This window comes from Ovis aries, chromosome 22 (assembly GCF_016772045.2).
Source record: "Ovis aries strain OAR_USU_Benz2616 breed Rambouillet chromosome 22, ARS-UI_Ramb_v3.0, whole genome shotgun sequence".
NCBI lineage: Eukaryota > Metazoa > Chordata > Mammalia > Artiodactyla > Bovidae > Ovis > Ovis aries.
This window is the reverse complement of record NC_056075.1, coordinates 38,743,919-38,814,462: the sequence shown is the minus strand read 5'-3', so window position 1 is coordinate 38,814,462 and position 70,544 is coordinate 38,743,919. Positions and strand designations below refer to the sequence as shown.

The following is a 70,544-nucleotide window of genomic DNA, read 5'->3' as shown; positions in this document are numbered from 1 at the left end:
TTTCATCATATAAATAATTCCCACATCTCTCCTTTATAATAAACTAATGATGGCACCCCGATGTGGAGAGCATCTCCAAGACCACCCCAGGTTCAGTGACGTGTGGGGGCTCACAGGATGCAGCACATAGCTGTCCTCATGGCTGTAACTTATTATAGCTGGAGGATACAAGCCAGACAGCAAAGGGGAAAGGCACGGGGTGATAGTTGGAGGAGACCAGGTCCAGGCTTCCAAGAATCATCTCCTAGTGGAGTCACATACGATGCACTTGGTTTCTCCAATGACACATAGTGAGAGCACATGTGAAATGCTGTGCATAGGGGAAGCTCATTAGAGACGCGCAATTTTTATTGAGGGCTGGTCAAAGAGGCACTTCCTGCTCAACGCATACCAAAATTCCAGCCTCTCACAAGGAAACAGGTGTTCAACATGAGCCCCACTTCGTGTATGAATAGTTCAGGTGCAGACAGTCATTCTTATCAATTCTGGGAATGGTAGGAGCAACCCGCAAATCCGACTTCCCAGACACCGGCCCCGGACCTAAGCTTCTCAGCAGGCTTCTCTAAGGATGGCGTTCTCTGGCCTGCTACGTCTGGTTTGCACAGCCTGCTTATCCCTTGCTCCTTAGGAAAAGAGTAAGAAATCACTGGCATCGATATGGGTTTGGAAAATGCCCAAACTGTCTGAGCGTGTGGATAAGGGACCCAGTGTTTTCCACAAATGTTCCAATGCCCGGGTCCCTGTATGCCAAGTGTGGCACTTTTCATCTGTTTCAAGAATTGGATTTAAGCAGCAATTAGGCACCATGTCCGGAGAAAGCAATGGCAACCCACTCCAGTACTCTTGCCTGGAAAATCCCGTGGATGGAGGAGCCTGGTGGGCTGCAGTCCATGGGGTCGTGAAGAGGTGAACACGACTGAGTGACTTCACTTTCACTTTTCACTTTCACGCATTGGAAAAGGAAATGGCAACCCACTCCAGTGTTCTCGCCTGGAGAATCCCAGGGACTGGGGAGCCTGGTGGGCTGCCATCTATGGGGTCACACAGATTCTGACACGACTGAAGTGACTTAGCAGCAGCAGGCACCATGGCAGCCAAGAACTTCTTTGGCGGGGTGGCAGCTCTTTTAAGGGATTCCAGGCCTGCCTGGGGACTGGAAAGTCACCTCTGGAAGGGGGTTCCGTCAACTGTCCCGACACTGTCTTGATGATTAACTTGCTTCCAGCCTATTCGAGGCTTCCAGAACATCACCAAGAGGACGTCATTCTTGTACTCGCCAAGGTTTCAGGATGCTTCTATTGGAAACTGACTAGAACCTAGGCCCCAAGAAGCCCAGCTTTGGAGCTGTGCCACATTAAAAGAAACAGTTCATAAGGAAAATGCAGTTAAAATGAAGTCTGATCTTTATTTGCATTTTTCAAAGAACATTAAAGACCACAGATTTGTTACCTACAGTGATACTTCTTAAAAATGTATTTCTGCTCATATTTTTAAAACATTTTATTTTATAATTTTTAATTTAAAAAAGTTTTTGGTGCTGAAACCTGAGATAAGTGTTTTGTTTTAGAACAGTTTTCGATTTCCAGAAAAGTTGCACCAATAATACTGAGATTAGTATATGCGTGCATGGTAGTGAGCATGCTCAGTCTTGCCCGACTCTTTGGGACCTCATGGACTGTAGCCCACCAGGCTCCTCTGTCCATGGGATTCTCCAAGCAAGAGTGCTGGAGTGGGTTGCCTTGCTCTCCTCCAGGGGATCTTCCCAACCCAGAGATTGAATCCCAGTTTCTGGCATTACAGGTGGCTTCTTTACCGCCAAGCCACTGGGGAAGCCCCAGATTGTATATTCCTCACCCGATTTCTCCTATCATTAACATCTTATATCACAATAGTAGATTTGTCATACCTAAAAAATGAACTAAAAAGGAACCAATGTTGATACATTAGTAACTGAAGTCCATATTTAATCCAGATTTCCATAATTTTTACCTAATTCTTTTTGTTTCAGGTTTCTAGTGAGGAAAACCTATTTAGTCAACATATGTCCTTAGGGTTCTCTTGGCTCTACTTTCCTTGTTTTTGATCACCTTAACAGTTTTCAGGAGGAAACTGCCCTTTGGTTAGGGGTTGTCTGATATTTTTCTCATGATAAGGCTGGGTTTTGCATTTAGGAGGACCGCAGAGGTCAAGTGCAGGTCTCATCACAAGAAACCTTGCTCACCTGGCTGAGGTTGTGTTTGTTGTAAAGCCACTCCCCTCCCCCTTATCTGTACTGTTCTCCTTGGATAGAAGTCACTATGTACCACCCATACCTCAAGAGTGGAGGGTTAGGCTCCACTCTCTTGAGGGCAAAAATATCTATATAAATTATGTAGAATTCTCCTTGGGAAACCTCTCTATTCACTTGCATCTATTTATTTATTCAATCATCTATTTGTGTTGGTAATGACTGGTATTTTGGGAAACTATCTCTCATTCATCTGGCACGGGTTCTCCTATCTCTTTCTACTCTTCCTTATAAATAACTTTTTCCATTATTTTCATTTTTCTCTTCTTTCCTTTTCACTTCCGTTAACCTGTTTTCCCACCCCCTTTCCCACGCCCTCTGTCTCTTATCTCATCCCTTTCCTTGAATCTCCTACCCTATTCCTCCAGTTGTCCTCCCGATTGGTCGATTGGTTACTCCGCATACCAAATAAAGTATTTAGAAAATAAAGTATAAATAAAATAAAATATCTAGAAAACAGGGGGAAGGGAAGCAGGGAATGCTCATTAGTCAACATCAGAATAGCTTAGCAGTCGAGGGGGCAGAAAGAGGCTGTGACTATTTCACGCACTGATAATTTTACCCATCTTGTATGCATATATGTGGAAATGGTTTCTAGAGAGCTTGTGTCGGGGGTGGTATTGAGAACCATACATGTAGTATCTTACTCAACCTCACAACAACCTCATCATGCTTATTTCAGAGCTGATAAATCTGAGACTCAGAGAGAGTACCTGCTCAATGCCAAGTTAAGAGGCAAAGTGGGGGTTTTAAGTCACAATTGACTCCAAATCGGGTATGCTCATAGGAAGAACTGAGATGTATTTATAATCCTGGCTCCCTAGGAAATGAAACATACCTCTACTTCTAAAAACACCAATGTGGAGTACAGAAACATGTTCACAGTCTCAGAGAGTCTCAGCTCTCACGAGGCCTTGGCTCTGTCTGAATTTGTAGGTACACCTTAATTACAGTTTTGCCCTTTTCCTCCATGGAGCTGGTACCTCGGTTTTCACCTCCTGCAAAGCAGACTGCAGAGTGTTTTAGTCTTTTTTCCTCTGTGAGTTACTGTGGAGAAAACCGTTAAGGTCTCTGGATTCGTTTTCTCTTGCTGTGTCACAGGTAACCACAAAGAGCGGCTTAAAGCAATACTCACTGCTTAGCTCCCAGTTCTGTAGATTTGTGTGACAGCTCTCTGTTCAGGGACTTGATGGCCAGGCTGCCTTCCTTTCTGGAGGCTTCGGGGAAGAATCGGCTTCCAAGCTCATCCAAGTTGTTGACAGAATTCAGTTCCTCGCAGACTAAGGCCTCTGTTCACAGGGTGACTTTTGCCTGGGAGATGCTCTCAGCTTCTAGACCGCCCTCCACTCCCTGCCAACAGTCTTTCTTCATGTAGCTCCCTCCAGATACTCTCATGCTTTGAATCTCTTCCCTCCTCTGCCTCTGACTTGGGACCCAGATTTAAAGGGCTCATGTGATTGGTTAGGCCCACCCAAATAATGAACCCGCCTTCCCCACCCACCCACCCCTTTTTCTTTGACCACACCATGTAGCAGGCAGGATATTTCCCCAACTAGGGATCAAGTCTGGGCCCTCTGCAGTGGAAGCACGGAGTCCTATCCACTGGGCCACCAGGGAAGTCCCAGCCTCCCGTTCTTAAAGTCAGTTGTGACACATAATATAACCTAAAAAAAAAAGTGAAAATGTTAGTCTCTCAGTCTGACTCTTTACGAACCCATGGACTGTAGCCCACCTGGCTCCTTCATCCATAGGATTTTCCCGGCAAGAATACTGAAGTGGGTAGCCGTTCCCTTCTCCAGGGGATCTCTCCAACCCAGGGATCAAACCTGGGTCTCTTGTATTGCAGGCAGAGTCTTCACCATCTGAGTCACCAGGGAAGCACAGCAGTAATACCCCATCACATTTCCAGTCTTAGGTATTAAACAGGCTGTAAACCACATCTTACAAGTCTGTCTACCACAGCCTCCATTGCTTCATTTATTTACACATCTCATAGTTAGGGAATGCCTGCCCTGTGCCAGGCATAGTTCTAGGAGTTGGAGGGAGATACAATGGTGAACAAGACAAACCTGACCTCTTAAAGCTTACTATGTAGCATGGTAAGACAGATAGTAACCAAGGAAACAAACAAAAAAAACCTCCCTGTTAGCGCTGAATGCTCTGCGGAGAATTAAAATGGGCTGGTCTTTAGGAAAGGGCTCTCCGTGGAGGGACTGTTTTAGCTGCTCCGTGAGAAGATAATATAACGAAAAGGTCCACGTGAAGATAATCTAACATCCACAAACCCGAGATGAAAGTCTGCACATTCCAGGGTTCCTTCTAATCATGTTTAACACGCTTCACAGAGAAGCCTTGTTTTAAACCACACCCAAAACCACTATGCACAGTGTCTTACTCATTCTGCTTCCTTGGCTGTAGTTGGTCTGTGCAGCTTTGAGCGTAATCTCCCAAGTTCCCCAGCAGTAGCTGGGTTCCATGGCATGCCAACCTTGGCCTGTGTGAGCATGTATTCCTTGTCCCGTAAACAAGCCCCTGTTTCTCCCTTCAGCTTTCTTCTACAGGCAAGCAGTATCAAGCAGTATCTTTTAAAAAAATTCTTGTTAAATTAATTAACTGTTTTACTTTGGCTGTGCTGGGTCTTCGCTGCTCCAAGGGCCTTTCTCTAGTCACAGAAAGCGGGGACTACTCTTTGTTTCTGAGTGTGGGCTTCTCATTGTGGTGGCTTCTCTTGCTGTGGAGCACGGGCTCTAGGGCACACAGGCTCTGGTGCACAGGCTCAGCAGTTGTGGAGCACAGACTTAGTTGCTCCTCAGCCTGTGAGATCTTCCTGGACCAGGGATCAAACTTGTGTCTCCTGCGTTGACTGGCAGGCGAGTTCTTTACCACTGAGCCACCAGGGAAGCCCCAAGGCAAGCGGAATGTTAATTGAAGACTCCTGAGTGTAAGATGCATGTTTCCCAATCAGTAATTATATATCACCAGGACATGTTTCTGCTAAAAAATATACTCGACTGAATCTGCATTTCAAGTTCCTGCTTTAAGTTTGCAGAATCCAAACTTTCAGTGAGGTGAGAACTTCCTGGCATAACCACAGTGCACTCCACGTGTGCCCTGGGCACACCACTGTTTAAAGGCTTCCCAACCCCAGCTGGACATTTTCAAGGTGAGAAACGCCAGGCTGTGAGGTTTTGGACTAGTTTATTTTCATAAAGCTTCGGTGCCACTGATGTGCTCTGAAATACACACCAAACACTTCCTGGGTGTGACCATGAGCCAGGCACCATCCAGATACAAAGATGAACGGTACCAGTCACTACCTTCAAGGGACTTCCAGGGTGACACAGGAGAAATGTGCAGATGGGCAATTATAATATAGAAGGCTTGCTTTGACCAACTGTCATTTATGCAAATGACTTTGACTTACTGAGTGTTTACTCTGCGTCAGGTACTGCTACCGGTGCTACAGAGATAGCAGTTGGACAAAACAGACATAAATCCCTCCCCTCATCAAGCTTATATTCTAGGAAATTCCCTGATGGTCCAGTGGTTAAGACTCCTTGTTCTCACTGCTGAAGGCCTGGAATTGATCCCTTGTCAGGGAACTAAAAGTCCCACAGGCCACATGGCACAGTCAAACAAGCAAATAAACAAAAAACTTACCTTTTGGAGGGGCAGACAGTAAAGAAATAAACTCATAAAATATATCAGGGGTCAAATGGTGATAAATAAATATTATGGAGGAAATGAAAGGCTAGAAGGGTGCTAAGAAGTATAGAAAGAAGGGAGGCTATTATTACTTTAAAGAGGTGAGATAAGACATTGCTGAAAAGGTGACATTGGCATGATGTGAGGGGGACGAGGGAAGAGAAGGGGCTGTGTTGGGTCTTGCAGGTCATTATAAGGACTGACTTTCACAGAGTGATCTGGGGGCCACAAGAGGGTCTTGATTAGGAGACTGACACGATCACCTCACTTTTGTTTTGAAAAGGATCCCCCTCCTTGCTATGTGGAGAAAAACAGGTGAAAAGAGAAAGACAAGCTAGCTGGTTATTGTACACTCTAGCTGAGAAGTGATGGTGACTCAGACCATCATTGGATAGCCGTGGAAGTGGTGTATGTGGGATTTGTTGATGGGCTGATTGGACATGGGGAAATGACAGAGAAAAGCGGAGTCAAGGATGTCTTTAATATTTTTGTGGCTTAGGCAACCAGGAAAACAGGGTTGTAATTATTCTCTGGGGGATGGTGAGAAGAAGAGCAGGATGGAGCCAGAGAGATCTGGCATCTGGTTTGGGGCAGGCTGGGTGTACGTTGCATGTCAGACATTTAATGGATGTGTCAAATAGACATCTGGGTGTGAGCTGGGCTTTCAGGAAAAGAGGTCAAGTGCTGGTGATACAGTTTTGTAACTTGACAGCACAGATGTGATTTGTAAAACTATGAGCTAGTATTTTTGGATGTCTTTGCTGTCAGCGTCTTTGCTGCAAGCATTTTCGCTGCAAATTGGCCATAAGACAATTTTGCCATGAAGGATATACTAACCGGTTGACAGTTTGGTTTCAATAAGCTGAAAAGTATTAGCATTTCTTCTAGTCAGTGACATTATGGATGTCTTTATTGAGCTACCAGGTGATGTCTCTCCTTTACTTTTTGTTCTTTTAGCTTTTTCCCTCCCATTGTTTTATCTTTTACAGCAAAATTGCCTCTGGCCAATCAGTTACGAGGTAAAAATATTTGGGGCAAAAATGCTTGTGGCAAAGATGCTTACAGCAAAAGCATCTAGAACCATGAGCTAGAACCAAAAGATGAGGGCAGTTAGAGGAGGAACAAGGTCCAGGAACTGACCTCCGGAACTTTTCAACCTTACAAGTCAGAGGGACGAGGAACAGACGGAGAGGTGAGAAGAAAATCAGGAAAGGAGGATCCTGGAAGTCAAGTGGAGAAAGTGTTTCAGGGAAGATACAGCGATCATCTCTGTGTATGAGAGGAGATGGAATCCAACACATTGGTAGGTAAGGGCTGACCCTAGATAGGAGCATCAATGAATGGTAATAGGAGGGAAGGCAGAGAGTCTGAGCATAGATGAAAGTGGGCAGCAGATGGCACAGTGCCAGACTTCTCTAATTTCTCCTCTGTTTTCTCTCAGCCATCAGTGGAAAGTAGAGAAAGGAGGGCCTGGAGGTTAGAGAGAGGGAAACGTATGAACTGGTCACCTAGGAGAGTGAGAGCAAGGCCGAGAGAAGTGCAGTAGGATGGGTGAGCAGCTGCATGGCGCTTGTTGAAGCTTGTGGTTGTGAATTTGAAGTGAGATTTCTCGATGTGGCTGTGCTTTCGTCTCCAGTCATATGAGGCTGCAGGCAGGAGTAGGTAGAGGGTTGGATTGGCCAGAGTTTGGGGTAAAATAGAGAACTGAGCAGACAATAACTAAATGATGGAGTCCATGTTAGGCCTGGAGGGACTTCCATGGTGGTCCAGGGGCTAAAACTCCATGCTCAATGCAGGGGGCCTGGGTTTGATCCCTGGTCAGGGCACTGGATCTCACATGCTGCAAGCAGGGATCCTGCATGCTGCACTGAAGACTGAGGACCCAACATGCTGTAGCTGTAGCTGAGACCAGGTGCAGCCAAAATAAATACATAAAAAAGAAGGAAAAAGTTGCGTCTGGAGGAAACAGAGAACATGGGGGATGAGAGCAGAGAAAAGAGGTACACTGGATGAGTGGATTGCAAATAAATCCCAGTCAAGCAGCAGGGTTGTTCCAGTTGGGATCTGATAGAATTAACCACAGCAGGGGGTGGTCAGAAAGTAAGATGCTTGAAATCTAGATTTGGGAACTGAGATAGTTAGTATGACAAGATCTGGATAGAGGTCAGCATACTACGGCCTTGCAGGTTAAATCTGGGCCTGTAGCCTGTTTTTATATAACCTTGAGATAAGAATGGTTTTTCACATTAAAAAAAAAGAATATTATCCTTTTAGCAAGAACAGTTGCTCCAAGAATTGAAGGTATTTCATGGCCCACAAAACCTAAAATAATTACTACCTGGCCCTTTATAGAAAGAGTGCTGACTCTTGGTCCAGACTCTAGGGTATCAATGGCTGTGTGAGTGGCTGAGGTCAGGCAGAGGACACAATGGTGAAGGCCAGGTGGCCAGGATATCTGCCAGGATCAATTACTTGGGTACAGAGCCCACCAATCATTATAATGGTGGTGTTGGAGAGAGTGACAGGGAACCAGAACTAACAGCCAAGGAATGAGAGGGTGTGACCTGGGATTGGTAGATGACTGAAGAGAAAGGGCCACAGCATGGAGGAATCAAACATGGCCTAGACTGATGATGTGAGCATCAGAAGTGAGAATTTAAGGGAAGAGAAAGAGAGAGGAAGAGATAGAGAAAGCATGCTCTGGGATGGAAGGAGTTAGTGGGTTAAAACTAGTTGGTCACGGATCCACCTCCCCGTGCCAGTGGTTTGATGGAGAAACTCTAAAATTTATTATGTTCATCAGTACAAATACCTTCATTATAGCATTCTTGTAAACAATGAATGTGAAAGTGTAAACTGTGAAACAGGATACTTGTTTTAAAGCTGTGAAGTATTATGTTGCAAATATGTATAATGTAGTACTTCAGTTGTACCCTCAACAACCGTTGTCTTTTTTTTTTTTTTAGAACCTTATTTATTCCACTCAAGTCAGAAAAATCCTACAAAACACTGTATTAGAGAAAGTATCCAGTCATATACAGTATAAACGTAGCTTGATTAGGGGGAAAAAAAAACTTCATCAGCCTGATTACATCCTTTTGCCACTTCCTGAGTGGCTTTTAGCATTATTCAGGTTGCCTGTTTTCCACTAAGTGAGCATTAATCAACAGCAAGTAATTATGCTTTTCTCCAGGCCCAGAATAGATCCCATCTTGTCCCTCTTTGTGTACTAGTCTATTTTCACCAGTGAATCATCATCTGTATGAAAGGAGGCATCGTGCTTATTTTTATCCCCAGCATCTTACATTATGGCTGTTAGCTGGTACTGAATACCTGTTAGTTGAGTTTAACAGGTAAATTTATCCTGGAAATTGACATTATACCTTTACTCATTCAAAAATATGGTAACAGACTCTAAATACTTTTCATGCACCTAAATGGTCCTTTGGTATTGCTGCTGCTGCTACTTAGTTGCTTGTCATATAAGACTCTGTGTGACCCTATGGACTGCAGACCACCAGGCCCCTCTGTCCATGGGATTCTCCAGGCAAGAGTACTGGAGTGGGTTGCTGTGCCCCCCTTCAGGGAATCTTCTAGACCCAGGGATTGAACCGGGTTCTCCAGCATTACAGGCAGATTCTTTACCACTGAGCCACCAGGGAAGCCCCATTTGGTGTTGATATATTACCAAATGCTTCAAATGCAGTCTTCCCTTGGTATCTACAGGGGATTGGTTCCAGTTCCCACCACATATTAAAATGTGCAATACTCAAGTCTTTTGGCATAGTATTTGCAGGCAACCCTATCACATTCTCCTATATAATTTAAATAATCTCTAGATTACATATAACTCTCAATGCAGTGTGAGTGCTAAGTTGCTTCAGTCGTGTCTGACTCTTTGCAACTCTATGGACTGCAGCCCATCAGGCTCCTCTGTCCATGGGATTCTCCAGGCAAGAACACTGGAGTGGATTGCCATGCCCTCCTCCAGGGGACCTTCCCAACCCAGGGATTGAACCCATGTCTCCTATGTCTACCTGCATTGGCCGGCAGGTTCTTTACCACCTGGGAAAAAGCCCTAATGTGGTGTTGCTGCTGCTAAGTCGCTTCAGTCGTGTCTGATTCTGTGCGACCCCATACACAGCAGCCCACCAGGCTCCCCCATCTCTGGGATTCTCCAGGCAAGAACACTGGAGTGGGTTGCCATTTCCTTCTCCAATGCATGAAGTGAAACGTGAAAGTGAAGTTGCTCAGTCAAGTCCAACTCTCAGCAACCCCATGGACTGCAGCCTACCAGGCTCCTCCATCCGTGGGATTTTTCCAGGCAAGAGTACTGGAGTGGGGTGTCATTGTCTTCTCTATAATGCGGTGTAAACCTATGTAAATAGTTGCCAGTAACAAATTCAAATTAGGTTTTTTGAAATTTCTGGAACTTTTTCCCCAAATATTTTCTTTCTTTCTTTCTATCTGTTGCTCTCTCTTTTGAGGCTTTTTTTTTTTTTTTTTTTTTGGCTGTGGGATCTTAGTTCCCCAGCCAGCGATTGAACCTGGACTCTCAGCAGTGAAAGTGCAGAGTCCTACCCATTGGGCCTTCAGGGAATTCCCTTCTGAATATTTCTGATGCACGTCTAGTTGAATCTGGGGATGCAGAACTCCACAGGTGTGGGCGCAGAGGGTTGACTGTACTTTTAAAATAACTTCAAAGAGAAAAGGATGAAGATGTAGAAACATTGGATTTCATTTTACCTCCCAATTTTCTAGTATTTTTGTTTCAGGTCTACCAAATAATGAGCAATAATCAATAATGATTTTACCATTTTCTTTGAGATATGACAATGGAAAGTTAAGAATGTTGGAAAGCTTTTTTGATACTTAGGTCAGGTTTCTTTTTATTTTATTCTGTTATGTACCTCTCTGGTCTACTGAAAAAGTTTTCTATCTACAGCATTTAAAAGCTATATTTGATCTTATGTTTAGCTATTTTGACGTAAGTATTTTATACACAAATAAGCCTCTTGATCTTGTCCTATTAAACAGTTCCCATGGCTTTTTAATACCTATTGCTCAACTCTGCTCTTAGTTTTTGAGGTGTAAGCTCAGGGTGATCTAATCATTTGGAAGAAGAACTCTCTGAAATGAATTTTAAAGTACATTTTTTTTTTTTTTAGAATTTGTGATTTATTTTCTGTCTATGTCTGCATTTCCCAAATATTCTTTCTAGTGATAAACAGAAAAACCTCTTTGCTGAGGCAGAAGGAATGAGGGGGAAATGCTTTTTGTGTGTATATACTGTAGTTTTCTCATTCGTTAATGTGGTACTCTCATTAATTCACACATCCCATCTATTATTGTGGTGGTGAGTTTAGTCACTAATTCTGTGTCCGACTCTTGCGACCCCATGGCCTGCAGCCTGCCAGGTGCCTCTGTTCATGGGATTTCTCAGGCAAGAATATTGGAATGATTTGCTATTTCCTTCTCCAGGTGGTCTTCTCCACCCAGGAATTAAACCCACATCTCCTGCATTACAGGTGGTCTCCTCTATTGTAGGCAGATTCTTTACCACTCATTATTACAGAATGTGTAATAAATTTGCAACAATTTATTCTACTGCTGCTTTCTGAATTTTTCTTCTGAACTGATTTTAATTTTTTTGGTCAAGCTGCAGGGCATGCAGGATCTTCTGTTTCCTTGACCAGGGATGGAACCCATGCCCTGGCAGTGGAAGTGCATAGTCTTAACTGTTGGACCACTGCCAGGCAAGTCCCAGAACTCATTTTGAATAATTAGATTAAGTTTAAATGGCTTTCAAGTTCTAGGTATAATGTTTGAACATTAAAGTTGTTCATTAAAAATAGAAGACCTGTAGCAAACGGCCTGTTACAGAATTTTTTCATTAACACTTTTCTTAGGTTTGTGTGCAGTATATGCTCAAAATAAAGGCCACGACAGTCCCATGTATTTTCAAATATTTTGAGGGTCTGGTCTGCTGCATGTCTTTTCTCCCCACGCTAGATTGCTGTCTCCAGTATATCGCCAACCTTCAGGTCTTGGCTCAAAACGAGCTTTTTCTGAGGGCCCAGGCACTCTCTGTGTCACCAACTTTAGGGTTTTATCTAGATGTGAAAAAAACCTGCTTGGTTGTTTAGTTACTTACTGCAACTCTCCTCCCCAGGCTAGTCCGTCATGTGACAGGTCTCCACTAGAGGTGAAAATCCTTGGCCTAATGATATGTTCTCAATGCATTTGTGTTAAGCGAATAAATTCGGTATTTTAACTCAGCCAAGCCAGTATCCTTGTCTGGAGAATTCCAGGGAGGGAAGCCTGACGGGCTACAGTCCATGGGGTCGAAGAGAGTCGGACAGGACTGAGCGACTAATTTTCACTTTCAAGTCAGATCATTCTCTTCCCTAGGCGAATGAAACTCCACTACTTTGGCCATCTGATGCCAAGAACTGACTTATTGGGAAAGACCCTGATGCTGGGAAAGATTGAAGGCGGGAGAAGGGGACGACAGACGAGATGGTTGGACGGCATCACCGACTCGATGGAGATGAGTTTGAGCAAGCTCCAGGGAGTTGGTGATGGACAGGGAGACCTGGCGTGCTGCAGTCCATGGGCTCGCAAACAGTCGGACACGACTCAGCTGACTGAACGGAACCGAACTAAGGCGAATGAGACCGATTTTAACTTTGTAGGACTCCGCACAAATCTTATTAGAGGAAGACTGCGCTTTCTCGCCAGACCGTAGTTCTGACCCAAACTGCATCTTTTTCACCCCTATTCTCACTCGAGGAGCTAGGGGCCTGAGAACCCTCTCCCCAACGTTCGTCTCGCAGGAACCAGAGGTGGAACCCGAGCGCCCGTCTGCCGCGCACAGCCGCCACGTCAGCCGGCGCGCATGACGCCAACGCGCTTGCGCGCGGGAGGGGCGGGGCGCGCCCGGAGGCCCGCCCCCTACATCCGGGGCCTAAGCGGCGGCGGCGGCGCCGCCGCGCAGGGCGGGTCACGTGGCTCTTTCCTTTCCGTCTCTGGCCGGCTGGGCGCGGGCGACTGCTGGCGAGGCGCGTGGAGCCTCGCGCTGGTTCCCCTTCGTCTCCTCTCCCGGCCCGGGACCGCGAGGATTCGCTGACGCCGGGTGAACTGAGCCTGCCGCCAAGATGCCGGCCTATTTCCAGAGGCCGGAAAATGCCCTCAAGCGCGCCAACGGTGAGGAGGGGATCGGAGCGCGCCGGACTGGGGCGGCCCGAGGCCTCGGAGGTCGAGGGGGCCCGGGCCTGGTGCGCGGTGTGCGGCCGCCCGACTGTGGCTGCACGGGAGGCCCCTGCGGCCTGCCCGCCGCCGACCCTACCCAGGGTTGGGTATGGTATCCCTTCTCGCCCCAACCGACATGGGAGGTAGAGCCGGGAGGGTGGGAGGCACGGAGCCGGGAACCGTCTCTCTGCAGGGCTCGCTTTCCTCCCGCCGCCTCCCGGTGAGTCTCGGAGGCAGGGTGGCGGCGTCGCGGCTCCGGAGACAGGCCGACCCGGGCCAGAGCTCCTCTCTCTCCCTGTCTCGGCTGGGCACCCCCTCACTCCAGACCACGGGTCCTTGTGCGATTCGGCCCCGCGCCCCCGGCCGCCATCTGGGAGTGTCGGGGAGGAGGAAACATGGCTCCCTCCCGGGGACAATGCACGCGAGAACCTCGGCTCCACCTCCCGCCGGGCCGGGAGGCCTGGCAGGCCCACCTCCGGGCTCTCCTGCGGACGCCTTCGCGCCCCCGAATCCAGCGCCGCTCTTTGCCGGCCCAGGGTCCACTTCCCCTTCCGACCCCTCTTCTCCGCTTCGGGGACTCTGACCCCTTTAACTCGTTCCCTATTTTTTTTTTTTTTTCTTTTGGCATTGATTATTGGCAGCTGCGAAGCCTACTCCGAGTCACAAGGAAGTTGGGACAGAGTTAATACTATAAGAGGGACTTGAAGTTTCTCTCAAATATTAGGAAAGTGAGGCCTAGGGAGACTGGTTTGCCCAAGGTCACTCTGGGAGTGAGTTGTTGAGCTAGAAGCCTAACACCAAGGTCTCTGAACTTCAACATCCATCGTGATTCTCCCCCCCCCCCCCCCCCCCCCCAACTATTGCGCTGCTGCTTGCGATTATTTCCATATGTGTGCTTGAGTCGGCGGCACTGTTGGGAAAACGTGTGTGTCCTGATTTGTTCAAGAGGCATTTATTACGTTGTCATTACAGGGGGTGCAAATGTATTCTCTGGTCTTTCAATAGATTCTTATTTAGGGTTTGTAAGTGTTAAGAGTGTCCATTGCTCTTTAATTTTCACGCTTCCTCAAGCCAAACGAGTTTTGGGTCTTACCCCTGTTGTGGATCGATGTACCGTGTCTGTTAACTCTTTTATACTTATGAAGCTTATTTTGTTAGTTCGTTTGAAAATCCTCTTAGGAAAAGGTCAGTTTCAGTCAATGCGTACAATTGGTACTACTGATAATCTGTCAGGGCCAGAGAGCTGTTTGTCCTATGCGTGTTACTTTTACTGTAAGTTAACAATTTCGGGGAATAAGTAACCGTCTGCGGAATAGGATAATGCCACATTCTGTGGAATAGAGTAACTGTTCTAAAAAACAATGGAAACTACAACTTTGATCTAATCACTCACTCTGATCCTCCATGTTAATAGTTTGAACAGGCAGGAAGTTTACACATGCTGATTAATTTATAGGAAAGAAAATAAGATTGAGATGGAAATTTAACCCTACAAAATAAACCAGCAAATTTAGGGAAAGCATTATTTCTCAAATGTTTTGAAACTTAAGAGAATTATATATTGTGGTATACAAATGGCTTGGGTGAAATTATTACTGTAGATCTGTTTTATAGCCCTTTGAATGCTTTACCAACACATTTTTTCCCATGTTAATTGGCTGAAGCCCTGTAATCTTCATGGCCTAAATACTACATATTGATGTGTTCAAGCCTTGTATCCTTCACTCCTCCCCTTTGAATCTATATGAACTTAATATTTCAGTAACTTGTATGTTAACATCTTAAATCTTTTCTCACAATTTCTAAGTTGAAATAGATTTGATTCATGAAGAGCAATGTATGAAAATGTCAGAAATTCAGGTAGGCAAGATGAGAAACACATGGGGATGGGGACTTGAATTTGTTAGTGTAGTTTTTGTAAAAGGCCTTTTAAAAAGCTGTTAGATGAGTGCTGGTATGGTAGAGATGCCTTCCCTTTCAAGTAGTATAATTTCTGTCCCTTTCATCTTAGATCCTGTCTTAGTATCAATGAGCAGAATGTGGATGGCATATGACACTGTTGACAAAATTTTATGAATAGGGTAATCAGAGCACATTTTATTTTTAATGGAAATAATCTCATTACATTTGTAATATCAAATCAAATCACATTTAGATCTCATCCATTTGAGTATCCTAATAAGATGTGAATAAATTTAGGTGTAGAATGGTTTATCAGAGCAATAGTTTTGGAAGCAGTTGGAAAACAAGCATTCTGGAAAATGAGACCGAGTCGCAGCAGTTACTGGCAAGAAATTTGCATACCCCAGAGTCATTCAGAAAAAGCCCCTTTTCCAGTTCATATTGATGATAGTGCCAGTTCAGTTGCTTCTGACTGTATAACGGCCATTTAACTTACACTCTACAACCATTGTCTTAAAAATAAAGTTGTTATTAAACCCACAAATTATGTAACATTATAGCTTATCTACTTGGTCTGTTACACAAATAAACTAGTAAAATTGAAGGGCTGACCTAAACTTTACTATAGGTAGATACATGGATCACTCACTGTGTCATTAAGAATGCCTACCCTCCTAGGAATAGTTTGTAATTCCAGATTTTATTTTTAAGACGATATCAATCTGGAAATGAACGTTTCTTTAAAGATTGCAGTATAGCTTTTAGTGTGTGATAGTTTTCTATCGCATAGCCTCAAAAACTTGTTTTTTTCCCCTAAGTAGATGATTGATTTGGAATTCGAAAGTATTGAATTTGGAATCTTGACTAGCTGTTGAGGAAATGAAAAGTACTTTCAGTTTTATCACTAAACAAGGCTTACTATTTTTTTAAGTGACATTGTTACCACAGTCATTTAAAAATAAGAGATTGGGAATTATTTTTTGATAGTTTGTTATTTTGTTACCACATCATACTGGGGCCAGCTCTTAAATTTAACTCTTGGTGCCTATTTTGCAACATATTGACAGTGCTTATATACAGTAGTATGGGATTTAAATCCTCAATGTAAAAGTGGGAATTGGATAAGTGATTTTGGTGGGCTGCTGTGATATCCTTAATGTAAAGGATAAACGTAAAAACATTTACTCCCCAATTTTTGGCTGATAGAAGCTGTTTCTGTTAAATAGTTTTGAAAAAAATACTAAAATATTGTTGAATGTTAAAATAACGATGTGTGCGTGCTCCAGGAAGATGATGAGTAGGTCGTTCCCTTGAAACAGAAAACAGCAAAGTATCTAGTTGTAGTCAGTGTTATATCTTTGATTGGGAGGGTGTAATAAAATTGACCCTAGCGAAGATGGCCTTGCTCCCATATTGGCAGATTTGATATTGAGATTATTGAAGTATTGAAGAGGGGTTTATATTAATTTGCTTGTGAGGAGTATGATTGGTATAATATGGGATGACGTAGGATATTGTGTTAAAAGATACTAACTTCAGTGTGTTTTGTGATTTCTCCTGTATAAGGTTTTAAAAATATACTAGAGTAGAAATATTGTTTATAGTTTTCCTGGAGGAAGGAATGTTCAGAGGCAGCATTCCTGGAAGATATGATAATTGAAAGAAGAAATAACAGTTACTAAATCCATAGATCTAGTAAATCCTTCAGATAAGAGACATTTTGGTCTGTTTTTGCCCTAGAATAGTTGATCTTAGATAATGTTATACATTGTTAGGTTAATGCCTAAAATAATTATTTGTCAAGGATTTTTTTAAGAAAAATGAACATTGATTTTAAAAAACAGATGTGTTTTAACTTTTTTATAGTGTAAACCAGTGTTTTGCCAAATTATTTGTCAAAATTTTCAGTGGAGAAATTTTTGTGTGTGTGAAATTTGGCGCTTAACTGAGTTTTAAGTTGAACATAACCAGAAAAGAACTATGCGTAGTCTGTTAAGTGTATTAAGAAAGTTTAAAAAAAAAGAAAAAAAATATGACAAATTTTAACTTTGGTCAGGAATGTAATGGAGGAGCTTTTGCTTTTATTTTCAAAACAAGCAGTATACACAAAATCTGAGGTTGGAACAGATTTTGAAATATTGCTACATACAGAATGCCCTCAGATTTGGGCAGTGAATTTTAAAGAGTATACATTTGTTTGCGCTACATTCAAATATTTTTTCCTCAATTAAAAAATAAACTTTTAATTTTAGAAGTTTGAGATTTACAGAATAATTGTAAAGATAGTACAGAGAGTCACACCACACACAGATTCTCCTGTTAATAAATATCTTAGATCTGTGTGGTATGTTTGTTACAACTAGTGAATCAATGCTGATACATTATTATTAAGGAAAGTCCATACATTGTTCACATTTTCTCAGCTTTCTGTAGTGTCCCCTGTGTATTTCAGGATCCCACCCAGGACACATCACATGTAGTTGTCTCCTTGGGCTTCTCTTGGTTGTGGCAGTTAGGTTTGTTGATGGCCTTGACAGTTTGAGGAGGATTGGTTGTCAGGTATTTCGTCTCTTAGCTGGGATTTGTCTCAGTTTGTTTCTCGTGTTTAGATTGGGATAAATAAGTGGGGAGATACTTCGTGCTCATGGATTGGAAGCCTAAATGCTGTTGTCAGTTCTTCCAAACTTGTTCTATAGGTTCAATGAGATCCCACTGAGCTATTTTGTAGGTATCGACAAGAAATTCTGAAGTTTGTATGGAAAGGCAAAAGGTGTTACATAGCCAGCTAGTACTGAAGAACAAAGTTGGAGTACTCACACTACCTGACTTCAGGATTTTCTGTCAGGATACAGTAATCAAGACAGTGAGGTATTGGCAAAAGCCTAGGCAGGTCAGTAGAGAAATGATCAAAAGACAGTCCCCAAATAGACCCACACAGTCAGTTGATCTAAAAGGAACATAGTCAATCTAATTTGTTTTTTCTACCTCAGATCTTAATACAAACTAGCAAAAATTGCATCAGCCAGATAATTGTGACTGAAGTTACACTTGCTTTTTCTGCCTATTCAAGGGGGAGATTGTTACCCTCATGACTTGAATTTCTGGAACTTCATAAAGTAACATAGACATAATTGGTGCAGAGGACTTGAGTGAAATCTAGTTTTACCTATAGGTCATATTTGAGATAGTATCAGTTTTCTATTTTTTTATCTTGGCATAGTGTTAGAAATCAAAAATAAATTGTGACCTCAAAAGAGATGGTAATAGGTTGGGAAATTAAAAACAGCCAAGTTAAAAAGCAAGATTTAGGTTTTTACATAGCATTCATAACTAATTTTCTTCTGAATTATTTTTCCAGAATTTCTTGAAGTTGGCAAAAAGCAACCTGCTTTGGACGTTCTTTATGATGTTATGAAAAGTAAGAAACATAGAACATGGCAAAAGATACACGAGCCGATTATGTTGAAATACTTGGAACTTTGTGTGGATCTTCGCAAGAGCCATTTGGCTAAAGAAGGCTTATATCAGTATAAGAACATTTGTCAACAGGTATGAACAGCTGGGTTTTTGTATTTTAGTAAGTGCTTTTAGTAACTTTGGGAGGCATTTACCTTTCAAATTTACTGTTTTATACCATAAAGTTTGCTTTTAAAATTATTTTTTGATAAAATATTTTCTGGTTTGTTGGGAGACGAGTTTTATTTATTTATCTATTGGCTAGGTGAACATCAAATCTCTAGAGGATGTTGTTAGGGCATATTTGAAATTGGCAGAGGAGAAAACGGAAGCTGCTAAAGAAGAGTCCCAGCAGATGGTCTTAGACATAGAAGATCTGGATAATATTCAAACTCCTGAGAGGTATGTGGGCTGAATTGCTAAAGATATCTTTCTCATTGTTTTTCTTCACATGTGTCTCCATTGTCCGCATTTGAAGTAAATGTTTATTAGAAAGAATGCTTGTCTTTGGGATTTTAAATGTACAGTAACTTCAAGTCATGTACTATTCAGAGTTCATAAAAGTGAAAAATTAAACCATCCGATAGGGTGTATACTAATTTAAATGGCTTTAATACAGATTGAGAATTCAAATACTTGGACTAAGTAATAGCTTTACAGTATGTTCAAAGTTGTAGGTAGGATTTGAACTATTTTATAACGATCATTGTTGGTTTTGGTTTTATAATCATATGGCAAAGTAGGAAACCATGTCTAAAATTGTTTTCAACATTTTTAAATATTTTTGTAGTGTTCTCCTAAGTGCTGTAAGTGGTGAAGACACTCAGGATCGTACTGACAGATTACTTTTAACTCCATGGGTTAAATTCCTGTGGGAATCATACAGACAGTGTTTGGACCTTCTTCGAAACAATTCTAGAGTAGAGCGTCTCTACCATGATATTGCCCAACAAGGTAAAACAAGAACTGATTTGAAAAGTTGACTTAAGGATAGGTTTTGCAAAAGATTTAACTGTTAAAGTTAACCTCCTTTTCTCTGTAGTACTTACTTTACATAGTTTTAATTCTTTCTTTAGAGATTGGCATTCATTTAAATATTAAATAAGAAATTTGTTTCATTAGTCAAGGTAATTCTGTGTTTTCCATTGATGTCTGAAGCACCCTTTAAAGTCATTGTGGAATTTTCTGAGTGACTGAAAAGATAAACTTTTCCATTGCTTTCTGGCAAACTTGATTCTATCAGTACTTTTGACTCTATAGCATACTCTTCAGCAAGCTACTTAACCATATACTGGGTTTCTGAGGTCTTTTTGAGTTCTAGAGTGTTACTGAATATCGAGCTAAACCTTACTGAAGACTCAGGATCATCATAAGAAGTATCCAGTAGTTAACAGTCCTTGTACTTTTAATCTGAAGAACTGTATTAAGTTTGTTTTCCTAATCTTGTCTTCTTGCCTTACTGTTGCAGCTTATCTTCTGTCAGTGCAACCTTTTAACTATATATGACAGGAGTGGCTCTTGGCTTTTTCTTACTTTTAGCCTTAGGCACAAGCTTGTCACCATTCTTTAATGTGGTATTTGTTTTTATTTATTTTTAAGTGATTATGTGACTAAGAGTAGCTTACTAGGAGCATTAGAATCTGTTTCGTTTTGCCCACATGGCTAGCATTTAACACAAGTGAACTCTCAACTGTTTTGATAACAGTTGAGATAAATATTAACTTGTAGTTAAACTGCATCCTTTTGTTTCAGGCCTATTGAAATAGAAATACTCTTTTAAGGGATTGACAAAGGACATTCAAGGAAGTTACTTTAGTATTGCATGTATGATAGTAGAGAATTATGTGTTTCAATGATAGAGCAAGTGGTTCATTTACACATCTGTGCACAATTGAAATTAGGTTACCATAGACCCCCAGTTTGTATTACTCAGTTTGTTAGTGCAGAAGCTGTTGTCTAGTAAATTAGGTAAGAGAGTTAATTATATTTCAGACCAGAATTTTTTTTGCTCTTTTAGGGTTTGAAGTGATAAGTGTTTGAAAGGTGAGTCTCTCTTAGACCTAAACTTAAATAGCTTCCTTAGCTCTCAGAACCATTTCAGTCATAGACCAGGACTGATGACTATGTCTAAAAGGTGCTCAGGGCACATGAAGTGAGTTATAACTGATCATTTCTCAAAACTGATGCTGAGTTTGGTAAATCTTATTAAGATAACTAACCTTAATGCATGAAATAGAACCTGTTTAAAAACTAAGTTTATGGTGGAAAGTACCTAATATATTTTACAATTATGCTTATAGCTTTCAAGTTCTGCCTCCAATACACCCGGAAGGCCGAATTCCGTAAGTTGTGTGACAACTTGAGAATGCACTTGTCTCAGATTCAACGCCACCATAACCAAAGTACAGCAATCAACCTTAATAATCCAGAGAGCCAGTCTATGCATTTGGAAACCAGGCTTGTTCAGTTGGACAGTGCTATCAGCATGGAATTGTGGCAGGTATTTTGTGAACTATTTTGGCTTTTCTTTGTAGTAATAATAACCCATATTACCTTTTTTTCTCTTAATGAGTATCTGCGTCTTGGTATCTCTTGGTTAATTTCAATAGCTCGGTAACAGATTTGAGGTTGTCTAATGGAGAAGGAAGAGTTTGGGACAAGAAGTCTCAGTTATTTTGGTTCTTGATGCCTGCTGTCACTTTCAGGCCAAATCATCTAATCTCTTTTTCAGACCTTAGTGCTCAAATTGTGGCTCAGTGTGTGGCGAGTATGCATTTACAAAATTTTGTAAATAATTTCATGGTAGCTTTGTTTCTTATTTACCTGGATTTTAAAAAATCAGTTTGTCTTTCCATCTTATTTTAATAGTAATTTATTGTACTTTATAAAAGTATTGATGGCAACAGTTTAGAAATTACAGACTTGTCCTTTACTGCAGAGAGTTGGAAAATGCAGCACTAGACTGTCCCCTCGATTTCTCAGTGCTGTGTAGACTTAGTAAGCTTCCACAGTGAATATCCTGCATCAGAGATCTCGATAGTGGGCATTTTGTTGTCAACATGGACTTTTTTACTCTAAGGATTCTGCAGACATTTTCTCATGAGTTATTTTTATATATTTGATTCCCCCACCAAATCTTATTGAAATTGCAGAGGCAGAAACTAAAAATTGGTAGTTTTCAGCCAATGAAAATGTGATCTCCTGCTCTCCCATATTTTCCTTTTCTGCAGGTACACCCTTAAGATACCTGAACTAAAGGAAAAAGTTTAATAGAAGACAAGTAAACGTGCCTAGTATGGAAAAAATGGATAAGTGAAAGGAAGAAAATATTTATCCATTATCTTAACATTCAGAAATAGCCTTTATATTGTGTTTTATGTCCTTTCAGATTCTTTAAAATTATATTCCCCCAAGTGGTATGATCCTCTTTAAAGGCTTGAGCAGTCTAAGAAATTGTGTTAGTTTTCTGAAATATATCAGATAGTTAAATTATGAATAAAAAGAACCACACATGAAGGTATTTTATTTGCTATTTTTATTCTTACGTGTAATATATTTTAAGTTTCATAGATTTTTTTTGTTTTTTTAGAATGTAATGACTAATTTATACCACTAATTTTAGGAAGCATTCAAAGCTGTGGAAGATATCCATGGGCTATTTTCCTTATCTAAAAAACCGCCCAAGCCTCAGTTGATGGCAAATTACTATAACAAAGTCTCAACTGTATTTTGGAAATCTGGAAATGCTCTTTTTCATGCGTCTACCCTCCATCGTCTTTACCATTTATCTAGAGAAATGAGAAAGAATCTTACGCAAGAAGAGATGCAAAGGTAAGAATCTTAACTGTTGGGTAGTACTGAGATATAGAAGAGCTGTCTTGTAAATGGTGTGATAGTGCTAGATCAGGGCTTCTCAGCTGCGCTGCTGACATTTGGGGCTGGTTATTTTTTTGTCAGGGGGACTGCGCTTAGGATCTTTGGCAGCATCCCTGGTTTTCCCACTGCTTACCAGTAGCACGACTTCCGACTGTTAACTACCAAAAACTCAGTGGTATTCTTGAGCAGTATTCTTGGTCTTTGGTAGCTATCTTTTATCTGATAACCAACCCTCCAATTGAGAAAATGGAATGTTAGAAAAGGCAGTGTTAAGGTATTAGCTTCCTTAACTGAGTGTAGGTATTTAGAATTTAGGAACTAATTTGGCCCCCTCCCCCCAAAATGAGTACTTTTATCAGGTAACTTTTTCCCCCCAGCTATAAAACATTAACTGTGTAAATAATTGGCATGTGTATTTTTATGTAGATAGCCTATAACCTAACAATCTAAAGACTTTTATTTTTTTAGCATTATGTATATACTTTCAGTCATGTTTGGTTTTTATTATACATGTTAGTTGGGTTTAGACAACTCACATACCATTTCTTACTGGCAGACCATGTTATTTTAGTCTCTAGCAGAAGTACGTACATCAAATTGTTTTTCTTAGCTTGTAAGCAGTGCATGGAACCAACTAAATTTTTTCTAGTGTATATGGCAACCCACTCCAGTCTAATTGCATGGAGAATCTTGGACCGAAGAGCCTGGTGGACTGCAGTCCATGGGGGCTGCAAAGAGTTGGGACAGGACTGAGCAACTAAAAGTTGCACTTCCATGTATATATATGTATCTTTTGCCCCACAGAGCATCATGTGGGATCTTAGTTCCCCAAGTAGGGATTGAACGTGTGCCTCCTGCATTGGGAGCTCAAGAGTCTTAACCACTAGGCCACCAGGAAAGTCCCTTAAAAAACTATTGAGGGCAGTGTTCATTATGTCATTCACTATCAGTTATGTATGTAATCCTTGTCTATTGGAATAAGGGAAAAAACTTGATTTTCTTTAAGTTATTTCTATACTCTTCTGTTAGAAAATACTGTAAGAGTACTGTCATAATCATTAGGCTGTTCGGCTATATGTACATTATTTTCCTTAATCCTCCCAACACCTTGTGACTTAGAAAATTAAGTATCTTGCCTAAGGTTCCAGTCTTGGAAATGGTGAAGCTGAGATTCCAACTCTTGACTCTTGGGCTCCAGAGCCTGCAATCCTTAGTGTCCTGTGGTGCTCTAAATTCAACCTGAGTTTTGTGTTTTAAGGAAGCTAACATTTAACCTTTGCCCTCAACTCCCATAATACGTTTTTGTGATCCTTGTAATTTTCCCTCTTTTCTTAAGTGTCAGTTTTTCTTAGTTTTAAAAATCTTCCCTAATAGTTTCTATAAGGAAGTAGGGGTGTATGCAGATGTGTCTGTGCTGGCATTCAACACAGTCATCCTAGCTAGAAAACACTGACAGTAGTAAGTGGGTGGGTGAAGTTCTGCTTCTCCAAGTGTTCATTGTAGGATAATCCGTTTCTTTTTTAATTAATCCCATGCTTTGATAAACGCTTAGGAGGCCAGTTCGTCCTGGTGGTATACAGATTCTATCACTGGCACATTTTACTAGATAATTAAAGAGAAGTGTCTTTCTCCTATCAAGTAACATTTGCAAATTTAACAGATTGTATCTTTGTTCTCCAGAATGTCTACTAGAGTCCTTTTGGCCACTCTTTCCATCCCTATTACCCCTGAGCGTACTGATATTGCTCGACTTCTGGATATGGACGGCATTATAGTTGAGAAACAGCGTCGCCTTGCAACCCTGCTAGGCCTGCAAGCCCCACCAACGCGAATTGGCCTTATTAACGATATGGTTGGTATAAGTTTTAGCACTTTTTAACAGCTTTGAACAGAACGCTCTATGATCAGGTTTTATAATTTATGATTAAATGAATTCTGATGCATTGCCAGGGGATTCTGATGCTTGGACAAGTTTGAGAACCATTGGTGTAAGTCAGCCCTGTGTTGAGGTGAGATGTTTTGTCTTGAATGAGCTGGAGTTAAATTGGATGCAGCAGACAAGACTCAGACTAGCTTTGAGGACTAGCACGGGCACCTTAATAAGGGAAGTGTGATGGGCAGGAACGATCATGGCTTATTTCAGGGGCTGTAGGAAAAACTGAAGCTGATAGGTATTAGAAATACGATGAGTCCAGGAAAGCATGGAATTAGATTAGGCCCAGTTCTGGACAACTCAGGTGCTTCTAACTTTGTTTTCTTTAACTTTCATTGTCTGTTACTAAGGCAGTGGTTCTTAATTAGGGCTATACACTGTAATTGTGTGTGAAGTACTTTTTAAAATGCAGATTTCTAGGTTTCGCCCACTGCAGATACTGATTTCAGAATATGGAGCCCAAGGTTTTGTATCTCACAGTGTTTACATTGGACTCTTTAATTCAGTAGGAATTTATCATGTTAGTGTCTGTTATCTGCCAGGCAAGTGATAGTTAAATGGAATTTGTACTCCAGAGGAGTTTGATTCACGGTACTTTGACTTAGTGGTTACTGTGGTACAGCTCTAGCAAATTACTTCAGGATAAGAGAAAAAAGAGGGAATATAGGCCTTATTTCTTCACTGACAGAGTCAATCAGTTTGGATAAAAGTTAATACATTTTGTATATGGCAACATCCTTCACTGGCAGAGTCAATCAGGTTGGATAAAAGTTAATACATATTGTATATGGCAATACTTTTATCTTGTAACAGTTCTCTGTTATAGTAGCAAGGCAAGTTCCTGTTGTGGTCAATTTTTCAAAAGAACTAACTTAATCTCTGAAATAGTATTTCTCTCTCAATGCCTTCGTGTTTTATACTGCTGCCATTTATAAAAACCGGCTTTGTGTGTTGGCATGTTTTTATGGGACTGAATTAGGATTGCTGCTGCTGCTATGTCGCTTCAGTCGTGTCCGACTCTGTGCGACCCATAGACGGCAGCCCACCAGGCATCCCTGTCCTTGAGATTCTCCAGGCAAGAACAGTGGAGTGGGTTGCCATTTCCTTCTCCAGTGTGTGAAAGTGAAGTCACTCAGTCGTGTCTGACTCTTAGCGACCCCATGGACTGCAGCCCACCAGGCTCCTCTGTCCATGGGATTTTCCAGGCAAGAGTACTGGAGTGGGTTGCCATTGCCGTCTCCTGAATTAGGATTAAACGTAATTAAATAAGAGCATCGTATTTAGGAAGAGGTCTTAACTAGCAAATAAGTACTAGAAAAAAAATTTTTTTAATACTGAAAAGCGTGCCTGATGGAAGTATTATCCATATCTCTTGAGCTCATGTAGCATATCTTGATGTTAAAGTTGATCAGTTATGATACTGATGTAGGAGTCTGTTGGTGAGGTCAGGGTCAGTAGGCAGGACATTCACATTTGGGTCCTCATTGGACCCATAAATAAATTCCTATAAGAAGGCTTCTAGTTGGTGCCAGATGAATGGCTTAACTAGATGTCAGGAGGCATTGTCTAAATCTTGAGTTCACTATATGTACAAGGTTGAGACCTGAGTATTATGTTTATGTAGCTAAATTCATAATCACCTAGAGAATGATTCTAGTATCTCAGGAACAGACTCAAGTTAATCAAGTTCATAAGAGATTATTAAGCTTGGGAAGCAAGTTTATTTCAGTAGATGGATAGCCTGTCTCAGTACATTCCTTATTGGAGGTGGTGCTCAATGGAAAATCCAGAATATTCATTTCTTTAAAATACAAGTACAGTTGATTCATAATGTGTTCATTTTTGCTGTACAGCAAAGTGATTTAATTGTATATACATTCTTTTTTATATCCTCTTCCATTATGGCTTATCTTGGGATACTGAATATAGTTGTGCTGTTCAGTAGGAAATCTTGTTTATTCTGTGTGTAACAGTTTGCGTCACTAAACCCCAATATCCCACTCCATCCCCCTGCAAGCACAAGTCTGTTCTCTATGTCTGTGGGTCTGTTTCTGTCTCATAGTTTAGATTTCACATGAAAGTGATCGTATGGCACTTCTTTCTCTTTCTGACTTCACTTGGTACGATCATGGCTAGTTGTGTTTGTGCTCCAGCAATGATGTTACTCCATGCTTTTCCACTGTGTGTGTGTGTGCTTTATCAGCTCATCTGTTGATGAACATTTAGGTTGTCTCCATGCGCTGGCTGTTGAGAATAGTGCTGCTATTCACAGTAGTAGGGGTGCATGTATCTTTTTTGAATTACTTTTTCTGGGTCTGTGCCCAGGAGTAGGATTGCTGGATCATGTGATAATTCTAATCTTAGTTTTCTGAGGACCCGCCATACTGTGTTCGTTAGTGGCTGCCCCAGTTTCTGTTCCCATCAGCAGTGTAAGAGGGTGCCCTTTGTCCATACTTTGTCCAGGATTTGTTGTTGATAGATTTCTTTTGCTAATGGCCATAGAGTAGGTGGCCATTTGTGTTGATGAGTCTCTGTCATTTCATGGCAGGTATGTGACTGATGTCCCATGACCTGAGGTCTCTGTCATTTCATGATGGGTGTATGACTGATGTCCCATGACCTGAGGTCTCTATCATTTCATGGCAGGTGTATGACTGATGTCCCATGACCTGAGGGCAGGTTAGACAAGCTGCGTCTGTATTGTGCAAGGAAGCTCTATTCACATATCAACTTAAAATATGACTAAATTGTAACATACATTTTAAAAGTACATGTCCTAAGTATAATTGTGTAAATTCTCAAAAAGATTTTTCCATTCACCACTTTTTCCTATTTCCTCCAAGAGTAGCCGCAGTCCTGATTTATGACACCACAGATTAATTTTGCCTGTTTGTGTATTTTATATGAAATTTAAATCTCACATAAATATGTGAAATTCTTCTCCTCATTGGTGAGATATATTCATGTATTGAATATAGTTGTTATTTCTTTGACTGTTTCTGTATATTATGTGAATCAGGGCCTGTTTTGTCCTGAGTTCTCTCTCTTTTTTTTTTTTTGAGTTTGTGGCTTTCCAAGCAGTGTTTCTGTAATAACTTTTCTCTGATACAGCTATTTGTAAACTGGTATTTACTTTTTATTGATAATAAACTTATTTGTATTGGCTGCATGAATTGTCTTTGTAAATATTTTGATTGTGTCGATGAGTTTTTATTTCCTTTGTAAATTCCTGTTGGGTTTCACTGTAGAGAGTTGCATAATTTGGGGCAAGAGACTCAACATAGTGGTCCTGGATTTCTCTTTGGTACAGGTGGTTGAGGCTAGATAAATACCAGTCATTTCTCAGATCTCCAGTGTGATATTTTTATTTAATTTATAATCAATTCAGAATCCCAGTTACAAAATACCTTCAGCAGTTAATCCTTTTGTTTTGCTCACTGTAGGTCAGATTCAATGTGCTACAATATGTTGTCCCAGAAGTAAAAGACCTTTACAATTGGCTGGAAGTCGAATTTAACCCACTAAAACTCTGTGAGAGAGTCACAAAGGTAAGCTTTGGTTATATTATCATGTAGCTATCCCTGTTACAGTTTTATGTTGTATTATTTTCTTTTTTATTGGAATATAATCACTTTACATTGCGTTCGTTTTTCTGATGTACAGTGAAGTAGATCGGCCATATGCATGCATCTGTCTTCCTCTGTCTTGGACTTCCCTTCCACCCTGGTCATCGCAGAGCCCCTGCTGAGCTCTGTGTGCTGCGGCTTCCCACTGGCTGTTTTCTACCCGGCAGTGTGTGCTTGTCAGTCAGAACCTCCCAGTTAGTCCCGTATTTGTTAATAGAGAAGTGTTATCCTGTGTGTTCGAATTCGGTGCACATTTCATTGTCTTTTTTCTTTATGTCAAGAGAAAAGATATTTCTGATGTGCTAAATAAACCTTTGGAGGTAAATTAGCAGCATGACTTAATTTAGCCATTGCTGTCAGTCACCTTCATACAAGAGTCAATAGCTTCCTGTTACATTTTGTATTTCTTTGCATAGTGTGGTGATTTTGTCTGTGAAGAAAATGAAAAAGTATCACAAGTGGTTTAGTATTTATTGTAGAGAAAATGTAACTCTTTTAATGAATTTTATAGGTTCTCAATTGGGTTAGGGAGCAACCTGAAAAGGAACCAGAGTTACAACAGTATGTTCCACAACTGCAGAACAACACCATACTCCGGCTTCTCCAGCAGGTAAAGATGGAAAAACGGATGTTTCATGGAACAGCTGGGAATGTTCCAGTGATTGTTCTGATCACAAAACTAAAAAATTTGGAAATAGCCCAGAAAAAAGCTTCCTCAAATTCTAACTTTCACCAAAATTATTTTATGTGTTTGATTTAAAAAATAGTTATTTTACATAACTCATAGCTGCTTTTGTCTCTTTTGTTAGCCATTGTCTTCGTACATTTTTCCTTGTTAGCCATGTACATCTTTCTTATTCCTTTCGATACCTATGTAGTTTTTCATTGTCTCAAAGTACCATGGTTTATTTATTTAGACTATTGGTGGAAATTTTTTAGTTTTTTTGGCCTTAATAAAAAGTTGAAATACTGAACATTTTCTTTACAAGTGTATTTGCATATTTCTGTAACTTTTGTAGCTAAGTAGAGTTAGTCATAGTCTACACATTTAAAACTTTTAACAGATCCTCAGAGATTGAATTCATGGACCTTCCCAGCAGTAGTTAAGAAAGCTTTTTTTTCCTGCTAACGCTAGTATTGTCAGTCTGTTAGTTTTTTTGGCAACCCTGTGGTATGTGGGATCTCAGTTTCCCACCCAGGGATGGATCCCGTATCCCTTGGATTGGACGTGTGGATTCTTAACCACTTGACTGCTAGGGAAGTCCCAGTATTGTCAGCCTTTTAACTGTTGCAGGTCAGCTTTGTACTTGAGTTTGAATATTATGGTTTACAGTATGACTTAAATGATCCTGTTGTGTCTTCCATTTGTTTCATTGATGGTGGAGAACGTTTACTATATGTTAACTTCCATGTTTGTGCACATGTCATTGACCTGCTTTCTCTATGTGTGAGCAGTGTTATTTCTTCTGTGCTATACAAATAATTGAAGGTTAATTAGCAGTATAACTAAATAGTAATACTGCCCGTCTCCTTCAGACAGTTTTATTAAATGTTCAGATGAATTAGGTAAGTAGCAAGTCTCTATCTACAAATATGTGACCATTTAGGGGTTTTTTTGGTTTGTTTTTATGGAACTAGGATTTGAAAGGATTATGTGATGGTTTGAAATATGGCGTAATCTTTTCATTAGCCTTGGATTTTAATTCTAGCTCCAGCAGTGCATGTTTACATACTCTGAGCTTCAGTTTCTTTTCTTTGAAAAATAGGCTAACTTTCTAAGCTTTCTACTGTTCCATGAGACTCCACGTAACAATTGCTGAATAAATGATAGCTATTATTACTAACATTGTGTTTCTTATGCAGGTGGCACAAATTTATCAGAGCATTGAGTTTTCTCGTTTGACTTCTCTGGTTCCTTTTGTTGATGCTTTCCAACTGGAACGGGCCATAGTAGATGCAGCTAGGCACTGCGACCTGCAGGTAGGTGCTACCAGGGGACACTGAGGCGGTGGAAGGCCTAAGAGGACTAAAACACACACTCGTTGCTTCTCTGCTTTTGGCACTGCTTTAAAGCTTTAATGAATTGAGACTTCTAGCTTTGATATTTGACATTCTTCAGTTGATTTTTTTTCTTAAATTCAGTTGAAATTTTAATCAAAGGTACTAATTTGTGTAAAGACTTTATATATTTGCGTGTAGATTTAACTATTGATAATACTCTTCAATTTTCATAGGTTCGTATTGACCACACTTCTCGGACCCTTAGTTTTGGATCTGATTTGAATTACGCTACTCGAGAAGATGCTCCAATTGGTCCTCATCTGCAAAGCATGCCTTCAGAACAGATAAGAAATCAGCTGACCGCTATGTCCTCAGTACTTGCGAAAGCACTTGAAGTCATTAAGCCAGCTCATATCCTGGTACGCATCTATGGGAGAAATGGATGACGGAATTATGAGGGGCCCTTTAGGTCTTTCAAAAAAAGGTTTGAAATGATGTCTCAGAGAAGGGATTTATTATATATTTTCTCTTAGTTGTGTTTGATACTTTTGATATTTTATTAAATATCTTTGTCAGATAACACAGATCGTTGAGCTGCCTTCTGTGGGTTAGAGTAACAGGTTAAGGTGATCATAGGAGTACTGTGATGAGTGATAAACCACAGGTGATGACCCTCCACATAGCGAGTACTGTGATCATGCCTTTGCCTTCTGTTTAAGTTGTTTGTGAACTCTGTATTTTCTCCTTGGCTTGAACACTTTATAGTATGCATGGTTCAGATAAAAATTGGCCTAGCAGATAAAGGTTCTTCAGCTATGTCATTGCTGTTAAAGACTTTGAATAGTTGTAGCATCATAGTATTTGGTGCTAGAAACCAGCAGTTGAATAATGTCATCTTCTCTTTTCAAATGCAAGTACATGTTAGGATAATACATTAGGAGTATGTAGCAATATTTTTGGTCTCGGATACTGTGGTATGTCACTTAAAGATATTTTTAATGCATTTGTTCTTGAAGCAAGAGAAAGAAGAACAGCATCAGTTGGCTGTTACCGCATACCTTAAAAATTCACGGAAAGAGCACCAGCGTATCTTGGCTCGCCGTCAGACAATTGAGGAAAGAAAAGAGCGGCTTGAGAGTCTGAATATTCAGCGTGAGAAAGAAGAACTGGAGCAGCGGGAAGCTGAACTCCAGAAAGTGCGGAAGGCTGAGGAAGAGAGGCTGAGACAGGAGGCAAAGGAGAGAGAGAAGGAGCGGATCTTACAGGAACATGAACAAATCAAGAAGAAAACTGTTCGTGAGCGTTTGGAGCAAATCAAGAAGACAGAACTGGGTGCCAAAGCATTCAAAGATATTGACATTGAAGTATGTGGCATATTAATGCATTAAAATTCCAGTTTTATTCAGGTCTCTTAGAAGCACAATTCTTTACCATTTATTGGTTTACTTTGGGTTTTTGGTTATTTTGTTCAGTTTGATACAGCTATTAATAGTTCATTAGTCTATGAAATAAGCATTTGTTTGTTGACTCCACAGTTTTTAGTCACTGTTGAAATGGAGTTTGGATACAGTAGAATACAGGAATAAGAAGTAGATGTTATGATTACTTTGTTTTTCCTCACAAATAAGCCTGTTTTAAAACATTTTTGTTGCCTGAATTTACCCATTGTAAGCATATGCCCTTTTGAAGTAAAGTAATTTAGGATCCATTTCTAGGAAGGAGTGGTGCTCCATATTGACTGGTATGCACTTTTATACTCTTTATTTTCAGGACCTTGAAGAATTGGATCCTGATTTCATCATGGCTAAACAGGTTGAACAACTGGAGAAAGAAAAGAAGGAACTTCAGGAACGCCTAAAGAATCAAGAAAAGAAGGTAAATGAAAGAACTGATGAACTTAAACGTGCCAAGTTAAAGGAATTTTTCTAACAACATTTGTTTTCATGATACTCAGATTGACTACTTTGAAAGAGCTAAGCGTTTGGAAGAAATCCCCTTGATAAAGAGTGCTTACGAAGAACAGAGAATTAAAGACATGGATCTGTGGGAACAACAAGAAGAAGAAAGAGTAAGGCTTTAATTTAATTGTAATATTTTTAGACTGTAAGCAAACTATAATAAAGCCAGTAATGGGAAAAGGGTTTCAAATTGATTTTTGTATTATTTTGCCAGAAATTGTATTTTAATGGCTGTATACAAACAGGTTGGTAGACATCTACAAAATAGAGATTAAATAATGAAACTTGTAAAGTACAAAGGATAGATGAACTTTATTTTTTTTTTTTGAAAACTGCTTTATGGAGATATAATTCACGAAATTAAAGTGTGCAATTGATGTTTTTAGTATATGGAATTGAGCAACAATCTGATTTTAGAACATACCCCAGAGGAAACTCCATACCCATTAGCAGTCACTCCATTTTCTCTGCACTCCTTCAGCAGCCACCTAACTCCTTTCCGTCTCTAGACTTGTCTGTGGGTATTTCTTACAGACGGAATCATATAGGCTGTGTGTGTGAGACTAAACAGCTCCTTCAGTAGTTTTATTTGTTTATGTGTACTTAAACAGTACAAAAGCAACATTCGCAAATGCTTATAGTGGCCAGATTTGTAGTAAAAACGAGTGACCTCATTTTGGTTAAAAAAGAAACCATAGGCAGGAGACAACATATATCTGTGGTGGCTGCCTCTTCTTGGTTTCATTGGATTGTTGTCATTCTGGGCCTAGTGTTAACCATCTTTTCCAGTTTTCTTAGAAGTCGCAATTTGTGTGATAATTCTTTTAACATGAAATTAGAGAAAGCTTGAGAGGATTTGCTGCTTTTTTTAGGTTAGTTTATTGAAACAAAATTAAAAAATTTTTTTTTGGCTTGTGCCTCATGGCATTTGGGATTTTAGTTTACTGATCAGGGATCAAACCCATACTCCCTGGAGGGGCCAGAGAAGTCCCTCCAGTTGCTTTTGAAGAAGAAAATACAGTAATGAAGCCGTGAGGGTCTGTTGCTTTGTCACACGCGTTTTAGTTTTTCCTCCATAAGTTTTGTGGTTGTCCTTGTTCGGTCTCTACGTCCTGTCCAGCTCTTTGTGACCCCATGAACTGCAGCCCTCCGGGCTTCTCTGTCCTTGATTATCTCCAGGAGTTTGCTCAGACTCAGTGTCCATTGAGGTAGTGGTGCTATGGTACCGTCAGGTTAAAGCTGTTTCTTACAGATGCCCCAGGTCTTTTTTTATTCATCTTCTGTTCCTCATTGTCATCCTAGGGAGCTGTTGGTGTGGCAGAATGGAGGGGGCAGAGGAGATGCTTATACTTCTTCAAGCATATCTGTCAGAAATTTGGGATAAATTAATCATCAGATAATGAGCACTTTGAAATTTAACTTTGTATCATGTGTTTGCAGATTACTACGATGCAGCTGGAACGGGAAAAGGCTCTAGAACATAAGAACCGGATGTCACGAATGCTTGAGGACAGAGATTTATTTGTAATGCGGCTCAAGGCAGCACGACAGTCTGTTTATGAGGTGAACTTCTTGGTTTCAGGGAAACCTTTATTCATGAGCTTTGCCTTAAGGGTTCTTCAGTGTGGTGGTACATTCTCTGTCTTGAGCTAACATAATCATCATTCAAATAATATTTTAATAGAGATGTCTTGAAATTATTTCCTGGACTTAAGTAGCCATCACTATAAACGGATTTTTTCTGAAGGTGAAAATAGACTGCATTAAACTTGCTTTTGATATAAATTTTTGTTCTTTGATTCAGAAAGAGAAAAAACTAGATCGAAAATCCGGCTCTTAGACTCTGATTTAATCAGTTTATTTATTTTGTATAAATAGATCCACTGTGTATAGATAATACTGTCAATTCAAAGTTTTAACCATTTGACACAAAAACTTGTTATGTGGAAATTTGATTTTTAGGTTTGTAGGTTGCCTTTTATGGGTCCACCAGACTTAACCATGCTTTTGTAACTTACTGCCATTTTGTAGCCCTTGATAGTTTGATTCCTTTCTTTTGGTGATCATTCAATTACAGGAAAAACTTAAACAGTTTGAAGAGCGGTTAGCAGAAGAACGGCATAATCGCTTGGAAGAACGTAAAAGGCAGCGTAAAGAAGAACGAAGGATAACCTACTATAGAGAAAAAGAAGAGGAAGAGCAGAGGAGGGCAGAAGAAAAGATGCTAAAAGGTAACTAGTTGGACTGAGACTGGGGCTATACAGCAAGGCTGATAATAGGTCTCCTCTGTACAGCCTTACTTAGGAAACAGGAATGTGGAACCAAGGCGATTAGCTAACTAGTCCTCAGGTTCTGACAACCTGACTTAGTTCTCTGCAGTGTGTTACCTGTGAGGGTGTTAATGTCCTCTGCCAGCCTATTTCAATGATGTTGGTGTTCTTTCACAAACTTTGCCCTCGTATTATCATTGTAGTCTGTATAGTATTAACATTTATTGAGCAAAACGTGCCACGTGAAGTTTCTCAAATGATGCTTTTTGTGGCATCACAGATGCTTAGTTGTTGGGGTGGGATTCTAATATCTTTCATTGTGTTGAGTGGGATAAGACTTGTTTTCTTGAATATTTTCTGATATTCAAGTTTAGCTGATTGTAAACTATTTTAAACTTTTTAAAAAGAATTTTTTTCTACACTATGCTGCCTCTAATACCAGAAAAGTAGACCTATAGTATAGCACCGATGGAAACGTGTGGGTGGGAGGCACACTTTATAACCTGATGTGTCATGCAGAGCGAGAAGAGCGAGAGCGGGCTGAGCGCGCGAAGCGTGAGGAGGAGCTACGGGAATACCAGGAGCGGGTCAAGAAGCTAGAAGAAGTTGAAAGGAAAAAACGTCAGAGGGAGTTGGAAATTGAAGAAAGGGAGCGTCGTAGAGAGGAGGAGAGGAGACTTGGTGATGACTCACTTTCTAGAAAGGTAAGTACGGGTGTCAGTGCTATGTGAAAGTGAAGTGAGGTCGCTCAGTCGTGTCCGACTCTGCGACCCCATGGACTGTAGCCTATCAGGCTCCTCCATCCATGGGATTTTCCAGGCAAGAGTGCTGGAGTGGATTGCCAGTTCCTTCTCCAGGGGGTCTTCCCGACCCAGGAATCCCAGGTTTCCCTCATTGCAGGCAGACGCTTTTACCATCCGAGCCACCAGGGATCAGCCAGGTCTCTGCATATCAGAGCTGTCTGCGTGTGTCAGTGTCTGGGCATGGTGTTTTGAATCACATCGTTCAGATTTGATACTGCTTTATCTTTCCAAAGACGGAGGGTTCCTAAGGAGGATGGGGAGGGGATTAGACTTGTCTTAGCAAGCTGGGATTTTATAGGCTTTAGAGTACTTGTCAGGAAGAACTAATCCCATGAAATTAAGTATTTGATGAAAAGTAACACAGTCATATGGAAGAGGAACTGTTCGGTTCCTTGAAAGGAGTTGCTATGATGTAAGGGTCCTCAAAGATGAATTTGTGGAACCAGCCAGTATTCAACATCCCTTGATAGAAATGCAGTCTTAGGCTCATAGCCAAATCTTTTGAACTAGAATTTGCATTTTAACAAGATTACCAGGTGCTTCAAATGCTGGTCTAAGTGTTTATTTTTAATTTCCATTCGTGTCCAAAGCGACCAGTGCTTCTGATTTTATCTTGTATAAAGAGGGTATCTGATACCTTCTCCTGGCAGTAGCTTTGTTACCTCCTTAAACCACATTGTTTCAAATCCATCCCTCCCTTCTGTCCCTGTGCTCCTGCCTTATTTAATTCAGCTGGTTTCTTTTGCCTGTATTACTTACAGGTCTTATCCCTGGTTGTCATCTTTTCCCCCAGCCTCAGACCTTCATCTATACTGTGGCTTGCTTGGTTTTTCATAAAGCATACTTGATTGTTACCTCCGCTTTCGGTTTCAGACCTTCCTTTGGGTCGTACTCATTGCTTGGAGCCCAACTAAATTAAACACACCTTAGCAGCTAAGGTGTGTTTAATTATGTTTTATATTTACTGTTGTTTCATTAGCTTCATCAGTCACTGTTTTCTTAGTCACTTCTACTCTAGCTATTCTGAGCTAGTGTTAGCTTTTATTGCGTCTGTGACATCTGCCTGCATGCTCTTTGTTTTTCCTGCAATGTGTGCTGCCCTTTAAATGAAATACTGCTGTTTTTTAAGGTTAGTGGTGAGTAGCTGGAGGGTTTATTGCTGGAGGGTTTACGTCTCTGAACCTTCATCTGTGCCGCACCTGTATCAAATGCTTCCCTTTATTGGAGGGTCTGCTCCTAGTTATGTAGCCTTCAGTTTGTTTTATAATATATGAATGGATTTTAGTTTTGTTAATTTTGTTGGTAATTATTATGAGTGTTCTTTTCCTATTGGGCACAGAGGGGGTGTGTGTGTGTGTGTGTGTGTGTGGGTGTGTGTGTGTGTGGGTGTGTGTGATTTGCTACATCCTGTTAATTTAGTTCTGAAGCAGATGAGGTAGACCACCCATGGTTATGGATTTCAAAGGTTTTTATCAGTTTTTGCAGTTCTGTGTTCATCCTTTGTTGCTGTTTCTGTTTTGTTAGCGCCCCCTTCCCTTTCAGTTGGAGAGTGTTTAGTTTTCTGTTCACGTTTAACATGGTAGCTAACTGTGGTAACTAACTAGTGCTTGTACCTTTATCTTGACATTTGTTTTGGCATTTATGCTTTTCTCTGCTGTTTTACCATCCATTCTTTTCAAAATCTAAACTTACAGTCTGTAGATTTTGAGAACTCTTCCCTTTCTTTAGAACAAACAAAATGTGCAAAACAAAGAAAACAAGCACTGCTGTGCTTAGTCACATCTGACTGTTAGTGACCCCGCAGATTGCAGCCCGCCAGGCCCCTCTGTCCCTGGGGATTCCAGGCAAGAATACTAGAGAGGGTTGCCATGCCCTCCTCCATGCTCTCCCAACCTAGGGGTCGAACCCAGGTCTCCTGAACTGCAGGTGGATTCTTACTGACCGAGCCACCAGAGAAGCCCAAAGATGGAAAGGCTTAAGGCCTGTTTGTCGCGTGTAGTGGCACCTGTGTTCGTCCTGCAGTTGTGTCCAACTCTGCAGCCCCATGGACTATAGAGAGCTGGCCAGGCTCCTCTGTCCATGGAATTCTCCAGGCATGAATACTGGAGTGAGGAGCCATTCCCTTCTCCAGAGGAATCTTCCCAACCCAGGGGGTCTCCTGAATTGCAGGCAGATTCTTTACCATCTGAGCCACATCTATTTAAAGGCTTTACTTAAATGTGTTGCCTCCAATGCATTTAAACAATGTTTTCTATTTAGAATTCTCTTATCAGTTTTACAACTGCATTGGCAAGGTGAGTTAGTTTAAAATACGTTTACACTGTATCTTTTCCCCTTTGCATGTAAATTTTTTGTTTTGTACATTCTATATTTTATTTTTGTGTATGCCTCACAAGAGGTTTTGTTTTTCTCTCACAGTTGCATAACGGTTCATTGGTTTAGCCAATTCAAAATCATCCTCCTTCAGAAGTTGAGAGACCTGTCAGTCCTAGTACTTAGTGGGAAGAGGGTTCTTGACAATAGTCTTGATCTTTTTAGTTCAGTAGATATTCTGCTGTGTTCCTAGGAAGCTCTGAGAAAAGAAGTTCTAGTGTTTCACCAAGTCTTTGTTTAGCTGTCTAAGCTTAGGTCTTTGCTGTTCACCCTTTCTGGCATGTGTGCCCCGTCAGTCAGGACTCAGTTTACGTAGAGCATATTGAATTGTCTTAACTCAGGAAGATTTTTTCTCCTTTTCTCTTCTTCTGGCCTTTCAAAGTCCTATTCTTTATCTCCTTTAATGTTTCAGTTATTTTTTTCTTCTCTTTGTGTTATAGCAACTAGCTCTTTGAGGTTCCAGTTCAATTTCTATCAGCGATGTTGCTAATGTAGTGACTCTCGCTTTGCTCATTGCAGGACTCTCGTTGGGGAGAGAGAGATACAGAAGGCACTTGGAGAAAAGGACCTGAAACAGATTCTGAGTGGAGAAGAGGCCCTCCAGAGAAGTAAGTAGAATTAAGGAGAAGAGACTAATCATAGGTCCTGTTAGTATCTTATTAGTGTTTTTCTAATTTGGCATATTTTGTGGGGGTGGGGAAAAGGGAGTGGTGAAGAATTGTATGCATACCTATTACTGGAATGTTTGTCATGGTTTACTTCAGTGCTGCTGTAATTACATAGAATAGATATCTTGGAAAATACGTGCTTTAGGTTTTTCTTTTATTTTTAATTTCCTAAACTAATGGTATTGAGGTTAGAGTATAGTGAATGGTTTCATAGTATTTTTCTTGTCGTTTTGAAAGCTGGTAGTAATAGATTCAGAAATTGCTAAGGCATTCCTCATAAAGTGCAGATACCTTTAAGAGGCAGTTGTCTGCTTACTGGTTTATTTTGTTGACATAAACTTTTGGATTTTGTGTTTTTGTGTTTTTTTTTTAATTGGAACATACTCTTATAGGACTAAGATTAGTGAATTTACACTTTGGAAGTAAGTAAAATCATTGCCAAAGAGATCATGTACTTTCTTAAGAAAGAATACTCTTAAAGGTGTTTGGCTTGTTACTCTGTAGGGAGTGGAGACGTGGAGAAGGGCGGGACGAAGAGAGACCTCACAGAAGAGACGACGACCGACCGAGGCGCCTGGGGGATGATGAAGAGAGAGAGTCCTCTCTTAGACCAGATGATGATCGCATTCCCCGACGTGCCATGGATGATGACAGAGGCCCACGACGTGGTCCTGATGAAGATCGGTTCTCTCGCAGAGCGGCGGACGATGACCGGCCTTCTTGGCGTAGTGCAGACGATGACAGGCCTCCCAGACGAATTGGAGATGAAGACAGGGGTAGCTGGCGTCACGCAGATGACGACAGACCACCTAGACGAGGGCTGGATGAGGACAGAGGAAGCTGGCGCACGGCTGATGAGGACAGAGGACCCAGGCGAGGGCTGGACGAGGACCGGGGGCCGCGCCGAGGAGGTGCAGACGATGAGCGTTCGTCCTGGAGGAATGCTGACGATGATCGTCCCAGGCGGGGCCTGGATGATGACCGGGGTCCCAGGCGGGGCCTGGATGATGACCGGGGTCCCAGGCGGGGCTTGGATGATGATCGAGGACCTTGGCGGAATACAGACGATGATAGATTTTCCAGGCGCGGTGCAGATGATGACAGATTTTCCAGGCGCGGTGCAGATGATGACAGGGGGCCTTGGAGAAACATGGATGACGATCGGATCTCAAGACGGGTTGATGACGATCGGATTCCCAGAAGGGGTGATGATTCACGACCTGGTCCCTGGAGACCATTTGTCAAACCAGGTAAAATTGTGGTATTCGAAAAGCCAAATTGGATGCTTTATATGTATTTACAAATGCTACCTGAAATTTTACACCAGCTAATCCCCACTATTCTGTAGAGAGTAGCAGGTTATTTCAAAGAAAAAACACAGGTCTGAAAAGGACAACTTACATTTTGATTGTTAAGTAAGATGTGTTCCTGCTATTTCAGGGCTTTGAGGTTCTTCTTACTGTGCTTGTCCGTAAGTATCAGTGTTTTTGAGGATCCTTCCTGGACTGGACTCCTTGTAGAAGTAATGAAAAATATTCTTATCATTTGTTTGTACTCTAGTCAACCATGGCATTGTGTTCATGAGGGGAGCCCATTTCCTTTCTCTGTCTTGGGCCTGTTCATCCTTTCATACTTTTGTTTCATTTATTCAGCTATGCTGGGAGAAAGCAATGGCACCCCACTCCAGTACTCTTGCCTGGAAAATCCCATGGCCGGAGGAGCCTGGTAGGCTGCAGTCCATGGGGTCACTAAGAGTCAGACACGACTGAGTGACTTCACTTTCACTTTTCACTTTCATGCATTGGAGAAGGAAATGGCAACCCACTCCAGTGTTCTTGCCTGGAGAATCCCAGGGTCGGGGGAGCCTGGTGGGCTGCCGTCTATGGGGTCGCACAGAGTCGGACACGACTGAAGTGACTTAGCAGCAGCAGCTGGGACTAAGTTGCCGAGAGCAGGATCTTGGTGGCATGTGAGTTCTAGTTCCCTGACCGAGGATCGAACCCAGGCCTCCATTGGGAGCGTGGAATTTTTATAGCCGCTGGACTACCAGGGAACTATTCCCCCTTCATAATTTTTATTATTCTCGAGTAATTGTGTACAGATCTATGCCTTCATTACTGTCTTGCCCAGATGACTTTTACCCATACCTTCAGACCTGTGTTTCCAACTTTTATGTAGCACCTCGTCACTGACACTTCAGACTCAACCTATGAAAACAGAATTCCGCCCTGCCCACCCCCTCTCCCCCAACCCCGGGGGGGAAAAACACATACACACATGTTTCTCTTCAAGGGCATCACTGTCCATCTAATTGTGTAAGATGGGAGTTCTCCTTTACTCTGCTCTTTGATCCTTCTTGTATCTTTTCAATGACTGATGTCTTTTCAGTAATTTATTTTAAAAGCAGTTTGAGCACCTGCCTGCCCCTTAGCCTGAGTGGTTTCTGTTGCATACTCGTGTTTCTTCTCACTTCGTTCCATTGTGAAGCTTTGTGACTTGTGGGTAAACTTACCTTTGCGGTGCTTTATGTAACATGGGGAGAAAAGCATAGTTGATTCTCATTAATTCATGATAATTACATTTTTATAAAGTCAGTGAATACTGAACCATTGCTACTAAGGGAAATACTAGGTTAGGTTCCTGTTTTTTCCTGAACCCTCTGGTCAGTTTTTTCCAGCCAGTCAACACATAGCCTTGTTTTAACTTTCTGTTTAAAGATACCTTATTTAATGTACATTATTGATTCATTAGCATTGAACTCCCTGGCCAACAACACAGTCATTCATTCCTGGAAGAAGTTTTATCTAACACCTGTATTTTCTCCCTAAGTCATGTCCATTGCCTTTTTGTCTTTGGGAGAATGCTGGGGGTAACTGAAATCACTAAAAAGAAGCACAAAAAAGTGGAAATGTGCCACTAAATAGGCCATTCAGAGGCTACTTATTTAAAGTAGGAGAGCTGCAGCCAGAAGACAGCATTGCCATGTTTGAGCTCAGCTGAGAACAGGCCCGTCGGGTGGCCCAAATATTTCACCACTGGCTACATGCCTTGTACATGGCTTGTGAACGTGCTGGAGTGCTAATTTTGGAATTACAGATTTTTAGCAAGTAGCAAATTAGCAGGTATAATAATCTACTTATCTCAGAGCTGTGGATCGGATTGAAAGAGCTAATAATAGACGGTTTAGACTAGTGCTGTAGCCCACCGGAATATAAATGGTAGTGATGATAATTGTTGGCCTTGCAGCTATAAGAGATTTTCATCAAAATAATCTGCTTCCTTTCGTTTCCTTTCGTGTGTGTGCCAGTGCACTTGTGTGCACACATTTTCCCTAGATTGGGACATCGCACGGCTAAGTGAGATACTGAGCAGGGCCAAAGGCTTTGTCCTTATTTCATGACTTTATGGTGGTAAATGGTAGAGGGCAGGATTGTGAAAGGAAAGAGTCTTTTTAGTTAGGTTTTGAAAATGTTGAAAGATATAAGTGAACTCATAATTGGGGCTGTGTCTCTCAGATCTAGATCCTACCCCTCACCCTTGAAGTTCTCTGCTTAAATGAGTTGTCTTCACTGTCAGAACAGGTTTACAGATTTTTATACCTGAAATCTCTGCATATGGAGCATAAAGTTCCTATGTGTCATATGTTAGAAAAACAATAATAGGTAGTCAAAATAGAGGAGTTGGTTCTGTGAAATGAGGTAAATGCATTTAGTTTTTTAAAATTATGTTAGAATGTCTCAATTAGCCATTACAGAGGTGATGGATTAACATCAAGATTTGTGGTTGCCAATCTGTTTCCTGAGTGGAAGTTTTCATTTTGTTTTTTAAAAACCTAGGTGGATGGAGAGAGAAAGAAAAAGCCAGAGAAGAGAGTTGGGGTCCACCTCGAGACTCGAGACCATCAGAAGACCGTGAATGGGAGAGGGAAAAAGAGAGAGACCGAGATAATCAAGATCGAGACGAGAACGACAGGGACCCGGAGAGAGAGAGAGACAGAGAGAGAGAAAGAGACAGAGAGAGAGATGGTGATCGAGATGACCGCTTCAGACGGCCAAGGTTTGATACTCTGGTTAAGACTGTGGCCTTACGGTTAAAATTCCTTTAATGTCCTATGCATTCCCAGCTATTTTTGAAAAACATGCTCCCCCCTTGCATATATTTATCTAGTAGAATCATAGATTTTTAAAAATTTAGAGGTCATCTGATTGAACCAGATTCCTCTCTTCAAGAGGGGACAGGCAGGCTGGCGCTGTCTGTAGGTTGTGTGGCTCTATGGTGGTGGAACCAGTCCAGGTTCTTCACTGTCCATTACTTTTGCCTTGTGGTTGAGGTCCATTTATTGCTTTTAAATTATTTAAAAGCCCCTTTGCTTTTTTTTAAGAGTTCTGGCTGGCTTCATCTGGTCAAAGTGGCTTTGTACTAACCTAATCTAGATCAGCACAATTCAGTACAGTTTCCTGCAAGGATGAAAGTGTCCTGTAGCTGTAATGTCCACACAGTAATCAGCTATCACGTTTGACTGTTGAGTGTTTGGAATGGGTAATGACTATTCTGTTGGACAATGCGGAGCCAGATGTTCTCATTTGACTTCATGCCTGAAGCATCAGTTTGAGGTCAACTCATGAGTTTAAGACTTCTCTGGTGGCTCAGATGGTAAGTGTCTGCCTGCGATATTGGAGACCCAGGTTCGATCCCTGGATTGGGAAGATCTGGAGAAGGAAATGGCAACCCACTCCAGTATTCCTGCTTGGAGAATTCCAGGGACGGAGGAGCCTGGTAGGCTACAGTCCATGGGGTCTCAAAGAGTCGGACACGACTGAGCGACTTCACTTCACTTCACTTCACTTCACTTCACATGTTTAAAGTTTATTCCTGTTACTTGCTGACCTGGGTGTTATATATGCACTTAAATTTACCCGTGGTGTCTAACGACAGACCTTAACGTGTCATTTGAATTGGCTTGCAGGGATGAAGGTGGCTGGAGAAGAGGACCAGCTGAGGAGTCTTCGAGCTGGAGGGATGCAAGTCGTCGTGACGATAGGGACCGCGATGACCGGCGTCGTGAGAGAGATGATCGCCGTGAGAGAGATGATCGCCGTGATCTAAGGGACAGACGAGACGACAGGGACCGAAGAGGACCGCCTCTCAGATCCGAGCGTGAGGAAGGTAGAGATGTGCTGTGTGACCGCTGGACACCGGGGAGCCATAGTTGATGAGGGGATTTACTGTCTCTTTAACTTCTGTGGACACCAAAAATAAGATGGCCAAGCATATCATTTATTCCATTTAAAGTTCATGGTCTTCACAAAGTTACTGGAGAAGGAAATGGCAACTCACTCCAGTACTCTTGCCCGGGAAATTCCATGGACTGAGGAGCCTGGTAGGCTACAGTCCAGGGGGTTGCAAAGTCAGACAGGACTGAGCAACTTCAGTTTCACTTTCATTTTGTTTAAAATGACCATGGCACTTTTGCCTCAAAAGCTTTTACTATTTATTTGGTTTTACATCGAGGGTATTTCTTCTTTTATAGTATAATGAAATATATTTCACTTATTTGCTGTTGAGTCTTCAACAGGAGCCAAAAATTTTGTAAAAAATTTTTATCCAGCCAGATATTTGTCACCTTATCCTAAATTTTTTAAAAATTAGGACACTTAACAGGCCAGTGATTTATTGCTTGCAAGTTGGTATTTTTAAGTCTATTTTAAAGGTTTTTCAGAAATTGTATCAAAATGATTAAAATATATTTAGCTTTTTTTTTTTTTAGTGAAGATTATCATCTTCAGTACTGAATTTCTGAGTAATTTGAGGCATTCCTTTTGCTTCAGTTCTATTTAGTCTGAGCTGATAGAATACAGTACACATTTATTTTCTTTCCTTTTCTTTTAATTAAAGTAAGTTCTTGGAGACGTGCTGATGACAGGAAAGATGACCGGGCAGAAGAGCGGGATACCCCTCGTCGTGTTCCTCCCGCAGCTCTTTCGAGAGACCGAGACCGAGACCGAGACCGAGAAAGGGAAGGTGAGAAAGAGAAGACCTCCTGGAGAGCTGAGAAAGATAGGGAATCTCTTCGTCGTACTAAAAATGAGACTGATGAAGATGGATGGACCACAGTACGACGTTAAGTCTCAATACAATGGATTCAAACTCATGTCTTTACATAGGTTTGATCACATTCAAGGATTATTATATTTGTGCTTCAACCAATCTAAATTGGATTCTTTAATGTCTCACCATAACACAAAAAGCATGAACTTGTATTAATCCTATATAATAGATTGATCAGGCACCGCATCCACAGACGGTTGGAAAACCACGCCATGTTTTTGAATTTAAGGTGTTGCATTATTTCGTCAATCATTTGTTTACAAAAAAGAAAAACTAAAAATAAATTTAAAATGAGAATTCTTCAGGTATTGAGTAACACCTGTATCTTGGTATAGAACTGATCTTTTTTCTTTTGATTTTGAAATATCTGGTATTAATTTGTAATGAAGTAAGGTTCTGTTATAGAGAATGTATCTGAAGTCTCTAAAACAGGGAGCTGAAACAGTTCTCACACCATTGAGACATACCTCTAGATATTTTGAGGTATTTACTATTTACTAACTTCAGAAGGTTTTTAGGTTTACTCTGAGTGCAGTAAACATTACACACATTGGATACAGTGGAGTTTTCGGTAGATTTTACTTGAAAGAAGGTGAGTATAAACCAACTTGTGGTCATTATTATAATGATGAGAATACTGCTGGAGTGTGAATCCAAAACAGATATAGCTTTTAAATTTTAAAGCATTTGGTAAACTGTGGCTGAGTTTTTTCTGTTGCCAATAGCAAACTGCTTTTCCATTTATGGAGAATTCATGCCTTTCAAGCATTTTAAATATGACAATATTTATAAATGTGTGGTTTGGAGAAATTCTTTAAATTCTTTTTCCTAATTTCCTTTCTCTTCAGGATAGATTCTTTCAATAAGTAATTTGTAGTAATGACTGTGTTGACTTCAATTTTGGAGTGTAGTAGCTATGTTAAAGATTAACTATTTGGTCTTATTGAAGCCAACACAGAACTTGCTGCTGTGTTTTTTCTTCAATGATAAATAAAACACTTACATAATTTGTTTTAGTGTTGATTTGTGGTTAGAGTTAGTGTTTCATATATAATGTTTAGCTTGCATATTCGTTGAGTTTATTTCACTTGAGGTTTTACCAGTGGTATTAATTTTCTCACTGTTGAGTATCAAAGAAAATAACCTAAGTATAACAAAAAGCAAATGTGGCTAGGATATTTCCACTAAAGTGTCTTCCTCTGTTACTGGATGAACCTCTTAGTTTCCCTGTAAAGTTGTCCTGTCTGTATAGGGGTGTGTGTGTGTGTAAAGTTGTGTTTCCCTGTAAAGTTGTCCTCTCTGTGTGGTGTGTGTGTGATGTACATCTTGAGTTTTCCCGTGAAATTAAAAGCATAATTGATTTCACAGAATGTTAATTGCAAATTTATAGTGGCTCTAGGCACTTAGATTCTTTCTGGTGTTGAGTAGAGGTGAGAATTACTCTTGGTGCAGCTGTGAGGCCAGAAGAGGGAGTATTGATGCTTTTTTATAAAAAACTTTACCAAACGCAGCCTTTCGTTTTTGATGTTAATAATGATAGAACTCACTTTAAAAAACGTTCAAATAAGTGAAAGTCTTGTGAAAAGAGGGCCTTTTGTAACAAGTGAAAACTTGGGACAGTAACCTGCTCTGTCCTTTTACTAGAACAGGATATACCTGGGCAGTCACATACAGGCCCCAACAGACATTCATTTGAGCTGATTTGTTTAGATGGCTGTCTGACGGTTAGGTTTCCAGGCTCGTCTGCAAACGACCCTTCCTCCCCAGACCCTCTCCCAGATGTGCTGTCCTCCCAAGCTCTGTGACCTGGGTGTTGGAATTGGAGCACAGGGCAAGGGCAGAAGAGTGTGCTGCTTGTGACCCTGCTCAGGGCCTCAGTCTTGCCCCCTCCCTCAGTGCTTATTCTGCATTTGTAGACAGGGTGTCATCACTGTCAGTATGGGTGGATCTGAGGGTGGAGTCAGCAGCCCAGAGAAGGTTCCACATCCCAGCGGTTGTCCAAAGTGGCTACTAGGGGGAGGCTGGCATCTATATGTGTGACATGGTTTGGCTGGACACCGACTTAAGATTTTGTAAGTGTAACTAAAATATACTGCAAATTAATGGAAGGAATGTTCATGTTGTAGCTAAGAACAGATGAGAAAACTAGGACTAACACTGAAATTTTTCTTTGATAGTACATGTTCATTTGTGGTACGATTTTAAAATGTAAGGTAGTCTGTGGCTGCACAGCTGGTAAAGCTCTTTTGAGGACTCCATACATCTTTTCCCAAAAATATGCAGTCTTTTGAAAATAAGTACTTTTGTCACTATTTTGTATACTTTCTAGACTTCAAAAAATTGGATTTCCTTTTATCTTAAATTAAGCTTTTCAAGTGCTTAAAACATGTTTCAGATTGAGAGTTGCTTTTAAATGTGTTAGAGCCTGTTTAGTAAACCTTTTCAGAAGAGAGTTCTAGAGAACTACTGACATTCAAAATACTAGAAGGTAAAGTTAGCTGCAAAACAGGCAAATGGCTGGTGGGGGGTGGGGTGTTGCTGCTGATAGGTAAGTCATCTGCCTAGTCCTTCCAGTCTGGAGAATGCACCCATCTGTTAATAGTGACTCTTGAAAAGGTAAAATTAAAGCAGTGGCAAGAGGTGACAGGAATTCATGTGACCTAAAAACAACCCAGAAAGCAAAACTCTTTTAAATTGATATGTTTTCTAGCAAAACTGAAGAGAAGAAGTTAATGCATGCTTTTGAGTTTAGGTATATTCATATATGAAGTTTTCTCATTTGGAGCTATACTAACAAGTATAGCTCTTGTTATAGTTCTTGACCAAGAAATGAATGGTTTGCCTGTGTGCCCCCGCCCCCTTCTCCCACCCTTTGACCAAAAAAGCTCATAGCTATCATGGCAGCTTCTTAGACTTTAAAAGAAGTGTTCAAATGAAGCAAATAGGCTGTGGAGGGAGGTAGTTAAATATGAAGGCAGCCTAATTTTTAATAACCTAGCTAAGCTCTCCTGGAACCTCTAAAGACTAAATTTGTTGCTGTTATTTTCAGATAGTGATTTTTGTACATTTTAGATGACTTCATGTTAATTTCCATTTTTACCTTCTGTGTCTGTTCTGATGGTACATACGGTGTGGTAGGTTAAAGTAGAAGTCAAGCACCTTTGCCCAAGATGAGATTTAATCTCATGGATGAAAATCACTGGTGGGATTCCAGAATGGTTGTTCTAATGAGAATGGGAACACAATAGGGGGAGGCTGTGTTCCATGTCTTACCCCACCTACCCCCAGTCAGTTCCTTTAATTGTTACTTATACTGGTTTGACTTCTATGATGGTTTAAAGCTGACACAGTCCAGAGTGGAACCTTCCTGAACACCAGTTGTTCCATTAGCTCAGAGGATTCCATCTTACATTTAGTGTGAGAGGCAACAGCTGGAATGAGATTTCCACTATTTAGAGACCCTGAAATCGAGCAATTCAGAGTGAATGAATACTGCACCCTTTTGATCTTAAGTACGACATATTTTTGAAGAACTGGAATAGGAAGGGGCATAAAGAAAAAGCCAAGTAGTAGAGTTAAAGGCAAGGTTAATGAATTCATATACTGTTACTGTATAAATACACAATTTTTTTTAAACAGCACCATTTTCAAGTGTATACACAATATGATTATAACTTGGCACTATTTTTAAAGGGGGAAAACGGTAGTTGCTCGTTCAGTAATAAAAAGATCTGGTACATACATGAGCTGTATTCTACCTGCTACCTACAAATTGTACATTTTATACATCTCCAGCTAGGACAAAAACAAGCCACAAGGAGGGAACACCCACCCAAACTACTGTAAAGTATACCAAGTCTTCACTTAATGCTGCTACCAGGCAGGGCTTCACCTGGAATTATAACTGGGTAAGGACAACAGAAATATTACTTGTTTCAAACAATAAAATAGTCATTTTGCTGACACTCCATAAAATCGCCAGTTTTAAGTTCAGTTGAGAGGCTTTTAAAAAAATATTCTAGACCTAGTAAAGTGCCTCCACTCATAAAATTAAACATCCAAGATTAGATTGAGACAATTTCATACTGATGCGCATCTAAAATAGGTCGACGTATAAACAAACCACAGCGCCTCTAAGTTGCCACATTTCAGTTAGTACCCAGCCTTCACCGTCTGGATGTGCACAAACTAGAAACAATCAAAGATTTTAACGTCTAGTCTCAACCGCTCTTCGACAGGAAAATACTCAGTACCGTTGGCTTCCTCTGGAAAAGCCAAGACGAGCTCCACGCTCCCCCGGCAGCGAGGGAGAAATGGTGCGCAGACCAAACACGAGAGTGGGCGGGCGTCTACCCTGGTGGCATCATGGGGCAGCAGCAGATGGGGATCCGGGCCCTTAGCGCAGCTTCTTGCCGGGCAGGCCGTCCCGGGCGCTGCGCGGCGGCGGGCGGGCTGCAGGCGGAGGCGGCACTTTGGAAAGCGGGCAGTACTTGATGGTGTGCGCGTTGTCGCCGCTGGCACCGCACAGGGGACACGTGTACCGGCGCAACACGGGGCACAGCACCCGCCCGTCGGGTCCCTTCAGGATGTGGGTGGTGTAGAGCGCCACCGCCTCCTTGTTGTTCCGGCAAAACACACACACCTGCAGCTCGGGTTTGAGCAGCCGGGTGGCGGCCGCCCCGTTGGCGGCGTGCAGCTTGGGCTCGGCCGCCCACGCTGGGGCCCGCTCCTCTCGCGGCGCTGCTTCGGCGGTGGCCGCGGCGGCCGCGGGTGCGCAGCCCAGAAGCACGGCAGCGGCGCGACCAGCGAACGGGCTCAGCTCAGCGAAACGCTCCTCCAGCAGCCCGGCCTCGGCAGGGTCCGCGCACAGCTCCAGCGCGCGCAGCTCCAGCGCGCCCCCCAGGTAGCGGCTCCGCGACCCCTGGTCGTCGCTGTCGTCGTCGTCGTCCTCGTCGTAGTCGGGCGGCCCCAGCGCGGGCCCCAGCGCCCCGGACCCGGCCCCCGCGTGGGGGGAGCAGCACGACGAGGAGGAAGAAGAGGGCGGGGAGCCGTCTCCGCCGCCGTCCCCGCCGCGGGCGCAGCCGAAGCGCCGCTCGCCGTCCACCGCCTTGGTGATGAGCGTGGCGAGTCCCAGATAGTCGTTCCACGAGCTGAAGGGCTGCGGGTGCGCCGGGCCCTGGGTGCTCACGTAGCGGGCGCTGGGCACAAGCGCCATGGGCGGGGGGGCGCGGCCGCGGCGGGGCGAGCGGGGCGCCCAGGGGAAAGCCTCCATGGGCGGGGTGCGGGCCGCGCGCGCCGCCTCCCCGCCGCCGGCGCGGGCCGGACGGAAGGGACGAGCCGAGCCTGCCCGCCGGCCTGCCTCGGGGTGGGACTGCCTCGCCGCCTTTTATCGGGCCCCGCTCCTCCCCGCCCCGCGGCCTCTCCGCCGCGGCCCTGCCCCCTGCCCTCCCCCGCCCGGGCCACCTCGCCCGCGCCCGGGACGGAGGCGGAGCGGAGGCGGACGCGCGGGGGGCGGGCGGGCAGTGAGCGCGCGCTGCTCCGGCAGGCAAGGCTCCAGCACCCCACGCGCTGCGCCCGCCTCGCCAGCTGCCGGGCAGCTTTCATTCTGGGAGGGGGCGGACAGGCACCGCCTCGGGCCGCTGCGCTAATTGGCTGCTGACCAGAGCCCCCTGCGCCACGGGCGCCGCTCCGGACGGTGATTGGTGAATCCGGGGGAGGGGGCGTGCCCTACCGAGAAGCTGGGAGGGGAGGGGGATGTAGGGGAGGGGCGGCTGCTGGGGCCCGCCTTCGCCTGTTCCCCTGGTTTGGAACAGGTGACCAGTCCTGGCTCTCTCTCAGCCTGGGGGTGAGACCCACCTCCCAAGCTTTTAGTGCCCTGGGCCAGCCTCTGTCTTCTGAGAAACCCCTTCTCCTCTCTCCTTCTCATCAGCATCAGCAAGGAAAGATGTGGGGAGGCAAGACTTGGTGCGAGCTAACGATGCAGTTTTTAAGTGGGAGCCGCCCAGCAATCAAGTAACTTCCTTTTGCACAGCGTTTTGGAGAGCTTTCAACTGAGTGGAATCTTCTCACAAACCTCAGGGAGCTTCAGAGAGGTTTTAGTTCTTACCTCGTAAGTAGTGGAAGGACACATAACTTTCCCACAGCAGCACTGTAGCACCTCCCAACAGGTGTTCCGAGACCAGGTGGTGGCCAGTAGCTGGTGACAGACAGGTAGGGGTGAGGGCCTTAGGACAATGATCAGTGTGTGTGTTTCTAAGTGTGTGTAGCTCCTCACTCCCCGTTGCCCCTGGGGTGAGGTGACCGTATTGACATATGAGGTGTTTGTGCAATTGAAATAACAAAGCGTATTCAGGGGCCACTTCAGCGTCACCATTTAATACTTTGAAATGAATACTGTACTTTTGTAAAAACGGTGGAAAATAAATCAGAAGACTTTAGGTGGCTACGAGATGGTCATGCCCTTCCCAGGAGAAGGAGCAACAAGGTTTTTTAAAATATGGAAAGTAGGAAAAGTATTAGGTGGGAGGAGGGTTCCTGTAGGGTGCTGAGGGGCGGGGACAATGCCTCCTCTAAGCTGGCAGGTAGGGTTTTCCTTCCTCTCTCTGGAGGAGCTCTGTCTGTTGAAACAAGGGTTGGGAGACTGGTGTTGGCAGCTGTCATTAGTGGGTGGGTCTGGGTACGTCCCAGCAGGTGTAGAGTGGCCCCATAGGGATGCCCAGAACCTAGTGCTGGCTCGGGTTAACAGGGGAATGAATGAATGAGTCCCAATGCTCACAGTGAAGGGGATCTTTGGTATCATTCAGTCCGATCTTAACTTTACAGATGAAGAAAATGAGACCCAGAGAAGAGAAGGCTTCTTTACAACACACAGTGAATTTGTCACACTGCCAGAGTGAGGACTCAGGCCTCTTCATGACTGGCTTGGTGGCCTTCCCTCTACACCGTGAATCTGGAAGCTATTTCAGACTTTGAGACTGTCTGTGCGAGCATCAGCAGAAATCAAGTGTAGCACATGGGGGTACGGAGGAAGAGAAGCGAGATGGGGGCTTGTGCCTTTGGTATGGACCCCTGCCCTCAGGCATGATCCAGGGACCACGCAGCAGGGACAGGGAAGGTCTTGAGGCAGTAACGTGGTGCCTGTCCCGGCCACCTGTCTACATGCCGGGGTGGAAGTTATATTTTTCAGCCTCTTCCTCACCTCCTACTCCCTGATGGTTGATTTAAGTCCCCAAACCAGGCAGTGATATTCAGCACTTGCCAAGCTGGTTCCTTTTCCAAGTTTGTGTTGGCACTCAAGTTGAAAAGCTATTCCTTTATTTCCTCCTGTCTCCCACCAAAAATAAATAAAAGGGCCTGGCTGGCGTGGGGCTCCTGCAGAAGCGTGGTGGGTTTGCTGACACTGAACTTACCACGAGAACGCTGGCCCCCAGAGTGGTATGAAGAGTATTATTCTATAAATGGAAAATTCCACTCTGTTCTTGCAGCCTGCGTACTTTCAAGGTATGCGGGCTTTTCAAGCTCTGAAGACTGAGAGCTACTATTCTGAGAAAAATCTCTGCGAGCAAAGTTTAAAGCCACCAGCGGCTGGGGCCAGCCACTCTTGGTCAGACCAGAGAGAATGGCAACTAGGAGAGGCTTTCTTTCCTCATGTGGATTTTTTAACCCTTGTGGATTTGCAGGGAAATAAACGCTTTTAAGTGAACTTGAATGGGAACAAATGTCTGGATCTGGAGCTGCAGCCTGGGTGGGTGGGATGTGGTAATCGTGAGGCAGATGTCCTGGGGAAAGCTGGCGGGGTGTGTCCTGGAGCCCTGGCTCCATGCTGTTTCCCGGGGCTACTCACCTCATCTGCTGTCAGCCTTGCCCAGAGTAGGTGTTTTGCCCCGAAAGAGTGTCTGGAAGTGGAGGTCAAGGGCATGAAGGCTTCTTTTTTTTTTGGCAGGGGTGAGGGTACATGCTGCACCTCGGTATACTGTCAGTGACCCCAGAAAGGCTAGAGTGCATGCCTGCCCCAGCTCTTGGCTCAATCAGCAGTTACTTTTGTCACCAAGCGCAGACCTCAGATGAGCTCTCTAGCTCTCTTTGAGGCTCTTTAGCCAACTTCTGAGATGTGCTTAGTACCTCTGTTGGATGAAGTCTGACTGCCTTTGGTTCCGCTTCCAGAAGTCCAGACTGAAACAGACAGAAAAGCCCGAGTGTTAAAGTTTCTTTGAGGGACAGCTTCAGGTGGTTGGGGGCAGGAAGACAGAGCAGGAGGGGCCTCATCTCAGAGCTTAGACAGTGTATCTTCCGTTTCTTCTGGAACGGGGCCTGCGTGCCACAGGCAGGGCAGGGCAGGGCAGGGGTGAGTTGTGAGATGCTTGGGCTCCGGGTGTCCAACTCTCCACGAGGCCCCCAGGCCCCATCCTGGGCCGTTGCCTTTGCTGGCAGCAGAACTGAACCAGGAGAGACAACACACAGACCCCGGGCGTCTTGAGGCTCTTCAGAAACATGAGGTCAGCCCCAGGGAATGAGGCAGCTTGGCGGGGGTCCAGGCGGCTACAGAGATGCTGTTTGTCAGGCTCTGGGATCCCGTGGCCCGCCTGCCAAGCTCCTGTGAGGGGCAGGAATTGCTCTGACTGCCCCAGCCCCACACGGCCCTGGGGCCTAGAGGCACATTTGGGCGCATCAGGGGTTCACTTCTGTTAACGGTCTTGACTTTGTCCGCGTCATGCCTCTGGCCAAGCTCAGAGGAGTGCCCTTTGGGGCTTGGGGTCAGCCACAGTTGGTGAAGAAGCCCCGTGGTGATGTGGTGGGAGCTGGCTGGGCCAGTGGTTAGGATTTTACCTTGGTCGTTCTGCAAAATCTTGAGTGGCCTTGGATGAGGGACTTCACCACTCTGGGCTCCAGTTCCTTCCTCCGTCAATGAAGGGGCTCTATGTAGAGGGACAGCCACATTCTCCTTCCTGCTCTCTTACTTTTATGAAGTCTCTCCCTTGAACCTGGCGAAGTGAGCTGTGATAGGTGTAAGCCAGCAGAAACAGCCCCTGTTCCTTGATATTTTTAGGAGAGGGCTGGTAACCCACGTCTGGTGCCTGAAATATAAGAGGGTTGTCTGTTAGGGAGGCTCTGGAAGAGAGTTTGCTCCTTTCTTCAGAAAGATACAAAACAAAACCAGGAACCTCACCTTCTTCCAGTCACTGGCAGGATGAAAATCTGAGGCAGCCCAGAGGTGACAAAGCTAAGTTTTCAGGACAAAAAGCTGATACACTGATGGCTGCCTGGATAAGTTATTGAGAAAAATGAAGCCTCGGTGACATTTCTATTGCTGTCCTATGACTTGTTACACAAGATAATTAAGCATCTTTATTGTTTCAGCCACTGCAAGTCAGGTATTGGCTTGCAGCTGAATTCAGTCTAATTGAGACCTGCTGTGCTCAGACTCTCGGTTGTGTCCGACTCTTTGTGACCCCATGGTCTGTAGCCCACCAGGCCCCCCTGTCCACGGGATTTCCCAGGCCGGAACACTGCAGTGGGTAGCCATTTCCTCCTCCAGGGGATCTTCCCGACCCTGGGATCAAACCTGCATCTCCTGCATTGGCAGGCGGATTCTTTACCACTAGCACCGCCTGCGAAGCCCAACGGAGATATAGTAATTAAAAAAGCATTTGGCAATTCTGTCAAGAAGGTGAGACACCCCATTCTGGCCAGAGGGAGGTGACAACCATGTGAGCATTGTGTGTGTGTGTGTGTGTGTGTGTGTGTACGTGTACAGGGGACGGAAGGAAATCCAGAGGACTGAGAACAGGAGCTTTGTGGGGCTCTTCTCTTACCCAGCCTGCCTTGCACTGAAGCCTCCCAGCTGATGTTAGTATTGATAACACCACGACCATCAGACCAGGTGCTTCGTAGCATCGTCTCAGTACCACCTACATAACTGCTGCACGAGGGCTGGCTGGGATTGCCCTCGTGTTATCCATGAGTTGAGGCTGAGCTCACATGTCAACCTGTGTCCCTCTCCAAAGCTGGGCTGTGCTTCCTTGGGTTCACCTGGTCATCCTCTGGCCCTGGGGCTTCAGGGCACAGCTTGGGGAGGCTGGCCAGGAGCCAGACAGGGGCTGAGGGAGGCAGAAGGGGACATTCAAGGCCAAACTGGGCCCATCTATCGTGTCAGAGATTGTTTCCCAACAAAATCAATTTTGTTCAAAAGCGGTGTGGACTTTTTATCAAGTACTGGGTACTTTGGTTCAACGAGTAGTCCTTTCTGTTTGTAACACACCCTCCACCTCCCGGCCAATATGGTTCCAATTTTGTTTAAAGCAAGTTATGCCTGGAAGCTGAGGGCCTGAAGGGCAGATGTCCCTGGACTGATGGTGCTGATAATAACAGCAAGAACAACAGCTGGCACATCCGGAGCTCTCACAGGCTCATGGTTTTTTTTTTGGCCTCGCCATGCAGCAGGCAGGATTCCCAGCCAGGGATCGAAACCATGCTCCCTGCGCTGGAAGCTCGGAGTCTGAACAACTGGACCACCAGGGAAGTCCCAGGCTCGAAGTTTCTTAAATTCTCCCAACAGTCCTATAATCATACCCTTTTCACAGAAGGGAAAACAAGGTTTGGGAAGGCTTAAAAAGTGTGCCCAGGGCTTCCCTGGTGGCTTGGTGGCAAAGAATCCGCCTGCCGACGCAGGAGACGTGGGTTTGATCCCTGGTCCAGGAAGATCCCACATGCCGTGAAGCAGCTAAGCCCGCGCACCACGACTATTAAGCCTGTGCTCTAGAGCCCTGGAGCCGCAAATACTGAAGCTTCGGCCCCTCTGGAGCCTGTGCTCTGGAAGAAGAGAAACCACTGCAGTGAGAAGCCCGCGCGCCACAGCTAGAGAAAGTTCGCGCACAGCGACAAAGACCCAGCACATTAGACCCCGCCCCCCCCGCAAAAAAAGTGTCCAGCATCTCCCGGTGGGCAGTGCATGGCTTTCTCGAAGGCCTGAGCTGGGAGCTACCCTACTTCCTCGACCACCTCCTGGCCTGTGGATACTGAGTTAGAATCCCCCACTTCCTGTCTTCCTACCTCCTCACCTTCTTTCTAACTGGGACTGTCCGCTCTTTGCTCATCCTCAGTCCCTGCTGTCTGCGGGGCGGGGGGGGGGGCCGGGCTGGGAGGGGGGACGGGCGGCGGGGGGCGCAAAGGCTGGGGCCCCGAGTGGAAGAGTCAGACATAAAATGGCATACTATGAGGGTAAGGCTGTTCTCCAGTGGGCCTGCGGGATGGGGTGGGGGCAGCCTGCCCAGCAGGGCTGCTCTGTATGGTTCTGCAGGTTGTGCAGTGTGCCAGGCTTCCCATCTCAGGGAGTGCCTGGTGCTTCCTAGACGTGGTAATATTGATATATGTAGGGGTACATCTATGATAGTTTTCTGGCAAATTGGGAGTAAGGTCTTTTTCTAATGAAATCAGTATATGATGACAATATTCTGACATTTGGAAAAGCCCTCTGGAAGAAATGCCTTTTCCTAATTTGCCCAAAGCTTTGACTCTGACCAGAAGTGTGAAGTGCTAAGATTCTTGAAAGCAGCCCTCAGCTTGCCATTAGCTACATGCCTGTGGGCTTTTTAAAGCTTCAGGTGTTAGTGTCTTTCTAACTGAGCTGATCAGGCGGGTGCTGGCTGCATTTCTGCCCTAGTAGTGGTGGTGGACCAGAAGCTCCACTGGGGTTAACGTTTTTAAGATTGCTCATTTTAGACATCTCTCCATCTTACCTGCCTTATGCTCATGTGTCCCCAGCTGTCTCGAGTTCTCTAGGCCTTCTTGTGCCCTGACAGTGCCTGCCCTTAATGGTGAGGTGGCAGTTGCGCCTGTCCTGGGGCTTCTATGGCTTAGGAACCAGAAGGCAGGGTGGTGGCCCAGGCTGGTACAAATTGAGTGGCTTTAAGCAAGTGATTGCCCCTTGCTGGGCCTCAGTTTTCTCTCATTTAAAATAATGAGGTGGCCAAGACTTCCCTGAGGGTCCGGTAGTTAAGACTCCGAGCTTCCAATGCAGGGGGTTCAATCTCTGGTCAGGCAACTAAAATGCCACATGCCGTGTGGTGTGGACAAAAAAAACAAATGCACCCCAGAAAATAAACAAAAAACTGGGGACAAATTCTACCTCAATAAAGTTGTTTAAAAAAAAAAACAACCTAGGGACAGGATATAAACTCAAGATAAAAAAAAAAAATTAGGTGGCCTAAGTGATTTCTTAGACTTTTCCAGCTCTCAGATTTATTTGTTCACCATCAAGGCCTTGGGCTGAATGTGAATAAGACAGACATACTTCTGAGCTCATGGAGCTCATACTCTGATGAGGTGGACAGACGATGATACTTTGGAAGAAGGCATAATAGTTTCCTATTGCAGCTGTAACAAATTATCACCAACATAGTGGCTTAAAACAGTGCAAACTTGTTTTCTTACCATTCTGGTGGTGAGACATCTGAAATGGATCTCAGGGCTAAAGTCAAGTTGTCTGCAGGGCTGTGTTCTTTTCTGGAGAATCTAGGGGAGAAACTGTTGCCTTTTCCAGTTTATCGAGGCTGCCTGCATCCCTTTGGCTGTTTTTCCCTTCCTTCTTTAAAGCCAGCAACAGCAGATTAAGTCCCTTCCATGCTGCTATCGCTCTTTTTTTTTTTTTTTCCTGCCTTCCTCTTCCACTTCTCAGGACCTTGTGATTACACTGGGCCCATGTGATAATCCAGGATCATCTCCCTATTTGAAAAGTTATGACCAACCTAGACAGCATATTAAAAAGCAGAGATATTACTTTGCCAACAAAGGTCTGGCTAGTAAAAGCTATGGTTTTCCAGTGGTCATGTATGGATGTGAGAGTTGGACTATAAGGAAAGCTGAGCACCCAAGAATTGATGCTTTTGAACTGTGGTGTTGGAGAAGACTCTTGAGAGTCCCTTGAACTGCAAGGAGATCCAACCAGTCCATCCTAAAAGAAATCAGTCAGTCCTGAACATTCATTGGAAGAATGGATGCTAAAGCTGAAAGTCCAATACTTTGGCCACCTGGTGCAAAGAACTGACTCATTTGAAGAGACCCTGATGCTGGGAAAGATAGAAGGCGGGAGGAGAAGGGGATGACAGAGGATGAAATGGTTGGATGGCATCACCGACTCAATGGACATGAGTCTGAGTAAACTCTGGGAGTTGGTGATGGACAGGGAGGCCTGGCGTGCTGCGATTCATAGGGTCACAGAGTCGGACACTGAGTGAACTGAACTGAATTAGCAATCTAATCTAATGATGATCTAATTAGATCTAAACTCGATCTAATTAGCAATCTTAATTCCACCTGGAACCTTAATTCCTCTTGTCGTGGAAAGTAGCATAGTCCTTTGGGTTTGGGAATTAGGATGTGGGCATCTTTGGCAGAGGGCATTATAATGTCTCCCACATGAGGAGTACAGAGGACTGTGGGACCCCTTGGCAAGGGGCATCCAACCAACACACATGGGTCCTAGGACCTTTGCATGTCCAGAAGTCAACTGGGCTGGTGAGCTGAGGTTTCCTCTGCCAGTCAGGACCTGACAGCATACAGGGGACTCTAGAGAGTGGAGGAGCCTTGTGTGTGTGTGCATGCACGTGTGTGTGCATGCGTGTGTGTGTGTCCCTCAGGCAGAAGGAAAGTAATTGCTGAGGGTCTGAGTCGCAAGAAGTGACGGTGAGCAAAGGAAATGGCATGTTAAAATCATTAAAAATAAGGATTATGATGATGTTATTTAACTTGTGGTCAAAATAAACAGCCAATTTCAATAAAAATACCAAGCAACAGCAGCATGTACATCATGGGGGAGTGACTGGAGTAAAGCACTCTAAAATCCTGTGCTCTGATTCCAACACCCAGGAGAGTAAAGAAACTAACTCTAAAAATTTTCACTTATGGAAAATTTTAAGCATTACAAAAGTAAAGGTCCCAGTGTAAAGAATCCTAACTGGCCTTTCCCTTAATCCACGACAACTCTTATTTTATCTATCGCCCCCACACCTGTTTTTCACTCCATTCCCACACTGTGGATCATTGTGAAGTTATGAACATTGATAATAATTTTGATAGGTTAAGTATGTGTGTTAAAAATCTGTTGAGCACCTCTGTTAAAGGAAAATAGGGGCTATATATAGTAGATGTAAAGAAGTGGAGTGAAGAAAAAATAAATCTTACGAAAGGAAGCATGATCAAGGTGAAAGTCGTGAACGTGGTAGAAGAAATTAGTTGTAAGGCAGAGACTAACACAACATTGCAAAGCAATTATCCTGCAATTAAAAATAAACAAAAAAAACAAAAAAAAATAAATAAAAATAAACAAAAAATAATGATAGAAGATAATTTGAAAAGACTGATACAGAAAAGTGAAGGAATGAATGAAATAGAAAACAAAAATGTGACAGATGATCCACAGAACCAAAAAGCTTGTTCTTAATAAAAAACAAAATTAACTCTTTTGGCAGGATTTATTTCTTAGGAAAAAACATGACACAAAGTGAAAAATTTTGTGACCAGCTGCTTCTTAAATTTGAAAATGTATAGGAAATTGAAAAATTGCTGGAAGCAAAAACTCAAGAAGAATTTTAAAACCACAGTAGTCCTCTCACATTGTATAAACTGAACCAGAGTTAAAAGTATCATAATAGTGACTTCTCTGGCAGTCCGGTGGTTAGAACACCAAACTTCCATTTCAAGGGGCCCCAGTTCAATCCCTGGTGGGTGAAGTCCTGAATGCCACATGCTCTGGCCACCTAAAAAAAATTGTCACAAAGAAAATGCCAGATCCAGATGACTTTAAAGAGAAGTTCTATCATTCAAGGAACAAATAATTTCAATCCTATGCAAACTGTTCTAGACGTTAGCTAAAGAAGAACCATTTTCTAATTAATTTTATAAGACTAGTATAGCCTGATATAAAAATAACAAGTATAAGAAGGGAAAATTATAAGCTAAGCTCAGTTGTAAAGATACATGCAAAAATCTGAAGATATCAGCAAATCAAATTCAGCAATGAAGGGGAAAACAGAAGATAATTTATCAGTTCTAATGCAGATGGACCTATAGAATGAAATATTGGTTTAACAAAGAAGTCAGTTAATGTAATTCACCATATTAACATAGTAAAAGAATGAAAAAAAGATCATCTCAATAAAAAGCATTTGATAAAATTCACGTAGAGTGATGATAAAAATTTTTGTAAAATTAGAAAAAGATTTCCTTAACTGATAAAGCATGTCTATAAAACCCTATAGTGAACATTATAATTAACACTTCTATTCAGTATTGTCCTGGAGGTCTCAGAGGTCCTAGCCAGTGCAGGTTGGCAAGAAAAGTAGAATTATAAGGATCAGGAAAGAACAAACAAAACTGCCATTATTTACAGGTCACATTTTCTTTGTAGAAAATATAAGAGAAACTTGCTAGTCTGGTAAGAACCTATATGCCATGGGGGAACTGCTAAGCCTATGCTCCGCAAAAAGAGAAGCCCCCGCAATGAGAAGCCCCCATACTGCACCTAGAGAAAGACTGCGAAGCAATGAAGACCCAGTGCAGTCAAAAAATTAAAAAAATTATATTTGGAGAATTTAGCATATCTTTTCCAGAATCAAGCAAACAAAAATAATAGGAGGGACAGACAATCTGAACCATACAAATAATATACTTTAGCATTAGCTATCTATAGAGCATTATACTCAACAGAGAACACATTCTTTACACGTGGGACAGTTATCAAAATAGAACAATTACTGACCATGTAGGAAGCCTCAGTAAATTCCCAGGGATAATATCATATTTCTGCCATGTTGTAATGAATACAAATTCTAAAAAATAATCCTGTACATTTGGAAATGTAACAATGTATTATATTGAAAATTTACAATGAACTTTCAGAAGAAAAATAGAGTTTAGTAAGTTTCCTGGATACAAAATCAATGTTTACTGGGAAGATCCCCTGTAGAAAGAAATGGCAACCCACTCCAGTATTCTCGCCTGGAGAATTCCGTGAACAGAGGAGTCTGGTGGGCTACAGTCCATGGGTCACAAAGTGTCAGATATGACCAAGCAATTAACACTTTTCATGCATTTCAATATACCAACAGAAACAAAGTATTTGCTGTTGGTATATTGCCAACAACATAAATGATAAAATCTCACTTAAGTCAGCACTAAGAAATCACCCTCCAAAGAAAAATACCAGATCCAGATGACTTTATAGATAAGTTCTCCTATTTGAGGAAAAATAATTCTAATAATAAAACATGTATATGATCTCTGTGGAAATGATTGTAAATTTTATTTGAAAGACATTAAAGGAAACCTAAATAGGAGAGATACACTGTTTGTGTAAAACTCACTATTGTAAAGTTGTTAGTTCTTCCAAATTCATCTATAGATTCAACGCACATCCAATCAAAATCCTAACTTTGTATGTGTGCACATATGTATCAAACTTGACAAGATGACTTTACAACTTGTATGGAAAAATAAAGATCAAGAAAGATAATGCACTCTTGAAGGAAAAAAGGGCTGGATGGGTAGGAGTAAGAGCTTGCCTGGCCAAAGATCAAAATTATTAAAGATTTAGTTATTCAGACGATGTGCTACGGAGACAGCTGTAGACTGAGTGGCTTAAAACCAGAATCACACATATAAAGAAACTTGTGGGACTTCCCTGATGGTGCAGTGTCTAAGACTCTGCATTCCCAATTCAGGGGGCCTGGGTTAAAAAAAGAAAGATCCCATGTGCCACAACTGAGACCTAGTACAGCCAAATTAAAAAAGAAATTTAACAAATAAATAGAAATGTAGGGAAAAAAAGAGCATGAACACATGATTCATAGTTGACATAACGATTTTTAAATATAAGAAAAAGTTTCAGTTCCACTGACAACCAAGGAAAGGCAAATTAAAACAGATTATTTTTAGCTATCAAATGATTTTTAAAAATCCTTCAGGTTTTCAAGAATTTGCAATGGATTGTTTGCTGTACTTATCATTTTGGACAACGATTGGCAGTATCTGTTAAGAGCCTCAAAATGTTCATACCCATTAGATTGATGATTTAACTTCTAGGAATCTATTCTAAGAAAATACCCCAATCAGTTATTCTTACCCAGCAGTCAGAAACTCAAGCCAAAATGTTTACTGCAGGGTTGTTTGTAATAGTAACAGAATGAAAAACAAATTACTGGTCAAATAAAAGGGAGCAGTTAAATAATGGTGCACTTATGTGATGAACTATAATAAAGTCAATGAAAGTTGGGTATTCTATTCATTTTTAATGGCATAGGAGAATGCTTATGATGTAATTTGTAACCATATATTATTCTGGAATATTAAGAGTGGTTCTCCCTGGGCTGTGGAGTTATCGAAGATTCCCCACCCTTCTTTTTTTCTAGTGTAGTCAACAGCTATGCTTTGGAGCCAAACAGACCTTCCGTGTCAAAGCCAGCAATGGCCAGTTGAGTCTCTCTGATACTGACTCTCCTGCCTCCCTTCCACTTTTAAGGACCCTTGTGATTATGCTCGGCCCACCAGGGTAATCCAGGCTACTCTGTTTTAAGATCCATGGATCAGCAATCTTATTTCCATTTCCAGCCTTAATTCCCCTTTGCCAGCTATTGTGCTTGTGCTCAGTTGTGTGTGGGGGGCTTCCCTGGTGGCTCAGAGGGTAAAGCGCCATCCCCGGGTTTGATCCCTGGGTCAGGAAGATCCCCTGGAGAAGGAAATGGCAACCCAATCCAGTACTCTTGCCTGGAAAATCCCATGGACGGAGGAGCCTGGTAAGCTATAGTCCATGGGCTTGCAAAGAGTCGGACAAGATTGAGCGACTTCACTTTCACTTTTCACTTTTTCAGTTGTGTCTGAGTCTTTGTGACCCCATGGACTGCAGCCTGCCAGGCTTCTCTGTCCATGGGATTTCCCAGGCAAGAACGCTGAAGTGGGTTGTCATTTCCTCCTCACATGGTACCATATCCACAGGTCTGGGTGGTCATCTTCTGCCTGCCACAGTTGCCATGTGACCTTGGGCTCGCAATTCCCTTAAACCTCAATTTCTTCATCTGTAGCAGGGTTTCTTCAGTTTGGCACCATTACATCTTTGGATGGATAATTCCTTTGCTGGAAGGGGGGCACCCTGTACTTTGTAGGATGTTCAGCAGCAGCCCCGGCCTCTATCCATTAGATGCCAGTAGCAACCACCCCCTTCCCTACAACATGACAAGCAAAAACATCTCCAGACTTTGCCATGTGTCTCTTGGGGGCAAAATCAGCCCTGGTTGAAAACTGATCTATAAAACAGGTATAGGGGCTTCCCCGGTGGTCTAGTGGTTAAGAATTTGCCTGTCAATACAGTGGGGAAGGGATAAGGCAATGGCACCCCACTCCAGTACTCTTGTCTGGAAAATCCCATGGATGGAGGAGCCTGGTAGGCTGCAGTCCATGGGATCGCGAAGAGTCAGACACGACTGAGCAACTTCACTTTCACTTTTCACTTTCATGCATTGGAGAAGGAAATGGCAACCCACTCCAGTGATCTTGCCTGGAGAATCCCAGGGATGGGGGAGCCTGGTGGGCTGCCGTCTGTGGGGTTGCACAGAGTCGGACACGATTGAAGCAACTTAGCAGCAGCAGCAGTGGGGAAGATTCCACATTCTATGCGGCAACTAAGCCCGTGCGCCACAACTACTGAAGCCCATGTGCCTACAGCCTGTGCTCCACAAGAGAAGCGACCACAGTGGGAAACACTCAGTGCAGCCAGAAGTGAAAAAATAAATCTTTGATCAAAACAAAACAAGAAAACTGGTATAGTTCTTACCTCGTGGTACAGCTGTAAGGATCAGACAAAATGGTGTGTGCATAAGGTTCAGCATAGTGGCTGGTGCCTAGAGAATTTCCCCTTTCTCTCTGCTTCCCTCTCCTCTGCACTCTGCTGCTGCAAGTAGCTATGTATCTATGTTTTATTTTTCTGAATGCACTTTGTGTGTGTGTGTGTGTGTGCTCAGTTACTCAGTCGTGTCTGACTCTTGGTGACACCCTGGACTGTAGCCTGCCAGGCTCCTCTGTCCATGGAATTTTCCAGACAAGAATACTGAAGTAGGTTGCCAGTTCCTATCCAGGCTCTCACTTTACTGCTTTGCTAATTAAAACAAGTTATCAGAAATTCTTAGCAGTTGTGCAGTAGGCTTGAAAATTAAATACCCTCCGAGGCAAAGGTACATTTTCAATGAAAACATTACAAATAAATTTCAATTATTCAAATAGCGGGTAAACTCCAATTATGAAAAATTCAAACAGTAATCACAAGGCTAATATTTTCTTTCATTTTCCCAACCCACCCTCCATCATTATCTTCCCAGAGGTGCTCTCTGCCTATAAGTGCCATGAGGACAGGGATTTCACTTGCACTGTTCATCGTTTTACCTCCAGTGGTTGAAGCAGAGCCAGGCACACAGTAGATATTCAGTTCAGGTTTGTTGAATGAATGAATGAGTTTACTGTGTAGCATTTCAGTTCTTTGAAAAAAAATTGCTATATAAATCTTAGTGGTGGTTATTATTATATTCTAGTTCAACAGTTTATTAGCCATATGATCAAATTACCTAGCCACACAGAAATTTAATAATTTCATTGTCTGAAAGTGCATGGAGTTGTTGTAAGATATCCCAAGTCTTTGACTATGCATTTAAATAGACACACACACACACACACATACACATATTCTTTTAAATTTAGTGTTTCTGAGATCCTATGTATTGTTCTGCAATTTAAAACAATTTTTAATATTTATTTGGCTGTGCTGGGTCTTAGTTGTGGCACATAGGATCCTTTGTTGCGGCATGTGGGATCTAGTTCCCTGACCAGGGATTGAACCCAGGCCTTCCAACCCTGCACTGGGAGCTCGGAGTTTTAGCCACTGGACCACTAGGGCAGTCCCTTGTTCTGTAGTTTGCTTTTTCATGTAATATGTCAGAGGAGCTTTCCAGGTCAGTATATATAGAACTGCTCCATTCTTCTCAGCTGCTCTAAAGATGAACCATGGTTTATTTCAGGGATGGTGTCAAACTCCCGGCCCTCCTCCTCCTGGTGTCTGGCAGGTGCTCACTGAACAAATATCTCTTGCTGAATCACCGCCTGGGCAAAGTGCTCCTCAAGCTGGAGGAGCCTGTTGATATTTTAGTTTTCATCAACTGTGCAGATCTTTGAATCTTTTTGGTTTGAATGCGTCAGAGTCTGGCCTGGAAATCTACCCAAGATTATTTTTAGCCTGTTTGGCCAGGGGATCAGCTGCTCTATGGAGATGTTCACTCAGGGCCAGGGGTCAGCCTGCACGTACTACCTCCAGCAGGCAGTCACGAGCATTTAAAGATACTCCAGGGCCAGGGCTGGAAGTGGCTGTGGGATCCCGAGTCCCTGAATCTGAAAGCAAGACTGCAGGGCTCTCCTGAGATTGGCCCTAGCCAATATGTAAGGACCTCAGGGGATTCACGGCTGGATCCTTCTCTGGTCCTGCTCAGACTTTCTCTATGGTGGTGGTTGCCCGCTGATGGAACACTTACACTCTGGGCTTAGTCTCTGTCTAGCCCTTCCTTGCGGAGAAGGCAATGGCACCCTACTCCAGTACTCTTGCCTGGAAAATTCCATGGATGGAGGAGCCTGGTAGGCTGTAGTCCATGGGGTCGCTAGCAGTCGGACATGACTGAGCAACTTCACTTTCACTTTTCACTTTCATGCTTTGGAGAAGGAAATGGCAACCCACTCCAGTGTTCTTGCCTGGAGAATCCCAGGGATGGGGGAGCCTGGTGGGCTGCCGTCTCTGGGGTCACACAGAGTCGGACACGACTGAAGCGACTTAGCAGCAGCAGCACCAGCAGCCCTCCTTGGCTCCAAACAAGCTGTGGATGTTCATACCTTTGTACAAACTGTTTCTTCTGCCAGGAATATCCTTCTTTTTTCTTTTTTTGCATTCAAGGCTCAGCTCAAATGGCCCCTCTTGAGTAAAGCTTCCCCCTCCCACTGAGATGACCTGGTCACACTCTTCTCTAAGTGCCCAGAAGCTCTGTACCTGCTACATCCTGGTCACAAGGAAGGAAGACCTGTCTGCTCTCCTCACCCAATGGAGGCTTCTGGAGGCAAGGACCCCTGGTGCGCATCCCAGTGCCTGGCATATCATGGGACTTTGCACATGGCTGCTGGGTGAGGGAAGCTCCGTGGCAGCAGGATGAGGTGCTGGGAACAAGCAGGTGAGTGGAAACAAGTGCTCTATGGAGAAGGAGCTGGGACATCGTGGGGTTAGGAGCCCTGGGCTCTCCTCAGGATGACTTCATCATCATCATCACAGTGGTCCCTTCAGGCTGGAACAAGATACTCAGTGTATCAGAGACTTGAGTTTGACTCAGACAAAATCTTGTCTAATTTCTAAAAAAGAAGATGGCAGTTGTTTCTGTGATACTGATTTTACATGAATCTGAAAACCAAAGCACTCTGAAGCACCCTCCACGTTGGAAGTCACATCAGCTGATCATAGTGATGGTCACTTTTCTAGGGGGGTGACCCCCTCAAACCTCAGCCATCCAGGATGAGGCCGAGAAGTGGGAAGTGCGTAGGCCTTGGGTAACTATCTCAGAGAACTGTATGAGAGCATCTTAGCTGTGCACAAGAGTCAGCTCCTCGCTGGGATCCTGTTAATTCATACTTTACATACATTTGTAACAGGTACCTTCCTTATCTGGTTTCTCAGCTCAGACTGTAAGGTGGTGGTGATGGAGAACATGTGGATGGGTTGGGCGGTACCTGTTGAGAGCAATGAAAAACAGTAGCTGAAAATCTGACAGTGAGAGAAGGGACCAGTCAACTCTCAAAAAGCTGATGTAGGCACAATTAGAACAGGGTCACCTTGGGTTGGACCATCTAGCATCTGGACAAATAGCCCACTTGCATCCAGTGGCCTCTAAAGATATTATAGACATTACCATATGATGACAGGATATAATTATTTGGTAATGTTTATTCTGAGGGCTTCCCTTGTGGCTTAGGTGGTAAAGAATCTGCCTGCAAGGCTGGAGACCTGGGTTCGATCCCTGGTTTGGGAAGATTCCCTGGAGAAGGGAAAGGCTACCCACTCTAGTATTCTGGCCTGGAGAATTCCATGGACTGTATAGTCCATGGGGTCACAAAGAGTCAGACACAACTGAGCAACTGTGAATTATAAGAAAAGTTTTAAATTCCAATTGCTCTGTTTAAGAAGGTAGGAAACGTATAGTACAGTTTTAGAAAATGATTAACACAGTTTGGAGTATCGATCATGTAGGCACATATACTTATGTGGCTTCTCTCCCTTCTCAGAACCACCAGGTAAATAATAACTGTGATTCAATGTGTCCAGCTATAAGCTCTATCCTGTTACCTCATTTAATCTCCAACAACCTTGCAGGGAGGGGTTATTGGTAATCCCATTTTATAGATGTGAAGGGTGAGGATCAGAGAGGGAAGGCAATGCATTAAGTGTCACACAGCCAGCAAAAGCTGAAAGGGACTTTGATCCCAGGTTAATAGACTCCAAAGCCGGTGCTCTTAACCCATGGGTCCTGACTCTGCTGTGACTTTCCTCCGTTGCCTCAGCAGCCTGCAGCCCTGCTGGGTGTGTCTTCTGCTGCCCATTAATTACTCCACTTGCCCCGGCTCCCAGTGAAATGTTCAGGGTGATGGAGTTGTGTCCCAGGATGCTTGATGTATCGTCAGGGCCCCTGATGTCCACTGCTGTGACATTCGCTAATGAATAGCTCCTTTCCTGGAGCCAAATGAAATTCACTGTCTAGCCACCAGAAAAACACTCCATGTGACTCCTGACAGCTCAAAGATGAATGCTGACTGCCTGGACATGCTTAGGGTGTAACTTTGACCTTTGGTTGAACTGACCACACCTGTCTTCGGGCTAGAGGTGAAGTCTAGGGCCATCCCTCTGCTGTGTGACAGGGATCAGCTGGATGGTGGAAGGGAAGCAGGGTCCAGGGTCCCAGCCAGGAAGCCACAAAAGCTGCCCTGTGGGATGCTGAGAGATTATAAGAGCCCCAGAATCTCCTGGGGGAGTCCAAGGTAGGAATGGCACTGCCTTCCCCTAGCTGCTCCCTGCAACGAGGCCATAGCTCCCTCCTCGCCCCTGTGGTGAATACAAGTGTCACCTTCAGACAGGAACTCACCACGCAGCATCACCTGCTAGACCAGGTCCCAAGTGTGCAGGAACTGGGGCTGCTTTCTGACTCCCTGGCAACTCCCAACTTCTTTCTTCCTCTGGATTCCTCATCATTAAAGAAGAAGACAGACAAGGGAATGGAACACTGTTCATACTTATCACTGTTAAACAGTGATAAGTTTATCTCAAAAGCATGTGAACTACTCCCTGTTATCTTGATATTTCCCTATATACTTTTGTGAAAAATATAGAAATATATGTATAAGTATAGAAGGGTATATATATATATATATATATATATATATATATGTAATCCAAGAGTGGTCATCTGGGATTTCCTGGCTACTCATAGTGGTTAGGACTCTGCATTCTCACTGCTCAGGGCACAGTTTCAATCCTTGCTGCTGCTGCTAAGTCGCTTCAGTCGTGTCCAACTCTGTGCAACCCCATGGACGGCAGCCCACCAGGCTCCACCGTCCCTGGGATTCTCCAGGCAAGAACACTGGAGTGGGTTGCCATTTCCTTCTCCAGTGCATGAAAGTGAAAAGTCAAAGTGAAGTCACTCAGTCGTGTCCGACTCTTAGCGACCCCATGGACTGCAGCCTACCAGGCTCCTCCGTCCATGGGATTTTCCAGGCAAGAGTACTAGAGTTGGGTGCCATTGCCTTCTCCGTTCAATCCCTGGTCAGGGAATTGAGATTCCACAAGCCATGTGGTGTGGCCAAAAAAACAGAATGTTCATCTTCAGGCAGTGGAACTATGGGTGCATAGTCTATACTTAATTTTTTTAATACAAAAAATTAAACCCCAGGATGTTAGATTCCAAATTCTGTGCTCTTGGCTTATTGATGCTGCTGCCTCTGCTACTAAAGTCCAACAGTGGCTGTCCTCTTTGTTCCTGGAGGCTATTGCCAGCTCATCACCTGCCAGAAAAGTCTTGGAGGTCATACCTGCCCATTCCGCCTCCTGCCCTCTCTGGGTTCCCTGTGTTGCACACCTGAGCATGCTTCCAGCTGGGATTTTGGTGGTGCCAAACTCTATGTTCAAAACAGTCCACGTGGAAGTCTGGGTCCTGTATGTATTTTCACCTCTCACTACTGTAGCCATTCCTCCCACTCCTAGATTCAAACATCCTGGAGAGGTTAGAATTAGAGTAGAGTAAGATAGGTAAGTGGAGTTCTGGCGGGATGGGGGAGGGGGTCTTCTCTGCTTTCCTGTCTTAGCTCAGGGTACCATAGATTGGGTGGCTTATACATAACAGAAATTTGTTTCTCATGGTCTGGAGGCTGGAAGTCCAAGATCAAATCACTGGGAGATTTGCTGTCTGGTGGGGGGACTTCTTCCTGGCCCTTAGCTGGCTCTCTTCTCACTGTGTTCTCATTAGTGTGCTCTTTTATAAGGACACTAATCTTATTCATGAGGGCTGCACCCTCATGATCTAATCACCTCCCAAAGGTCCTGCCTCTCACATTGGGGGTTAGGTTTCAATATATGAATTTGGCCCGAAGGGGGACACATTCAGTTTATAGCTCTCTCCTCAGTCATTCTCTAGGGTCACTCTTGCTCACACTTGTTCCCTCTGCCCTCCTTGCTTTCCCCTAGTAAATCTTGCCCAGCCTTCAGAACCAGCTTGCATGTGGCTTCTCAGTGACACCTTTGGCAGTGGGGAAATGAGTGCTGTATGCCCAGCATGCCTTCCCATGCTCCTTATTTGGGTTCCTCTGGGGAACTCCTTCAAGGCCGTGTGGGCCTGGTAGAGTTGTCAATCACAGCTCTGCCCCTGCCACAGAGGTCAGCATATGACACAGGCTGGCCAATCATCAGAGGATCCAACCCCCTGGCCGCAGAGATTGGTTCAATGGAGGGCATGTGACCCAAACAGGACCAATCAGACCTTGCCTGAGACTGATGTGAGAATGTTGCAAGACAGAAGTGCTCTTTTCACTAACACGGCTTACTTGGGATGCTGTGAGTCTGCAGCTGCTGGTGGCTGTCTTGTCTGCATAGAGGAGATCAAACCAGACAATCCTAAAGGAAATGAACCCTGGACATTCATTGGAAGGACTGCTGCTGAAGCTGAAGCTCCAATACTTTGACCACCTGATGCGAAACTCATCAGAAAAGACCCTGATGCTGGGAAAGACTGAAGGGAAAAGCAGAAGGGGGTGGCAGAGGATGAGATGGTTGGATGGCATCACTGACTCAATAGATATGAATCTGAGCAAACTGGGAGACAGTGGAGGACAGAGGGGGCTAACATGCTGCAGACCATGGGGTCCCAAAGGGTCAGACATGACTTAGTGCCTGAACAACAACAACATTTATACTTCTGTGCTATCTGGTTGCCACTTGCTACTGTCCCACTCCTCAGCAGGACCTCCCTTCTCTGTCTGTCCACATAGACCATGAGACCACAGGTGGTGGTTAGTAAAGGAGGATTGAGTAAACCAGGGAGAGATGAGTGCAGTTACCACCCTGAGACCCCTTCTGCAGCTGGTCACGCTTCTTCTCAGGGACAGCCTGGGTCTGTACATACCTCACAAGAAGACTTTTAAAGAGAACATACAGATCTAGCCCCAGCAGCCAACATTCCTACTTCAGGAATGAGGCTGGGCGTGGGCAGTGCTGCGATGATTTGGTTCAGGCCAAGAGAACGGCAGACAGAACTGTTTCTGGGGGAATGAGAGAGCTTCAGGCTGTAGCACCAGCACCTGCCAGGGGCAGAACTGACACCAGGGTGGACCTTGGCCCCTTGGAAGGTGGCCAGGAGCTGGCTGGGAAGTCACAGGCAGGGAGTGGGGCCACGGCCCAGACAGGGGTCCATTTGAAATGGGTGGAAAGCTGATTCCCTGCCAAGAATATTGACCGTGCACAGCTTCAACTCCCAGGGAAAGTTCAGATTTATTTAGTGTCCAGTGCCATGCCCTAGACCTCGGGCATTGTTTACAGTGTGCCTGTGTGAATAAAAGTGTGGATGGGCTTTTCAGAAAATGGAATCAAATAGTCAACATATTTTCAGGTCTGCAACTTGTAGAAAGCTTGGCGGACAGTTGAAGAAGTGTTTTCCTGTAATAAATTGGAAATTGTTTTATTTTTCCTTCAGCTAATTTTTCGCAATAAATTCTATTGTGCT

General features: G+C 43.2%; 2 protein-coding genes, 2 long non-coding RNA genes and 2 other non-coding genes across 7 annotated transcripts; 4 read left to right on the top strand and 2 right to left on the bottom strand.

The window, feature by feature from the left end:
* The first annotated feature begins 13,004 nt into the window (after window positions 1–13,004).
* Window positions 13,005–45,228, top strand: EIF3A (eukaryotic translation initiation factor 3 subunit A). Of its 2 annotated transcripts, XM_060404741.1 has the most exons (23): window positions 13,005–13,198; window positions 18,504–18,694; window positions 18,867–19,003; window positions 19,392–19,555; window positions 20,902–21,101; window positions 22,224–22,432; window positions 24,158–24,329; window positions 27,854–27,958; window positions 28,548–28,646; window positions 29,900–30,016; window positions 30,271–30,456; window positions 31,054–31,401; window positions 31,808–31,912; window positions 31,992–32,105; window positions 33,436–33,558; window positions 34,073–34,226; window positions 34,785–34,969; window positions 37,961–38,049; window positions 38,614–39,109; window positions 39,140–39,359; window positions 41,946–42,165; window positions 43,076–43,275; window positions 44,005–45,228. In XM_060404741.1, exons 1-23 carry the CDS (start codon window positions 13,150–13,152, stop codon window positions 44,232–44,234), a joined length of 4,113 nt encoding a protein of 1,370 aa, XP_060260724.1. In that variant the 5' UTR covers window positions 13,005–13,149; the 3' UTR covers window positions 44,235–45,228. The 2 variants fall into 2 exon arrangements, with proteins under 2 accessions (XP_060260724.1, XP_027816283.1); XM_027960482.3 differs by having other exon boundaries at window positions 38,614–39,359.
* LOC114110365 (small nucleolar RNA SNORA19) lies at window positions 28,283–28,412 on the top strand. Its single transcript, XR_003586641.1, has one exon. It is a non-coding gene; the product is annotated as a small nucleolar RNA SNORA19 (small nucleolar RNA).
* On the top strand, window positions 29,452–29,578 carry LOC114110364 (small nucleolar RNA SNORA19). Its single transcript, XR_003586640.1, has one exon. It is a non-coding gene; the product is annotated as a small nucleolar RNA SNORA19 (small nucleolar RNA).
* A 2,559-nt stretch (window positions 45,229–47,787) lies between the features above and the next one.
* Window positions 47,788–49,579, bottom strand: NANOS1 (nanos C2HC-type zinc finger 1). Its single transcript, XM_004020346.5, has one exon. The coding sequence runs from the start codon at window positions 49,487–49,489 to the stop codon at window positions 48,614–48,616; it is 876 nt and encodes a 291-aa protein (XP_004020395.4). The 5' UTR covers window positions 49,490–49,579; the 3' UTR covers window positions 47,788–48,613.
* A 421-nt stretch (window positions 49,580–50,000) lies between these two features.
* On the top strand, window positions 50,001–51,919 carry LOC114110304 (uncharacterized). The gene is made up of 2 exons (XR_003586600.3): window positions 50,001–50,326; window positions 51,040–51,919. It is a non-coding gene; the product is annotated as an uncharacterized LOC114110304 (long non-coding RNA).
* LOC114110303 (uncharacterized) lies at window positions 50,302–63,176 on the bottom strand. The gene is made up of 3 exons (XR_006057643.2): window positions 63,038–63,176; window positions 52,061–53,291; window positions 50,302–50,413 (listed from the first exon to the last, which is right to left on the bottom strand). It is a non-coding gene; the product is annotated as an uncharacterized LOC114110303 (long non-coding RNA).
* Window positions 63,177–70,544: the final 7,368 nt, after the last annotated feature.

Excerpts from the sequence above, each read along its gene's own strand:
- EIF3A (XM_027960482.3), top strand. The coding sequence starts at position 13,150 with ATGCCGGCCTATTTCCAGAGGCCGGAAAATGCCCTCAAGCGCGCCAAC. Across the intron at positions 34,227-34,784 it reads AGAAGAAAAGATGCTAAAAG|AGCGAGAAGAGCGAGAGCGG; the intron begins GTAACTAGTTGG and ends TGTGTCATGCAG. Across the intron at positions 39,360-41,945 it reads GAGACCATTTGTCAAACCAG|GTGGATGGAGAGAGAAAGAA; the intron begins GTAAAATTGTGG and ends TTAAAAACCTAG.
- NANOS1 (XM_004020346.5), bottom strand. The coding sequence starts at position 49,489 with ATGGAGGCTTTCCCCTGGGCGCCCCGCTCGCCCCGCCGCGGCCGCGCC.